Source organism: Chenopodium album, chromosome 9, assembly GCF_948465745.1.
Source record: "Chenopodium album chromosome 9, dcCheAlbu1.1, whole genome shotgun sequence".
Lineage (NCBI taxonomy): Eukaryota > Viridiplantae > Streptophyta > Magnoliopsida > Caryophyllales > Amaranthaceae > Chenopodium > Chenopodium album.
In genome coordinates, this window is record NC_137842.1 from 39411617 (window position 1) to 39483705 (window position 72089).

The window sequence follows — 72089 nt, forward strand, 5'->3', positions numbered from 1 at the left end:
CTTCAAGAAAAGTATTCCAAGCATCTCAAGTATCAAAATAACCTCCATACCTTCAAGGCTGTCTACGACATTGGGATCAATATTGAAGACGACCTGGCTAAGTTAAAAGCTGCAAACAATAACTCCAACAGTGGCTGGAAAGGAAAGAAGAACGACAGTCCTTCTTCTTCCAAAACCACCCACTCAAACAACGTTAGCACTTTTAATTTAGGAGAAGTCCTTGCTATGAACAATCAAGGACAAAAGAAACCATTTAGGAGAAACTTTACTCCTATTGGCATGAGTTATGACACCGCATTTGATCGGTTAAATGCAAAAGGTCTTATAACTCCTATTGGACCATTTGGGGACCCACCAGTCGAAAAGAGGTCGGCTAATTGGAACCCCAATGCACACTGTAAGTATCACCAAGGTAGGGGCCATCTCACCGAAAACTGTTGGAAGCTTAAGGAAGCTATCCAAGACTTAATCGATAACAACAAGCTACCATTGCCCCCTGCCAGTAAGAAGCCAAGCATTGATAATGCACCTCTCGCTCATGCCTTGGCTATCTCTGATGAGGAAAATGAGGTTGACCCCTCGTCTCTCATTAAACTTGTCAAAGAAATCCATGCCATTGAAGAAGACAAAAAGATATTCTTCGACGCCATGGATAGCCTTCCTGATTCGGCAAGTAAAGAAGACATACAATCGCTCACACTATCTATGATGGAAGGGTCGCATTTGCTACGTGAAACGCTCAAAGCTATAAAGGAACTTCAAAAGAAATATGACGAGGTTCCACCCTCGAAAAGTAAACCCAAGAGAGAATTCACACCCATGGGAATGACCTATGATGCTACTTTTGATCATCTCTATGATCAAGGACTAATCAAAACAATTGGTCCTACAGAGGATCCAACACCAGAAAAGCGATCTCCAAGGTGGGATCCCAAATCCTACTGCAAGTACCATCAAGGAAACGGTCATACCACAAATGAATGCTACAGGTTTCAAAACCTTATTGAAGATCTTGTGGAAGCTAATAAGATCTCATTGCCTCTAGCTAGCAAAGGAACGACTTATGAGGCAAAACGTTTTCCTTTACAAGTCACTGAAAAACCCAAGAAGAGTGATAGAATTTACACTCCAATTGGGATCCCATATGCACAAATGTTCAAAATGCTCTCCAAGAGTGGTGAGATCAAACCTCTCGAACCAAGACCATTCGAATCATTAAAAAGGACAGATAGGTATTATTGTCAGTATCATCAATCAGGGGGTCACACTATCGAAAACTGTTTCAAATTCAAGGATTTGGTTCAGAAAATGATTGATGAAAAGAAACTAGTCAAAGTTCCACAAGAAGACGAAGCAACCATTAATGGAGTTTGGGACAGTGATGAAGAAGATGTCTATCTAAAAGACATAGTAGGATCTTCACCTTTTGTGTCATACGCCATGGATGACTTTTGGGCTGAAGAAGACTGATAAGTGACTTTTATGTCACTTTTAGGGTGTTTATTGAGTCGTTTTCCAGCTTATTTTCCAATAATTTAGCCCATTTTGCCCTTTATTTCTATTATTTACTTATTCTCGTCTTTTATCTTTATTTTGAGTATTTTAGTAGTTTTTAATAGTTTTTAGCTTATTTTCTTAATTTATTTAATTTCTCTTATTTTTTATGTTTATATTTTAAGTTTTTAGTTCTTGTTATATAATAAGTTCCTAGTTTCTCACATTTTCTTATTTGTTTTAATTTAGTCATTTATTTTGTTTTACTAATTTTATTTTATTTTTACTTCGTTTTATTTTATTATATTTTGTTCTATCCTCGTGTCGGTTTTTGGTTGTAGGTGTGTTCGGGTTACTTAGTTCTATTTTATTTTAATTTGACGAGTGACATTTATATCACTCTTAGGGAGTATTTTTAGAGTCATTTTCATGTTTATTTTCCCTTATTTTCCCTTTTATTCTCTTATTTTCTTTTTAATAAAGTTTCTAGTTTATTTCTTAGTTTTAGTATGTTTTAATTTAATTTCTTTATTTAATTAGTTTCTAGTTTATTTTCATATTTTATTTGCTTTCGATTTATTTTATTTCGTTCCTTTTCTTTGTTACTTTCATAGTTTTAATTAGTTTTAAGTTTATTTTATTAGTTTAGTTTTATTTCGTTCCTTTTCTTTGTTAGTTTTAGTTTTATTTCTCTTATTTGTATTTTACTTTTATTTATTTATTTTTATTAGTTTAGTGTTACTTCTCTTTTTCTATTTTGTTTTATTTATTTCCTTTTTATTTATTTTATTTTATTTGTCTCGATTTCACACTTTTATTCTCGGGTTTGTTTGTGTGTAGGCTCGTGTTCAAGGTCCAAGTCAAAGCTTTTCAATTGCCAATCCCCTGCTCAACAACCACCACAATCAACCACCAATCCGCCAGCATCACCACCAATTCTCCCCTCCTCCCTCACGCAAAACAGCCCACCAACAACACCCACCAATAACCCCAATTCAGCCCACCAATAACCCTAAATCTGCACACCTGAACAACCCCCTCAACCACCTTCAGCCACTCAAACCGAGCACCAACTAAAACCAATACACCACCAAACCTCTTCCAATCACCACCACCCAGAACCATCGTCAGCCACCAATTAAACAACCAACACCACCTATCAGCCCACCACAACCCGCAACAACAATTACTACCTCCAATCTACCACCCTGAACCACCACCAAACAAACCGCAGCCACCCTAACCACCTGAACCACCAACACCCCGCAACAGACCCCCATTTAATCCATCCACACAGCACACCACCTCTTCCACCATCTCCTCCACACAAAGCGACTCCAACTCGCAACAGCAGCCCACCAACAATCCCCTGTTCCCTCACCGCAGCTGCAGCCACCCAACTTCACCGTAACACCCGCAATAACAACTCTAATCACCCTTACCCAAACCGCATCGCAAGCCAATTCGCAACAACCATTTGCCCGCAATTGCAGCAACCAATTTGATTGAAGCTTCGCGGCCACACAGCCCTGTCAGAAAGCGCGCAATTGGAATCCAAAATATAGTCGAGACAGTAGCTCTGCGCGACCTCTGCGCGATGTCTTCGCGGGCGCGCAAATTTGGGTTCAATCACGAGCTTCTCACGTGATTACTTATGAAGATTGAATGGTGTTGATTTATTGATGCCGATTTTTGATGATAATGAGCGATGTTGATTGAAGGGTAATTGTTGCTTATATTGTTTGATGGGATGTGAAGCTTGGGATCAATTTTCCCCATTTCTAGAGCAGCTTCAATTCGAAGAAGAAGGGGAATGAGATGGGGTCTGACTTTGGTTTTGGTGGACTGATTTGTTTTTCTTTTATTTTTTTTATTTTCTTTTTCTTTTAATTTCCTTTTCCTTTAACTTTATCTCTTTTATATTTCCTTTCTTATTTTCTATTTTCTATTTTATTTCTCTTTACTTATTTAGTTTCTTTTTATAGCTTAGGATAAATACCCATTTTTGGGGGGTAATTAAGGGGAATCCATTATTTCCATTTTCTTAATTAGTTTAGGAGAGCTTCTCTCTCTTAGGGTTAGATAGATAATTTTTAGTGAGAGAAAATAGATCATGGCTCAATTTTCTTCCAAGATTCAAATTTGCTCAAGTTTAAGTTTCAGTCAAGCAAGAATTCAAGTTTTCATCTTTCATTAATCCTTTCTTTAGTAATCTCTTCTCCTTTCCTTTAGTTTTATTTATTTGTTTTATTGTTGTTTATTCTTGTTAATCTTATTAGTTCATCTAGTTGTTATTGATTTCATTGGTTTTAATTATGTTTTGTTTTGAGTTTCTTGAGTTTATTTCTAGTTTTGATATTGTGTTTAATCTCCCTTCTCTAGGCTAAACTTTTGGCTAGGGGAAGGGGGTGGAAGATATGAGTTGATATTGGATGAATGATGATGGTTGAATTGAACTTATGCCATATATTGATGAAAGACATGATTTTTATTAGTTTGGGATTATTGTTGCACTCTATTTGATGTTTTCTAGTTTAAATGCATGAAAGTGATTTGAACTAGATTAGGATCACCTCTATTTTAATGATTGCATGAGAATGAGTAATTAAAGTGGAGTTTTTATGGATTGTGCTTCTTTATTCTCTTGATTTGATTGTAACTAATAGGATGCATGAGAATGATCCTTATTAGTATAGACCTCTTTCATTGATTTGCCTAGACTATTGTATGAGAATGAATTATTTAGGTAGAATCTTGTGTTTTTTGGAATATGTTTCATAATAATCACCATTATTCTCCTCTTTCTAATCATATTGGACACCCCCGTATTCCTAGCGTCACTTTCTATTATTTTAATCATCATTTTCTTGCTTATTTGTAGTTTTAGTGTTCTTACTCAACAAAACCAACAAAAACAATCCCCTTTTCACTCTTGCATTAGTGATATTTGATGTTGAATTAGCGTGCTTCCCTAGTGGTTTGACCCTTTACTTGCCACTAACTAGTTTAGTGTAGGTTTAGGTATTATAAATGATTAATTTGGTTAGGGTAGTAGCTTAATGACCTATCTTATCCTGATCAAAGACTCATCGATAGACGTCCTCACAAGATCCGGGAGAATGCAACCTCCCGTTTCAACACAACCTATGCCGACCACACCACAAGTTCGCATACCTATCATTGAAGACAATGATATCGTTAAGCAGTTTAAGAAGACAAAAGTTGAGATGAACGTATGGAAACTTTTGGCGACATCTCGAGAACATAGGTTGGCTGTAATGAATGCCTTGGACAAAATTGGGATAGATTCTGACACTACTCTTGAGGGTTAGCCAACTTCCTCACAAGTGATCTTCCTAGTCTAATTAATTTGATCACCTTTTCTGACAAAGATTTACCTCCAGAAGGTGACAAACATTACAAGGCATTAAACCTCACAGTAGTTTGCAAGAGAATGAATGTTCCTATGACTCTTGTAGAGAATGGATCGGCCATTAACGTCTGTCCACTTAGAACTGCGAGGATGCTAGGCATAAGGGATGAAGATTTAACTCCGTCTACACAAGGAATAAGGGCCTACAACAACACTCGACGTTAAGCTCTTGGTAAAATTACCCTGAACGTAACGGCAGGAGCAATAGAACATGCTACTACCTTCCAAGTTGTAGACATTAAAGCTTCGTTCAATTTACTATTGGGGCGCCCTTGGCTTCATGACCTAAAGGCCGTCCCCTCATCTCTCCACCAATAAGTAAAAGCTATAGTTGGGTGAATTCCTATCACCATCGATGCTTCGCCTATGAGGATCAAGTCTATAGAAAACCCAATCATTAATGTGGAGCGCGACAAGGATGATGAAGACTTATGGGGCTTTAACGAACAAGTCTCCTTAATCCAGGAGGATGAAAGGACCCCTCTTTGCCATGACCCCCATTCCAACATGGTTGTAAATGCTATATTGAAGAAACAAGGACATTTCCCTAGGATGACCCTAGGAAAGAAGAAAGGAATAGCAAAGTCGCTGGAGTCACCTGGCCTCCCTAAGTTAGACACTTTCGGACTTGGTTTCGAACCGACTCGGAAAGATCTCAAGCGAGCCCAGGAAAAGTCAAAAGCACGTAGAGACGCTCGCATTAAAAAGGAAGCAATCCCAATGGATCGGTACCCTCTTACACTTAATGGTCAATTCATAAAAGAAGGAGAGGACTATCCATGCCATGAATTTCCCGAGCCATTTGTTGTAAACGGCATAAGGCAACCGGGATTTGAGATTTTCTTGGATTGTTATTTCACAGATGAAATCCTAAATCCTCTCCATAAGGAGAAAGCACCCCCATGCTTTGATTTTAATGTCATGGGATTACTATTTGGGCGAGAAAAGAATGAGCCAACTTACAAAGAAGACAACTCCTCGCTCATTCAGACAGTCTTACAAAGCGAAAGTTTCGACCCCTCGAAGCTAATCACTCTAGCTGAAGGATCACTACAAGGGTGGCGCAAGACCGTCAAGGTGACTACTCCAAGCGGAAAAAAATATCCATCACGACAGGGCAAGGACCAATGTTTGAAGAGTCGTATGAGTCAGAGTCTGAGTCGGAGTCTCTCCCTATATAATCTTCTAGGTCTTTAGCAGTAGCACCTTCCCTTCCTATTTCTTATCCTAGAATAGTTAGTGATCAAGTCCCTGAGGACATATCACTCTTTGATGTAATGATCTCATAGTATAATAATATTTCTCCTTCTCCTTATTTCTTGTGTTCTTCTCTAACCAAAGAAGACGAGCATTGCTTAACTAACAATGAAAAAGACAAAGAAATTATTAAAGCAATGGAAACACTCGAAAAGAAAACACCGGTAATTGAAGAAACTGAAAAGGTTGATATCTCAAATGATTTAACCAATGAAAGAGAAGTTAAAATCGGATTAACACTTAATGAACAAGAAAGAACCGATTTAATTAACTTACTTAAAGAATTTATCGATGTGTTTGCTTAGTCATACGAGGATATTCCAGGCATTAATATAGAAATAGCTCAACACACTATACCACTAATTCCAGGAATGAAACCCGTAAAACAAAATTTACGTTGAATGAAACCCGACGTAGCTCTTAAAATAAAAGAAGAAGTCCAAAAACAAATAACTGCAGGTTTTATCAAGGTATCCAAATACCCCGATTGGGTCGCCAACGTCGTCCTAGTTCCGAAGAAAGACGGAAGGGTAAGAATGTTTGTCGACTGTCGGGATCTAAATAAGGCAAGTCCAAAGGACGACTTCCCTTTTCCACATATCGATATTCTAGTAGATAACACGGAAAATCACGCGCTTCTCTCGTTCATGGATGGGTACGCAGGTTACAACCAGATTCTCATGGCAGAAAAAGACATGGAGAAAACAACTTTTATAACACCATGGGGCACTTACTGCTACACGGTAATGCCATTCGGGTTGAAAAAAGGCGGGTGCTATTTACCAACGCGTAGAAACTGCCTTACTCCATGACATGATGCATAAAGAAGTCGAGGTATATGTCGACGACATGATTGTGAAATCAAAAGACCGTCCAGGCCATCAAGTAGCCTTAAGGTAATTTTTCGAAAGGCTAAGATAGTATAATATGAGGTTGAATCCATCTAAGTGTGCTTTTTGAGTTACCTCAGGCAAACTTTTGGGTTATGTCATAAGCTCTCGAGGAATAGAGATAGACCCAACCAAAATCAAAGCAATCATGTCAATGCCACCGCCCATGACTGAGAAACAGATTCGAGGATTTATTGGCCGGTTGCAATACATAAGTAGGTCATATAAAAAATGACAACAATATGTGAACCAATCTTCAAAAAGCTTAAGAAGAATGTACCAGTGATATGGGATGATGAGTGTCAAAAAGCCTTTGAAAAGATCAAAGCCTACCTTGCAAATGCTCCCGTATTAGCACCAGCACTTCCCAAAATACCTCTTAGATTATATTTGACGGTTACCAAAGAGACAATGGGAGCTATGCTAGCACAAGAAGTAGAAGGCAAAGAAAACGCAATCTACTATCTAAGCAAGAAGATGCTCGAATACGAAGCACGCTATACACCACTCGAGAAGTTGTGCCTCGCCTTGGTGTGGGCCACAACCAAGTTAAGACATTACATGCTAGTGCATACCGTCTTCGTAGTCTCCCGATTGGATCCACTCAAGTATCTATTTGAGAAATCTACACTCAATGGACGCATATCGAGATGGATAGTCAATCTAGCCCAGTTTGATGTAAGTTTTATGCCACAAAAAGCTATCAAAGGATCCGTGGTGTCAGACTTTCTAGCAGACTTCCCAAAAGAAGAGTCGATGCCAATACAAGACAATGAATTTCCAGATGAAGACTTAATGGTCACTGAAGATGATACATGGACCTTATACTTCGACGGAGCCTCAAACCAAAAGGGATGTGGCATTGGAGTATTAATAGTATCACCTAAAGAAGAGCATGTTCTAATCTCCATAAAGCTTGATTTCGACGTTACCAACAATGCTGCTAAATATAAAGCATGCGTGGTAGGCCGTGAAACAGCTTTGGTATTGGGAGTAAAAAAGTTAAGGATATTCGGAGACTCTTCTTTAATTATCAATCAAATATCTAAAAGGTGGAAAGTAAGGAGCGAAAGCCTAGCCCCTTACCAAACCTATCTGGAAACTTTCACCGATCAGATAGAGAAGGTAGAATACCCATATCTACCTAGGGAAGAAAATCAATTTGCTGATGCCTTGGAAAGACTAGCCTCAATGGTTAGGATTCCCACGGAAATCGAGCAAATGCCTCTAACTATAGAGAAAAGGCACAAACCAGCATTCATCCAGGCTATAGAAGACGACGTAGTAGTCCAAGACGAAGAAGAAGAAGAAGAAGAAGAAGAACCATGGTACACGGATGTAATCAATTACGTCACCAAAGGAGAATACCCTCCCCATGCTGACAAAAGAGAAAAACGAGCATTAAGACTTTTGGCTTCCCAATATGTACTCATAGGCAACGAGCTACATAAAAGGGTACCTAAGAGTCGAGCTCTCTTATGTGTAGGGAAAAAGGATGCACAAAAAGCAATGAGAATAGTCCACGAAAGAATCTGTGGCACTCATATAAATGGCAAAATGTTAGCCCAAAAAATAATGCGAGAAGGATATTATTGGACTACAATGAATAGGGATTGCCATCAATATGTAAAAAGGTGCCTTAAGTGCCAAATCTATGCCAATTTACAACATGTTCCTCCATCCTTACTCTACACCTATACGTCGCCATGGCCATTCTCTACATGGGAATTGACATCATCGGCAAAATCACTCCCCCAGGAACTGGAGGCCACGAATATATAATAGTAGCAATTGATTACTTCACGAAGTGGGTCGAAGCGCAATCATACACTAAACTCACTGCAAAACATGTAGCACTCTTTATCGAGAGGAATATTATTTGTCGATATGGAGTCCCACATGACATGATAAGTGACAATGGAACTCACTTTCAAGCCGAATGTGAAGAATTGTTACAAAAATATAGCATTCAACATCATCATTCTTCTCCTTTCAGACCTCAAGCAAATGGAGCAGTCAAGACAGCTAATAAAAACCTAAAGACTATCATCGAGAAAATGACGGAAAATTATAAAGATTGGCCTGACCAACTTCACTTCGCATTGTGGGGTTACAACACGTCAATCCGTACATCAACAGGAAATACGCCATTTTCCTTAGTATATGGAATGGATGTCGTACAACCTGTTGAACTAGAAATTCCATCTCTACGCATTGTGTTAGAGAGCAAACTCGATGAAGTTGAATGGACTAGGGCAAGATATGAAGAATTAATTCTACTCTATGAAAAACGACTAGAAGCTCTACACCACACTCAGTGTTATTTAACTCGTATGGCTAGGCATTTTAATAAGAAGATCAAGACAAGAAACATCAAAGTAGGAGACTTGGTGATAAAAGCATTAAGGAAAAATGTTTTAGATCCAAGGGGAAAATTTAGACCTAATTGGTCTGGACCCTACATTATCAAAACAATCTTGTCAGGAGGTTCAACAAAACTAACTGATATGGATGGCAATGAGTTCTCGAACATGACAAATCTTGACCAACTTAAGAAATACTACCCATAATTACTTGAGTAGGATACTCAAGAGAGCTACGTTCGGCCTGATTCCTTAAGAAAGGATACGTAGGCAACCCTTTACGGGTGCGGCCACTTTATTTTTCGACATTCTCGCGTCCCAGAATTAATTAAAAATTCAACAGAAAATCGGCGAAATATCGGCGCTGCAGAGAAAACTCTGGCGCCAGCCAACGAACATCAGCGCTAGCCGACGGCACTGGCGCCTGACGCCAGACTGCTGTGGCCAGCGCCAGACGCAAATAAGCGGCGCCAATTCATAGCTAAATTCTGGGCATATTTTGGTGTTTTTCGGAAAATTTTCGACTTCCGTACTCGAAGAATTTCTGGAAAATTAATTTTTTCGGTTTTCATTGCTTTAATAAAATAAATTTAAAGTAAATAATTAATTAAAAGCTTAAAATTCATTAATAAAATAAAATTAAATTATTGATGGAATTTTAATAAAGCTGAAATAAATTAACTTTAAATAAAAAATATAAACTAAGTCTAATAATTTGAAATTAAGCAATGCTCCTAATCTTTCTTTTCTTTCCTAGCTCTTTTCCAATTTTTGTCTGCTTCCTCCTCCTCATCCATAACCTTAGCTAGTAGACATCCTTTAGAGGACCTACATTCAATCTTAGAGTAGATAGTTTCCCCTTCAGCTAGGACTCCGTGCTTCTTTTCTACCCAAACCTTTTTATCTGTGGTGTCAGCTTTCCTTTTTCCCTTATCTTTTGTAGTACTTTTCTTCCTAGGCATTGTAGGTGTTTTAAATTCAACTCTTTCACCTAAGCGTTCCTTGGCAGGAATCACCCTGTCACCTAAACGACTCTTTACATCAGTTTTACCCTTCTTCAAGTCCTTTGAAGGTTTCTTCAGCAACCACTACTTCACATCATTGGGCAAGGAAGGAGGAATCTTTTTTGAGTAATTACTTCCCATAAAGGTCTAGTACTCCAATAAGCATCAAATCTGTCTACTTCCTAGGAGACAGGGTACTCGTAGGGAGGACGAACATCTCCGGAAGGAATATTCTGAAGCAAGCCGTATTGTCTTTTTACCCTGCAGGGATAGTAATAAGTCATACAAGACAAACTTGGAAGACGGCAGAAAGGTTGCTTGTTAACACCAACCATCCTTTCTATTTTCCACCATGGGATGACCCACTTGATAGCAAAGTTACGAGATTCGAAGACCCTTCTCCACTCATGGCACCCCATTTTAGAGAAGCGTTTCTTCCTCCTCACAAAACAATTTGGAGTGTACTTCTCAATGTTGTCCGGAGGGCTAATTAATTATAGCCTTTCCAGTAGCCACATCTGTAAAAAATTACAATGCAAATAAATTATTATTACTATACAAAAATATATTTTTTGATTTCTGTAATTAAAAATATTATTTTTCTACCTGTAATAAAATTGGAGAGCCTCGAAAAGGTGCTTTTGGGTTCCTTTTCAATTCATCAAGACCAATCATAGTCTCTCCAACTATCAATGGCATTGGATTTCTCCCTGATTCAATTTGTTCTAATACGGTGGTTATAATTGATTGGCCTTCATTATTTTTACCACTACTAAAGAAAAATTGATTAAGCATGCAAAATAAGAAAGCCCTTCTTCTATAAATATGAAAAGATTCGAAAAGAGGTTTATCCAAACAATGGCGTGCAAATTCTTTCAAATTAACTATGTTGCCATCTACTATTTTTTATAAATCCCTTTCTTTTAAATTGAAGAAGCGTTCAAAATCCTTGTAATAATATGCATCTATTCTAGGGATTACTATGAGGTCTATTGTAGGGAAACCTAAAATAGCACCAAATTCTTCTGGCAAAGGGCTAATTTCATCATACCCTATTCTAAAGCAATGAGTATCAACATTTCAATATTCTAGAGTGGTATGAATGAAATCTAAGTCAAGATCTACCCCTTTAACACCATAAATTCCCCCCAAGTGAAACAAATCTAACTATTTTCTTTCTCTGGCATTAAGAGACCGACACCATTCATGGGTGTATTGGGTAAAAGTTTTGGTGACTAGAGACATGATATTATTTTTCTAAGGCCAAGAATTATTTTATTTGCTGATATTATGAAAAGAATCGGCTGGGAAGGGGGCTATTTATGCACGATTTAGGAGCAGTTTTAATCGGGGTAGAATACGGAGTCAGCGCTAATTGGCGCTAAACGCCGCGATTGGCGCCAGACGCCAAAGCTTGGCGCCACACGCTAAGTGTAGCGCATGGCGCTACACCCAATTGCGTGGCGCCGGCTGGCGCCAATTTGCCACGTCATGCGCGCTTTCTAAAATCGCGTTTTTACCTTACTTCGAGTCTACTAATGACTTTACGGCTCCCTTATCTTTTCTAAACACCTTTTTATTCTTTTTTTTTTAAAAAAAAAAATTAATATAGCTATTATATTAATTATAATATTCCTTTTTGGATTTTATTTAGAATAATTTCCAAGTTTTTTATAAACCCAAGTTTTTATTTCACTTTTCCTTTTTTCATTTTTCTTTTTGGGGGAGAAAGTCGGATACCCTCCATCAATAATAAAAATGTTGGAATTTTTGCGCAAAATTACTTGTCACACTTTCTTGCACACACGGACATGCACATAATAACAATAATAATAATAATAATAATAATAATAATAATAATAATAATAATAATAATAATAATAATAATAATAATAATAATAATAATAATAATAATAATAATAATAATAATAATAATAATAATAAAAAAAAAAAAAAATTAAATAAAACATGATAAATAAAATAAACTCATAATAGTATATATATACAAAATATGTCTAAAAAATGAGTCTAACTAAAAGGCAAAGTTCTATACAAAGTCAAAATAATATAAAAGTACAGGAACAAACTACGGCGCCGGGGGGCGTACACCCATCATCTCGTAAAACTGCGCCGTACGAGGAGTAACCTCTCCACCAGCTCTGGCTCCAGCTCCAGTCTCCGCAGGAGGAGGAAAGCTCAACGTGGGTCCACTCCACCCGAGATCAACCTGAGGCTTAGGCTGGGGAGGCTGCTGCGTTGACGAGCAAACCTCGTACATCACACCACCTCTAAAAGCCGAGGTAGCCTCTCCCTGGCCTACCATGAGCACCCTCAGAGGAAGAACCCGAGCCCTCCACAACATCGGCATGGGCAGCCTCAGAGCGACCGCCTCTATCCCCTGACGTAGTGCGGCGACGTCTCGTGCTAGACCTCGCCGGATCCCTCCGCATCTCAGGTCTCGTGCGGGTATGAGAAGCAATAGGCTGACCTTGCAAAAAAAAAAAAAAAGAATTAAATCAGAAACAAGGCAGAATCGAAGCGGTAATGCAAAACACATGAAAGAAAGACTACCACCTGGACGGCATCGTCCCGACGGCAGGTATCCGCATTCCACATCCGGACGAGCTGGCTCTGGAAGGCATCTATACATCGTGCCATCGCCGAAACCACCTCGCGCAAGAACTGTCAAAGAAATAAGTCAGTAAACATGCATAATATATATCGACAACAATTGCAAATAACTAAGCTTACCCGAGTCTGGTGGCGAGGAATCGACCGCTCTACGAAGCGCTCGTCCTCGGAAGCTGGAGGAATCATCTCCTCAATCGGCCCGTATGTCCCCTGGTAATGGATAGACATACGGGGTGGCACGAACTCGGCAGCATCGTCCTGATAAAGCAAAACAAAGTCAGTAAAGCACTACTCGGAACTGGAGCAGAAAAATCGTACCGCCACATCCTCTGCCGGTACAGGAACTAGAGCTAACATCGACAGTAGCTCCTCCGCATAGCACCGCCCAGGGATCGTGCAAGATCGCCAAGGGGTACCAGCTCCCTCTAACATACTCAACAACCTTGCGGCGTCAAATATGTGACGTGGTGGAGGAGCAGGAACGACAAAAACATCGGAGGAATGCTGTCTAGCAACCCTCTCTCCCAGGTACGCGATCGCTCCATAAATCCCCAGGAAATAGCGACGCTCAGCAGAATACTGTGCGGCTAACCCAGGGACTGCCAAGCCAACCCATGGCCGGTACACCAGCTCAGGCTCCTACAAAGAGCATCAATCAGGCAAGGATCTCTCTAGAGCATCACAAAATGGCAAATAAGAAAGAATCATACTGCGATGATCCAGTCACGAACATACGCAGTGGACATCCCCACGCGGCGGCTCCCCCAAGAAGCACTCACAGAAAACCCGCGCGGCGACGGTCTCGCCGGCGCAGCGGAAGGGAAGTACTCGTAGAACCAGATCTACAAGGAGTTAAAATTATCAGCAAGTGCTAGCTAAAGTGTAGAGCTAAACTTTATAGGGAATAATGCTTACCTCTACGACCCTCCAAAAGGCGGACAAAGCAACATTCGTCCCAAAGGACCGGTGTCGACACGAGTCCCTCAGTGCACGAATGAAGTCAGCATAGGCCAAGCTGGCCCAGTCATATGTCCCGATCCGGTGTAGATCGCGGACAGTAGGAAGGTAGTAAAGCAGAGCCCTACTAGCCTGATCGAGGATAGATAGTGTCGTTGGTCTACTAACCCTAATCAAATTAGAAATTTATAAAACCTAAACTACCCTAATACGAGTATAGGGGTAAGTAAAGGGTCGAACCCAAAAGGACTAAGTGTATCAATCTATGCTAATTAGACTACTAGGGAAGCTTGTGAGATAGAGAGAGGTTAAAATAAACACAACTAAGAACAAACAACTAAAACTAGGGAAAGTGGAATCCAATTACATTAATGCATTCAACAACATCATACAATTAGATGAAAATGACCTCGATTAGGAACAATTAACACAATTAACTCACTCTCGCGCAATTAAGCATGTTAATTATCCTACTAAACTAATTCACTCTCGTGCAACTAGCCTAGCAAAGGTATGGAAGAATTTAGGGCTCTCAACCAACTCGCTCTCGCACAATCGATTGAAAGCACAATTAAAAGCATAGAATCAATTAGCTAGAAAGATTCTAATACATAAAAGCATCATCCATACACAATAATCAAGAAACAATTCCATACTAATCACAATCAATCATTCAATTTATTAACATGACCTTCATCCATTTCCCTATAACAAAACCTAAGCTAACATAATGAACAAAAATATGGAAAACAAGGTAAAATAATAATAAAAGCAAGAATCAAATAACTAAACTAATTAATCTACTCAAAACAACAAATAAATAAGTAAAAACAATAATAAATGAAAGCAATAAAGGTGAGAGAAAGTTAGGAAGACTCATTGAATTTATGAGAGGAAAATCCACAAATTTGCTTCTTCAAAATCCCAAAAACTCCATGAAAAATCCAAGCTTTATCTCTCTAAACTACTCCTAAACTAGAGAGAGAAACTCCTAATCTAACCCTAAGAGAGAGAAAATAAAAGAACTCAAACTACTCTAATCTAATCTAGGGTAGAATTAAAAATGTTGATTGAAAGTTAAGAGAGAATAATCCCAAAGGGAGGTATTTATAATACAAGCTAAAAAATAAAATAAAAGAAAAGAGAAATAAATTAGAAAATAAAATAAAAGAAACAAAAGAAAAAGGAAATAGAAAAGGAAAATAAAATTAAAATTAAAAGAAATTAAAACCCATAAATCCCCAAATTCCCTCAGACCCCCGAAATCTTCCTGTTCGAAATTTTGGCTGCTTCAATATTGGGATGCAATCCCCTGCTTCACGCCACACCACACCCCATCATCAATCATCACGCAACCAAAAACCAACACGAGGGTGAATTGGAAAATAAAATAAAATAAATAAAATAAGAAAAATAAAGTAAAATAAAATAAGATAAATAAAGTAAAATGATAAAACTAAAGAAATAATAAAATTGAATGAAATAAAATAAAATAAAATAAAACAAACTAGAAACTAAAAGAAAAATAAATAAAATGAGAGAGGAGGGAAATAATTAACTAAAACTACAAAAATAAACTAAAAACTAATAAAAAGGGCAAAAATACACAAAATAAAGATAAAAGACGAGAATAATAAAATAATAGAAATAAAGGATAAAAGGGTGAAATTATTGGAAAATAAGCCGGAATACGACTCAATAAACACCCTAAAAGTGACATAAAAGTCACTTATCAAACTCCCCCAAGCTAACCTTTTGCTCGTCCTCGAGCAAATTAACATGAAACACGGGAGAAGGAGAATGATTTATTCAAGCAAAGCTAGAACACTAAAGGAGACAAGAATGTACACTAACTCACTTTCGTAGGAATCACGGTCAATTTTAGCAACTAAAGACAAGCCCTTTAAACCCCTAGATCGCCCTAGAGGACGAGCGTGCTCTCGTGAGGGTGTCCTAAGAGTTTAACCCACAACTCTAAATAAAAACCAAGGCAAGGCAATAAAAAGAAAAGAAAAAGAAACATAAAACGAGAAAGAAAACACAAATTTATATTTGGACAAGAGATAGGAACAAAACACCAATGAATGCAAATCTTTCTAAGTAGACAAATGTATGCACGTTCCAAGATGTCAATGGTTGATTGAAACATAACATATGCTAAGCATAGAGAACTAATGAGGACTCAATCCACCTTAGCCCCAACCAATCGGGCCGCGTTCTCTCCACTAGCTTCAAATCAACCCTTAAGCTAGCTTCTCATGATTCCACGAAGGAACCGGAAAAAGATAAAGAAATGAAAAATTTTGAGAAGGTAATCCCGACATCTCAACTATGCATACTCTCTCCATAGGTTTGAAGTCTATCTCCCTCCACCGTTGTTTGACCCAACCCCACTAAAGTCTAAGGGTCTTTTATTGGGTTGTAACGTAAGGCTAAGGGTTAAGGCGGGGTAAAAATTTGAAAATTTTGGTGATATTTCCTAAGTGAAGCAAAAGAGTGGCCTACTCTCAAAAACAAACTCAAGAAGTCACAAAATATCAAACAAAATACCAATAATGCCATCTCCCCCAAGCTTATTCAACACTAACACAATATATACCAAAAACGAAGTAACGCTCCCCCCCAAGCTTGAACGAAGCATTGTCCTCAATGCTTAAACTAGGGAAGAAAACGAAACCAAACTAAAATTTTTTTGTGTTTTTTGTTACTTTTTCAATTTTTTTCAAATATTTTTTTTTAAAGAGGGAATTATTTGATGTCCTTGCCTTTTTTTAACCATGGACGGCTTTTTCTTGAAACTTCATTTGATTTTCTTGAATTGCATCTTTCTTCTCAAACTTTTTGCATTTTCTTTTCAAGCTCAATTTTCAATACCTTACTTAAACCAATTCACAAAGTTTTCTTGCTAAATCTCAATACTCTCAAACCTCACATGCCAATGCTTCACTAACTAAAAGGGTTGGTAAACATAGGCCATTGGGTTTGTAATGTGGTTTAAACAAGAGTGGGAAACATTAGGCTCAAATTGGTTAATAAGTAGGTTGATGCAAAATAGAAAATCAAATTTGTAACAAAATAAAAAGAAGATAAAGAAAAATGAGAAAAGGTGCCCTTTTTCTCCCCTAGAGTGGCTCGGTCACGATCTTGGGAGCTAGAGGTCAAAACAAGAATTAAGACATGCATAGTCAAGGATCCTAAATAGCCGCTCAACAAGGTGATGAAGGCTAGAACAAATGAAGCTCACAAGGGATTATAACCAAACAAATACCAACCAAGGGTTTCAAATCCACTATAGAGAGCAACTCCATCTTACCACATTCCCGTGAACTAACGCTTCATGGACCCCTAAAAACTAATAACAAGGGCAAAAATACACAAAATAAAGATAAAAGACGAGAATAATAAAATAATAGAAATAAAGGATAAAAGGGTGAAATTATTGGAAAATAAGCCGGAATACGACTCAATAAACACCCTAAAAGTGACATAAAAGTCACTTATCATACCCTTGTCAGGGGAGAACGTCCCTAACAACAAAATAAGCGCAAAGATGCGCACCCGATGCTCTCGGGTGGTCGCATCATCATCGAAAGCCGCTGCAAGAGTCGAGCGGCGAATCCCCCTAGCACTTAACTGAGATGTCTCGACCACAGCTCGGGCTAGAATGGTAATCGGCCCCAACAGCTCCTCGACCTCGGGAGAAAAGACGTGGATCCCACTGTCGAACGGCAGTGGCACAGAGCTGAACTCCAGTCCTGTGATGAGACTGAAGTCGGTAGGAGTGACCAACATCTCACCCCAGGGAAAGTGGAAAGTTTTGGTGGTGTCCTAGAAGAACTCCACCAGAGCACGCACTACGTGGTGACCCCCGCTCGAGGCAACCATCTCCTAGGAGGTCTCAAACAACGCAGCAAGACCGCAAGACTCCCATAGGAGTCTCGTCTCAACGTCCATGGCGGTGTACATCTTGTACAAATCGCCCAAGCCATCACAGCCGGAACCGTGACAGCGCGTCCTCCCAACCGTGATGCCCCGTCTCACCCTCTCAGAAATGTGGTGGACGGGGGCAAAGAACAGGGTCCGCTCATCCCACTCGGGGAGTCGACCAAGCGAAGTGGACGGCGCGGCGTCGTCCTCCACGAGCTCATGCTCCCGTCGAGTATCTCGGGACCGTGAACCAGAGCCTTGCTGTCTAGCCATGCTACATTGTGCAGAATTATCATAAATTAAGGTTCTATAGTATCTAAGGTTTGCCTAGGCGCATGATACTATTTTCGCAAAAAAAAAAAAAAGAGTACGTAGTACTAAAACAGGGCACAAATTCAAATTGGGCATATACGGCATTTTTCAAGCAATCAAACAATTCCTTGCAATACTATGACAAATATTGTGACAAATTGGACAAGAATTGCTAGCAAAATCATCAAGAACAAGTCACATTGCATTCCCGACCTTAAGAGGTCTAACAATGGCAATTTGCTCATTTCTTCACCAAATTGAGTCAAACAAGTCTCAAATTACTCCCAAGGCAATATATAAACATAATCAAGCAATTTCATGGCATAAAATTTGTTAAATAAAGAGAATTAAGCATTCTAAATTTCGAAATTTCATGAATTCGAATATAAACATGAGCAAATTAATCAAAACCGGTGTGAGTTTGAAGAAAACTTACATAAATCGAGAAAATGGATGAAAAGAGCTTTGATTAGTAACAAATTTGAGTGAATTCGGTTGAGAAACGAGCAAGAACGGAGCAAGCGAATTTCTGGAAGTTTTCGAGTGAAATCGCGACGAGCAAACAACAAAATGAAGAAGAAAGGGGTATTTAAGGAAAACTCCATTCTGGCGCCAAGCGCTAGGCTTTGGCGTCAGAAATCAGGCTTGGCGCCTGGCGCCAACCCCAGCGCCTGGCGCTACAGATATTTGTGTGGCGCTGATGCTTTTTCAGCGGCGCCATGACACTCAGCCACTCAGTGGAGTTGTTCTACCTTTTTGCAATATATTTTGGGTTCCTTGGTACGCCAGTTAGCCCCTCTAAGCAATTTGACACGATTTTTAGTAATCGGCTTGATTGCACAAAGTGATCGACCTGATGAAAGATCGTCTCACTTAGCTTAGAGCGCCTAAGCATTGGCTCATTAACAAAAGGCACCGACATAGTGGTTCATTCGCAAAAGGCACCGACGTACAGGTCCAAAGCAACAAAAGCGCCGACGTACAGGCATAGCGGAAACAAAGTTCAAGCGAGCTTTTAAAGATCAACAAGCTGAGATCTTCGGTAATTTCCTTTGGAAAATTATCGCAACAGATGAGGATAGCTTCAAGCGAGGATATCTTCGGCAGCATTCCCTAGCTTGTAGAGAGTTATCACAAACAACTGAAGGTAATTTCAAGCGAAGTTGTCTTCGACTGTGTTCCCTTAGACGTGGAAGATTGTCATAAAGCGCAGGAGGATTGTTTCAAGTGAAGCAATCTTCGATAGTATTCCCTTGGACGTGGAATATTATCAATGCAGATGAAGATTACTTCAACCGAAACAATCTTTGATGATATTCCCTTGGACGTGGATTATTATCATAGCGGGAGAGGATCGTTTCAAGCGAAGCAGTCTTCTATATTGGAAGCAGTTACAAACGTAGCAGTTTTCAAGCGGGATGGCATTCTCTAGCTTGCAGGAGGTCGTCAAAATGGAAAAGCAACAACAGCAAATCGGTTACTTTCAGAGACGTGTGCTCGACAGTGCAAGATACACGTTTCTTAACTCTTTTATCTGTTTAACTAACGCTAGTTTGCAGGTATCGGCGTTACGAGAGTAATTTAGGATCGCAGAACGTTCTGAATCATTCTCCGTCCCTATCGATACTTTGACTTTTGTTTTCGAAACTTGCGTTTCTTCAAACTCAGTCAAAGTGGGGGATTCTGTAGACACCCATTTGTGTCTCCCCAAAACCAAACCAGTGATGAGTACCTTTCGCGTCGAATCATAATCGAATGAAGTGAAAGTGTGGAAAGTGTAGTGTTGCGGATAGTTTTAATTTCTTTTCTCTTCTCTCTGTTTTTGTAAACTTATTTTAAGAAAACAACCAATCCAATTTGGTTGGTCCATGATATGGGTCTAATAATAGTGTAGTTGGATGGGGCTTGACAAGAGCTTTCCAACGATATATTATAAGCCCAATTCCGATGAAAATTGAGGAAGTTATGGCCAATTTACTAAACTAGGCCCGGTTTGAGCCTTATAAGCGGCCCAATGATCTAGAGGAGGGCCTAATACAGATTTATCATTCCTAATGCGATTAGGAATGGTTTTAGTCTTCTAGATTCTTCTAGAAGGTTCTTTTAATTCCTAATTCAATTAGCATTGATAAATTGACTTTTGTTGACTTTTTAGAGTTTTAATTAAAATCAAAGAGTATTTTTGAGGGAAATACGATTTAATCCTCCTATACGGCAATTTTGTCTGATTTTAAGAAAACGCGTGAATTTCCAGGTCTGCGCCAAACGCTAGCTGTAGCGCCTGGCGCCAATAGCCAGCGTTGGCGCCAACCTTATTTCATGTGCGCCAGACTCTATTTTGATATTTTTATCTTTTTGGCTGATAAAAACGTCGTAAAAACTCCGTTTTCATTCACCAGTTTCCGTTTTGATTCACCTACAATTAGTTTTCTTTCATTCACCAACTCTCATCAAGATTCTCTTGATTACTCTCTCTTTCTCTCTTTTTCAAAACTAGCTTTTCTTACATACAAAATTCCGCATTCATTAGATTTAGAAACACCTAGCCATATTCGAAGTTGCCTTCACCCTAGACGTGAAAGGTTTAATTTCTGAGGCTTTGGTACCAAATCTCTATTTCCATTATTTAATTTAATTGTTTTGTTTATTATTTTCCTTGAAGTTACTAACGTGTGTATTTTGTTATTAGAAAGAGGTACGAGGCATCAAAGTAAGTACTTTAATGGTTTTTATTGATGTTATGATGTAGAAATCATGCTTAGATTGTTATTATGATTCCTAGTATCATGTCTAGGGTAACTTTAATATCAAATATGATTAAAAGTATGATGCTTGCTATGTTCTTCCTAATATTTATGATTGTTAGTATCATGTTAGGGTTAAAGATTTGATTTTTATTGTTTAGTGACATGCTAGGGTTTGTTATTAATCTTGTTAGTATCATGCCTAGGACCTTGCTATGCTTTAACATGATTATTATTATTATTAATTATGATTGTTATTATTATTATTATTATTATTATGATTATGATTATTATTATGTTGCTTGATATTATTTTTATTGTTATTGCTTGATCACACTTTTTATGCATGTTTAAAGGGAATTGGTACTTGTAGTCACGCTTAATAAGATAATTAATAATCTTGTTTAGGGTTAATATGATTATAATTCCAGTGATCGCCAATAATAGATTTATTTGTGCATTAATATTCAACCAACATAGATAAACAGGTTTAGGGTTAATCATATTGATTGCATGTTAGTCAGAAAGCGCACATGAATACGATCTGAATAAATAGAGGCCTATTATTAGGGCAGGTTGAATCTCTTTTAGGTTGGATTTGTACCTTCATCCCCGAACCCTTATTTGGTTCAAGACCTTATGGAGTTGACGATCTCTTGGATCGTTAAGGGGTGTAACCTTCACCTCGTGCACGGTTTACAAGTTCCTAAAAAAACTTGTTGGCGACTCTTTTGCTCTATCTTCTTTCCCTTTGGACGCCACCGTACTTTAGTGTATGATCATAGTGGGGTTCAAGCTAGGGGTTAACGCTTGAAATTATTCCCTACAGTACAGATATGTACAAAGTTTCAACTCAGTTTTATTGAGTTCTAAACTTTGTGGACGGCCTAATGTGATCACCAGATAATGTTGTAAACTAGAGCTATAGACAATCTTCAGATCATCGAGACATAAAAATTCGGAGAGAAGTCGTTGTAACCAATAATTGGTAAACAAATATGTTGACAGTTTTAAATCTAATCAACATGGATAGATGCCGAAGCCCAATTCATCATCAACGTTACAACCTGAAATCGACCCAATTAGAATCAAGGTCCCTAAAGCTATATGCCCTACCAATTAAAAGGATAAAATAGTATATTATACAGTCTTACCAATTAGCTACATATTTGTTAATGTACTACAACATAAGCTTACAATTACCATATTTTGTATAAACCACTAAGCATAGATTCTCTGCGTTGATCTCAAGCAATTTCAAGCTAATGCCACGTATTTGTATAAGATGAATTAGGTTAGGGTGCTATAAAATTTGAAGTGATCTATAACCTTGGCAGCGAGTGAAGCTCAACTTCTCAACTCTGGTGCAGCTAGCTACCAGGTTATTAACCACCTTTTTAATCATTACGACATAGCTGATAGAAAGTTCGTGCAATGACAGGAGATTAATTTTATTGCTAGATATATCATTGGATATCTTGCAATCTTGAATGTATAATTTAGTCAAAGAGTTGAAAGAGAAAACAAACTCTGACACATAGTTCAAATGATTAAGCTTTGTTCGTCTTGAAATGCAAATGACATCAAGTTCAAGCTCATTAACTCTTAATCCTTTCAAATAAGTTGGAATTATGCCTTGTACTGGGGGTATATAGAGCCTTAGCTTTTGAACTATTAGTCTTTTGCTAATAAAAGCGCTGTCTAGAAACTCCGTGAACCTCTGTACAATTTCAAGGCTTGGGACAGATGTAACAGTTTGTGGGAATTCATCACTTACACCATCAGAATTCCAGCGTTTGAGAAAAAAGTTTCTCCCAAAGTTGATGTAGGGGATACCAAGCCATTCATGCCTCCAAGTGTTGGATAAGGTGCTTGTCTGCATAGTTTCCCGCGTTGTTAAGAACGAGAGTGTGTGCCTCTTGATATCAGATGGGAGTTCTGATATATGATCATCTGATTGATCTATCTACGTCTACATAGAAGAAGTGTAATCATGAACACTTAGTTTTTAACATTAATTGGTAATCCTTATTTAGACAGGTAAACCAACAAAGCTAAGTTTTTAACTATTGCATAGTTCAACAGTAAAAACAGAAGTAATCATGCAAACCCTTTCTAGATCCTTTGATATGTGCAGACAAACACAATCATTAAACCTTGTTAAATATACTACGTATCATAGCCTAGATTTAATGTAAACCAATTTCCATAATATTTCCCATACACTACCAACACAGTCAAGTAAGTCAGTAAACCTTGTTAAATAATGCAAGAAGATGAGTTTAATAATACCTTAACATTTTTGACGATTTTTGTGCTTGGCCCGGTCCCATTGCTTTTTTTTTTTCACTCTCCTAGATGGCTTAGTCATCTTCTTCTTTAGCAATGGAACCATCTGCAATCTATTAAAACGAAATTTCAATCACTCAAAGAATCCCCAACAAATCCACCATCTACAGTTATTAAAACAAAAAATCAATACATAGTAAGTATGAGAATTCATTTGATAAGCATGTATACTCAAATGACTTTAGCCCTCGAAGTACGCAAAATAATCAAGTTTAATCACTCAAATCATTTAAAACACATCCATCATCTACAACCATTAAAACAAAATTTCATAACTCTACAACAAACTAAACCCTAATTATTATAACCCGATTTCACATTAACAAAATAATCAATTACATTTTACCACCTATAATTCATGAAGTTTACAAAAAAAAAGTACACTGTTACAATTTACAAATTACATTGCACCGGGGGATGGGAGTGGGGTGGGGGGATGAACAGTCTGGTAGAACAGAGAGAGAACTGAACAGAGAATTTTTAGAGAGAAAATAAAAAGGGATTTATGAGGAAAGAGAAAATTTAGGGGTTTTAAAACTTAGAAGTTGCGGAAGGCTTTAAATTTTTTAAAGGACTACGGTGGCCTACGCCATGATGCGTGCGGTGGCCGGTGGGGATAGCTCTTGCTAAGAAGTTGTATTTGCGTGTATTTACACCTTTTGTTTGGGTGGTAGACCTGGTACTTTTAATAAATACTATTTGGTTTATGTGCCTATTTTGTAACATTTTAGAAGTTTAAGAAAGCCACCAAAAAAAATCTTAATTTTCATGTTTTAATAATATTTTTTTTTAAAAAAAAAAAACATGTACCTTATTATTCTTAGTATGATATATCTAGCCTGTTTTTCTTTAAATGAATTTTTGTGATCTTTGGTCACACGGAAGGATAATATGTGAAATGTTAATGTAAGTTCTTTAATGTTCTACGAGGCTATGACCATCTAATATCTACATCACTTAGTTATATTTTTCCTTTTAAATTCTCTCCATAATTAATTCTACTTTATTTTTTCCTATCATTGATTTCCCTTGATTTTAAATTTTTAAGTTCTTTACACCTCTGATAATATCTGCTCAAATATAACAATTTAAATGAATCCAATTCAAATTTTATAACAAATATGTTATGTGCCATCAAACAATGTACTTAGTACATTTTAAAAGCTAATAAACCTAAATAATAGTTGGCTAGTTGCAATTAAAGGACTACAAGATTATAAATAAGAAGAGCAACCGTGAAGGAGTAAAAATAAATAGTCTATTCGCACATACAATTTTTTTTTATCTTTTAAAATAACAATACTAACATATGAAGTATAAATGTAGACACCCAAATGTGTCTCCCCAAAACCAAACCCAGTGATGAATACCTTTCAAGTCATTTGATTATCGTACGAAGTGAAAGTGTGGAAAGTCTAATGATGAGGATGTTTTTATTAAAATATTTCTCTTTTTGTTTCCAAAAATATTTCTTTTCTTACTCTATTTTATGAAAAATAGCTAGTCTAATTTGATTTGGTCCATGAAAAGGGTCCAAAAATAGTGTAGTTGGATTGGGCTTGAAAAGAGTTTTCCAATGATATATTATAATCCTAATTCTGATGAAAAATGAGGAAGTTATGGATTAAATTAAATTAGGCCCAATGATTTTTAATGTGGCCCAATGATCTAGAGGAGGGCCTATTAATTATTATTCCTAAAGTGATTAGGATTGATTTTAGTCTTCCAGGAATATCTAGAAGGTTCTCTTTTATTCTAATGAGGTTAGGATTGATAATTATATTTTTTTTAAAAAGATGTTGTATTTTGAATAAAATATATTAAATCTGATTTTAAATCCGCTTGGACGAAGAATTACCTGTAAGCGGTTTAGAAGGTAATTTCGCGTGTAAAAGCGCGTTGTGCTTTTAAACCAGCGCAAGACGACAGAGTTGTCGCCTAGCGTTGACTTTCATCGCCTGGCGCTGGCCTTCGTCGTTTGGCGACAAGCATATCGTCTAGCGCTGACGATATTTTATTATGAATATGACTTTTCTTTGATCACGTGATATTTTTTCTTATAAATAGGGGTCGTATTTCCCTTTTTTTGAAATCATCTACATCTATCATCAACACCTAGAATTCTCTCACTAAAAGCTAGAAGATTTCTCTCTCTCTTCTTTTTCTAAACCTCCCCTCTCTTAAAATTCCACACTCATTAGTTCTAGACACACCTAGCCAAATTCGAAGTTGCCTTTTCCCTAGACGTGAAAAGTTTGATATTTCTGAGTGTTTGGTCCCAAATCTGTATTTCAATTATTTATTTTAATTGTTTGTTTATTATTTTCCTTGAAGTTACTAACGTGTGTATTTTGTTATTAGAAAGAGGTACAAGGCATCGAAGTAAGTACTTTAATTGCTTTATTGATCTTTTGCTATAGAAATCATGCATAGATTATTTTGTTGATTCCTAGTATCATGTTAGGATGTCTTTATTGCTTCCTAGTATCATGTTTAGGGTAATTTCTAATATCAAATATGTTTATTATGATGCTTCCTATTTCTTTCCTTATATCATTTTAGTTTCATGTTAAGGGTTGAAGCTTTGATATTTAATGTTTAGTGACATGCTAGGGTTTGTTATTAATCCTGTTAGTATCATGTCTAGGATCTTACTAATAATATTATGCTTTATCATGATTATTTTAATTATGATTATGATTATTATTATGATTATTATGTTGCTTTATATGGTATATATAATTGTTATTACTTGATCACATATTTTATGAATGTTTAAAGAGAATTTGTACTTGTAATCACGCTTAATAAGATAATTAATAATCTTGTTTAGGGTTAATATGATTATAATTCAAGTGATCGCCAATAATAGTTTTATTAGTGCATTAATATTCAACCAACATAGATAAATAGGTTTAGGGTTAACCTAATGATTGTATGTCTGTCAAAAAGCGCACATGAATACGACAAGAATAAAGTAGAGGCCTATTATTAGGACAAGTTCAGTCTCTTTTAGGTTGGATTTGTACCTTTATCCCTGAACTTCCAGTCATGGTTCCAGACCTATTGGAGTTAACGATCTCCTGGATAGTTAAGGGGTGTAACAACCTTCACCCTGTGAACGGTTTACAAGTTCCTAAAACTTGTTGGCGACTCTTTTACTCTAGCTTTCTTCCCTTTGGACGCCACCATGCTTAAGTGTATGATTATAATGGTGCTCAAGTGTGGGATGGCTTGAAATATTCCCTACAATAATGCATTAGAATATTATAATCAATAATATATTTAATGTTTTTTTCTCATTAAACATATATCATCAATTAATTCAAGTATTTTATTACAATTATGAAATCTAGACAGTATTTTGTTACAACAGCACAATCGGTACTCTCCAAACACTATGTTGGACACAACCATAAACAAGATAAATATTGAATACGATGTATAACCAATGCAGACTTTTTTTTTCCTTCTCAATCACCAATCGTAGGAAGGTTATAAGTCAAACCATGAACATTCTCCCTAAATAATTTTGGAATGGAAAATATAAAGTTCAAAGATCCTAAATCCAGATTAGGTAATACACATTACTATATTTACATAAGAAACAGAGTGGTCATTTTTCTTACACAAAAGGTCTACTTTCTGAAGGCACTTTAGAATAAAGTTGCCTATTTACATATTTTTCAAGCTACTTAATTCTTCTAAAGACATAGTAATCAAAAGCACTACTTTTTCATTTGATTTTCTAGCCGATATTAAAAAAAATTAGTACAAATTTAAGAGTGATACTTATTAAAGTGTTGTTAATAAAAAACAAGTAAGTATAGTAAACTTATTCCTAATCAAAGGTTCTAGTTATATATATTTAAAGTAGTTATTTTAACTTATATATATTTTAAGTTGTAGTCAAAGCTGTTTTCCATGTGTTCTATTTAAGCTATATTTTTTTGATTTCCTAGACCTTTTTATTCATCATCGTGAAACTCGAGTGAACGACGTCTACCATTCTCAATTTACGTAGTCATAACCTACCTTTATGCGTGTGAATACATAAAAAGTTAAACTTGGCTTAATGAAGAAGGAAATTGAGTAAAGTGACTACAAGTGTTAGTTGTCACTTTTGCGTCACTCTTGACGGTTGATAATTACATACTCCATAAATTTAATACTTTGTGGTAATACAACGTATCCTTCCACATTCTTGACGTCGTTTCATTTAAACTTCCCAAATTCTAACTAAAGGAAATGTATTTCAATAAACCGTCACCGAAATTACTTGATAACATCCACTTCCAAGTTAATAATAATTACTGATCAGGTTATATGGTTTTTTCGATTTATTGAATTTTTATACTTTGTATATTCAGTAAATTCTCTATTTATGGTTTTATCCAACTAATTATGTGGCTTATACCGAGTTGTGCGATACAGACAAAACGATTACTTCCACTGACATGGTAATATCCACATATTAATGGGCATCACCAAATATTGTCAGATCGTCAAATACAGTTTGACCATTACCAAAGGTTGTATAATTCAATTAAAATTTTTATAAGTTTAAATTTTAAACAAATTCCAAGATATGAATTCCAAAGTATAAAAAGTAATATCCAATTTCACATTACCTAGCTAGGTGAAAGAACACCTATTTGATTTGCAAACTAAAGAGGAGCATATCATTTTATGTTAAACTACTCAGTCATATTTAATTTAGTATCCCCAACCGTTGTTCAGATAGAATTACAAAGTGTATACATACTCAATGAATCAGTTTTAAGTACCAACTTCCCACTTTCCTAAAATAGATTCTTATAAAACCGACACTTATTCCATTTTTCTTAATTCAATGTAATACTAGTCCCGTAAACATACCACATGAAAATAACATTGAAAATAATATAAACCCGAACCACCATCAGTTTTTTTTTTTTGTTTCAGGTAAAATCGTTGGTATTATCCAACTATGTGTTTTTAATATACTAAAATCTTTTATTTATTTATTTTTATTTTGAAAATCTTAATATCCTAGAATCTGTTTTCAAACATATTCAGGAAAAAAATGAAAATGGATTATGTAAGTCATCCACAATACTTGCTCGATAAATATGGTTCTCGTTGGTACCCAGGAAATTGTAAACTACCGTGCATTTGTATAGTATATCACATAATTATGTTCATTAAGTTGATTGGTGTCAAATTTGATAGAATACATATATTTTTAATTGGTAATACCTACAGATGGGTTTGGTGTTTACCATCAATACTTCAACAACTAAATGCTAATAAATTGTTCAAATAATGTACATTTTGGTTAACCCAATCAACAATAATATATGTAACTAGTATATACAACTTTACTAATTAAAGTTTTATGTATTTTGCTATTTCAGTCTAACAATTCTTATATAACCATTATTTGATGAAGAAAGAGAACTTCAATTTTGCATACTGATGAGGATCTGAAATGATTCAATAGCCCTTGAAGAATAGCTCTCTCTTGTATAATCGAACAATTCAAATTGATAGTCATCTCCTTCAAAGTTGTTGCCGCTTTCAAAATATATGCGATCAAATAGATGTGACATATATTGTCAAAGGAGACTGTAACACGTTCAAGGCTCGATATACAATAACCTTCGGCTTTAATAATAAAACAGTCGTCAACCCATTCAATCCGTTGAACAATTTATACACAAATAATTTTATACAATTAGATTAATATTTAAATATATTAAAACAGGGTTTTTAAAAAAAAAAATAAAAATTATATTAAAATGGGAAAAGAACCAAATAAATAGTTACAGGGTATGTACTTACCTGCCCGATCATCAAAGATTTTAACTTGGGGGCTAGTTTCAGTAGCTTGTAAGTATAAGCATCCCCCTCAACCTCCAAATGAGTTAAGTTCTTAAATGTTGGTAGCTCTTTTTGATCATTAAGTGACTGCATCGTGATACATATTTTGTTGTCAAAATCCACAAAAATGAAGACAACATATGTGGAAATTTGTTATAAGAAGTACAGAGTATATAAACTTACCTCTGTTAAAGGCACAAAGTACATACCCCGGAAACCTTGTTTAAATATAATCATCAACTTTATCTGAAATATTAGGATTTGCCTCGGTAATAAAATCTAGATCATCAACTACATAATGTGTTATTGCATCTTCAATACAAAGGTACTGAAGATTTGGTGCTTTGATGCTAAAGCATGAAGGTGCACGTTTATCTTGATTTGTGGTATCACGTATTTCTAATGTCGTTAACGTCAAAGATGCCACATAGAGTGTTTCATCCCAACCATTACATTCGTTAATAAAGAACTCTTTCAGAGTTGGGCAACTTGTTATCAGCCTCTTCATATATTCATCACCATTTAACTCTACTAAAGTAAGGTGGATGAACTCTAGGCTTGGCAATTGAAAAGTATTTGGCATATCGTCTATTTTTACACCTATTAATTTCAAAATTACTAGCCTCTTACAACAAATCAGCTCCAAAAACTTGTAACTTTTTTGACACAAATTAAAATTCAAGTTAAGCTCAAAATATTCACGTTTCTTTGCAGCCTTTAACCATGACTCAAAATTATTTGGATCATCATCATAAGAGAACTGATATTGAAAATATTGTAAATAGGATGCATCGTTCTTAACTAGAACCTTGCTCACAAAATTGCTGTAAAATTTTTTTATCTTGTTGCTCAGTGATGGTAATAGTTGTTTTGGGGTGTTTTTGTCCCTCAGGAGAGTTACGACTCGAAGACAGGTCGCGAAACGCATGTACTTGCAAAACAACGAAAACTCCGGGTGGATGGAGCTCCGCCTCCGACGATCAAGTTAATTAGAACGTGAAGGAGTAAGTGAAAAGTTCGGAAAAAAGATAAAAGTGAGATCTTCTCGGATTCCAAGATCAGGTGATTTCTCTAATGTAAGAGAATGTCAGGAATATTGTAATAAAATTCATTCTTCCCCACAAAAAGGGGAAATCTCCCTATTTATAGGGTCATTTGGGAAAAGTGTGCTCTTACATAGGTCATTTGACCTAGATTTGGTGGGCTGCCCGCACTTTTGGCGGCTTTTCGGGAATTGGGCCTATAAGGGCCGCCATTCCTTCTCCTGACAGTGGATTCCACGTGTCATCTTACAAGTGGCCCAATTTAGACCAATACTGGGTGGACACGTGTCCTACTTTCATTGGGTCACATGGCGGGGTAATTTTACCCAAAATATTTGCCCCTCACAGATGTGATATGGCGGGCTACATGGCATATGTGACACATGTCACTCATTAGTTGGTGGAATAGTATATACTATTCACCTTCTTGGGAAATTACTAGGGTTCCCCGGAAATTACCAGGATGCCCCTGGAATTACCCCTCTATAAATATAAAGTTTACACCCTCATTTTTCGTATATTAACGAAAACGTTTGAGGGAATTTGAGAGAATTTTCAAAGGAAAAAGAGTAATCTGCAGTTTGTTACGGTCCGCCTGCTTCAACCGACTCAATTCACTTCAACCAGTATCTTCTGTAGACACCTACTTTTGGCCTCTTGTCCCAAAAGGAAGTGCGATGATGTTACAAAAATCTATTCTTCATGTTAGATCAAAGTTGAAATGTTTATGGACTATGAAAAGCATTATGAAGTAAGTTGAAACATATATTTGAGACCAATTCATCTTAGAGCCTTGTCCGATTAATAATAGGCCTAAAACATGTTCATACATGTTTAAACATGATTAATAACAGACCAAAATGCGTCAAATGCAATGATTGGATCCCATGGAACCTACATTATTAAAAACAGAGCCAAACAGATGAACCAAACATAAAATCCTCATGCAAAGCCTATATAAATGGATAGCCCTTACAAAGATCTTTCTAACGATATATTATCAGCCCAATTCCAAGCCAAAACGAAGAAGTTATGATAAAAACACTAAACCGGGTCCTAAAATCGACACCCTTACACTCCAATGGTCATAACTTTTGATAAATAACATAATTTTACCTAATTTTAACAGAATTGGAAATTAGACATTCATAGCTTTCCAATGATTTCTCACACGCCTTAATCCGACTCCGTAATCAAAAGTTATGGAAGTTTTAAAAACCCGCTTTCGAATAAGGCAAACCGCAAACTAGCGCAACTCAATCAGTTGCGCGCGCAACTCACTGAGATGCGCGCGGCACCCGGCGCGACTCAAAGAGTTGCGCGCCCCACCTGACGGTGCGACTCTAAAACCCTAAACCTAGACCTCTACGCCTATAATAGGGGTCTTCGTTCAGCATTAGGAGGACCGAAAATTCAGAATTAAAAGCCCTAGTATTCTCAAAACCCTAATCTCTCAACTTCTATTACTATTATACTACTTTTCCTTCTTTCTTCCATAACACTTTCCAACCCTAATTGAATCCATTGAAGTCCTTGTGTAGACACCCATTTGTGTCTTCCCAAAACCAAACCCAGTGATGAGTACTTTTCGCGTCCAATCATAATCGAATGAAGTGAAAGTGTGGAAAGTCTGGTGTTGCGGATAGTTTTTATTAAATATCTCTTCTTTCTGTTTTTTTGAAAACCTATTTTAGAAAACAGCCAATCTAGTTTGGTTTGGTCCGTGGAAAGGGTTCAATATTAGTGTAGTTGGGTCGGGCTCAAAAAGAGCTTTCCAACGATATGTTATAAGCCCAATTCCGATGAATAATGAGGAAGTTATGGCCAAGTTACTAAGCTAGGCTCGGTTTGATCTTTATATGTGGCCCAATGATATAGAGGAGGGCCTAATATTGATTTATTATTGCTAATGCAATTAGAATTGATTTTATTCTTCTTGATTCTTCTAGAAGGTTCTTTTCAATCCTAATTTAATTAGCATTAATAATTTGACTTTAGTTGACTTTTTAGAGTTTTAATCAGAATAAAAGAAGTGTTTTTAAGGAAAATACGATTTGCCCTTCAGTACGGCTAAATTTTATCAAAATTAAGAAAACGCGTGAAAACTGTTTCTAGCGCCTGACGACAGGATTAGCGCATGGCGCTAATGCCTGGCAATTGGCGCTAGCCTTAGCGCCCGGCGCTATTGTCTGGCATCTGGTGCTAAGCTATTTTATTCTCTTTGAAACTCTGATTCGTTTTTCTATCCATCCGACTGATTTTCTCTATAAATAGCCTTCTAAAAACTCCGTTTTCCATTGTAAAAAATCATCAACAACAATCAATTTTCTAATACTCTCTTCAAGATTCTCTCTCTCTCTCTCTCTCTCTCTCTCTCTCTCTCTCTTTTCTAAACTAGCTTTTCTCATACGAAATTCCGCATTCACAAGATCTAGACATACCTAGCATTGTTCGAAGTTGTCTTCGCCCTAGACGTGAAAGGTTTTATTTCTGAGGGTTTGGTCCCAAATCTAGTCTAAAATTTCTTGATACTCTATATTATTTAATTTAATTGTTTGATTTATATTTTCCCTTGAAGTTACTAACGTGTGTATTTTGTTATTAGAAAGAGATACGAGGCATCCAAGTAAGTGCTTTAATTGATTTATTGAATATTGTGATATAGAAATCATGTCTATGTTGTTATTATGATTCCTAGTGTCATGTTAGGGCGTTTTGATCTTCCAAGTATAATGTTTAGGGTAACAACTATAATTTCTAATATCAAATATGACATTTGTGATTCTTGCAATGCTTCCTATTCTCTTCCTAAGATTCATGTTAGTATCATGTTAGGGCAATATATTTGATCTTTATTGCTTAGTGACATGCTAGGGTTTTTTATTAATCTTGTTAGTATCATGCCTAGGATCTTTCTATTATTATGATTTAACATGATTATGGTTATTATGATTTTTGTTATTATGTTGCTTATTCACGCCTTTTATGCATGTTTAAAGGGAATTGGTACTTGTAATAACGCTTAATAAAATAATTAATAATCTTGTTTAGGGTTAATTTGATTATAATTCAAGTGATCACCAATAATAGTTTTGTTTGTGCATTAATATTCAACCAACATAGATAAACAGGTTTAGGGTTAAACCTATTGATTGCATGTTAGTTAGAAAGCGCACATGAATACGATCAGAATAAAGTAGCGGCCTATTATTAAGGCAGGTTCAATCTCTTTTAGGTTGGATTTGTACCTTCATCCCCGAACTACCTGTCATGGTTCCAGACCTATTGGAGTTAACAATCTCTTGGATCGTTAAGGGGTGTAACCTTCACCCCGTGAACGGTTTACAAGTTCCTAAAACCTGTTGGCGACTCTTTTGCTCTAGCTTCTTTCCCTTTAGACGCCACCATGCTTAAGTGTATGATCACAGTGGGGTTCAAGCTAGGGGTAATGCTTGAAATATTCCCCACACCTTGGAGGTACAAAGAAAAAAGAAAGTCCACAAATACATTAAATCGATATTTAACATGAAAGAAGAATAGTTAGTTTCCTAAGCACTTAGATAAATCACTTTTCTTTTATTGTTTATATAACTTTAATTGATTAATTAGTGTTGTTTGATCACTTTAAACAAACTTTTAATTAATTAATTCACATAGTAATCTTTCGTTAATTAAGACTAGAATTTTAATAATTAATTGTTGTTTTATCACTTAAGACAAGGCGAATATTGTTTATTTATTGTCCTTTCACGAAAATTGATTAAATAAGAATAACGACTTTTGCAATGTAAATCCTACATGATTAATGCGTGTAAATAAAATCAACTATCTTAGTTTTAGTTATTGCGTTGCATATATTGTTTGGTGATGAAATTGTGAAAAAGGAAGAGCTAGTAGAGGCCGCACTAGGGCTAGAATAGCAATACCTCCCTAAAAGGAACGTTATTTTAGTACCCTCGCTCCTGAACTCATTTCTAGTTTATGTAGACCAATTTTGGCATGGGTAAACTTACGATTCGTGCTAATTATCCCATGATATCCACATGGGAGAAAGGCATGAACGAGGTTTATGAGTTTTCCTAAAACTCGTTGGCGACTCCCTACTAGTTTCTTCTAAAATAGCGTGATGACAAGATCAATTCTAATTCAAGGTCCCCCAAACAGTCAGGAGTTCAAATCCTAATACACCCTAACTAGTATAAAGTCTTAGGCTTTATAGGCCAATGGGCATCTAAGGAAGGACTCCCTACGATGGGATCACCCTCCTTACTGTGGCGACTCCACTGGGGACTTAGAGATTACAAGATTAGTTCGCAGTTATGGTTCAAGGTTTCCAACACTAGGTTGCCTATGGATTGTAACGAGAACTAACTTGGATAATCTCTAGTTAGAGAGCAAAAATTGAATGCATAATATCTTTATTTTTTACAAAAGTAAAAATCAAACAAGCAACATTGCATCATGCATAATCATAGCACAGTTTAACCATTGGGGATTGGCTCATTAACTAGGGGTTGCCAACACTAGGTTTCTATCCCAAAATAAATAACAATCATCCCACCCATATCGCCTACAAATGTTGGGAGGGCTATGTCGTGGGTCAACACGTTGAGTGATTGATTTGTGCATCGTCCCTTAAGATATGGTACCTTTGGACACCCAAGCTTTGACCTTAGAATGACATTGTATGCTTTGACGGTTCATTTTATGTGCTTATGTGACTACATGAATATGTGCTTCGTGTCTAATCTAAATATTTCCAACTTGATACCTAGAGATACAAAAAAAAAAAAAAAAAATCGCAAAAATTATGGTTCGACAAAAAAAAAAAAGAAAAAAAAAGTCGAACCTACCAGGTGGCACGCGCAACTATCAAAGTTGCGCGCGCCCTCCTAGCGCAAGTTCAGAAGTTGCGCGCGGTACCTCCGCGCAATACTGTCTTGCGCGCTCCCACTGTTCAACGTTGACTTTGACTCGTTACGAGCAATATCATACGGAGAAAACGATACTACCGCTTCAAGGTAAATCATTAAGGCCCTGTTCTTTTGAGCTTCTGGGCAGAGCAGAACAGATTTCAGCAGAGTAGAGCAGAGAAGATTTCATTACTACTACTACTACTACTACTACTACTACTACTACTACTACTACTGCTGCTACTGCTGCTACTGCTGCTACTGCTGCTGCTGCTGCTGCTGCTACTGCTGCTGCTGCTGCTACTGCTGCTGCTACTACTGCTACTGCTACTGCTACTGCTACTGCTACTGCTACTGCTACTGCTACTGCTACTGCTACTGCTACTGCTACTGCTATTGCTACTGCTACTGCTACTGCTACTGCTACTACTACTACTACTACTACTACTACTACTACTACTTCTACTACTACTACTACTACTATTATTATTATTATTATTATTATTATTATTATTATTATGATTATGATTATTATTATTATTATGATTACTATTACTATTATTATTAAATCTTAAATATTATTATTATCTTAAATATTATTATTATTATTATTATTATTATTATTATTATTATTATTATTATTATTATTATTATTATTATTATTATTATTATTATTATTATTATTATTATTATTATTACTACTAATACTACTACTAATATTATCGCATTATCATTATAATAATTAAATTTGTAAAGTTAAATATTAATTATTATTATTATATTAATTATAATAATTATTATTACTATTTAATATTTTTTAATAATTTTTATTATTAAAAATTAATAATTAGTATTATCTTTAAATACTAGTTAATATCTTAATATTAATTTTTTTTTAAATATCAATAATTATAAGTATTATCTTTTTATTATAATTAATATTATTAGTTATAAGTATTATTATTACTATTAGTATAATTACTATTATTATTATTATTATTAAATATTAATTATTATTATTATTAATATTATTATTATTATTAATAATTAATAATTTATTATTATTATTATTATTATTATTAAATAATAATAATTATTATTATTTTTATTAAATATCAATAATTAATTATTGTTATTATTATTATGTATTAATTATTATTATTATTAAATATTAAATATTTTTTATTATTCTTATTAAATATTAATTATTATTATTAAATATTAAATATTAATTTATTATTATTATTATTATTATTATTAAATATTAATTTTATTTTTATAATAATTCAATATTAAGTATCAATTTTAAGTAGAGTAGAACAGAACAGAGCAGAGCAGGGCAGAGCAGAGCAGATTGAAGCAGAGCAGAGCAGATTTTAGCAAAGAAAAGCAGAGCAGAGCAGAGCAAAGCAGCTCTAAAGAACGGGGCCTAAGTAGGTGCTAAAAATATCTCTTTGGGTAACAACGTTGTCTAACTTTTATTATGATCGTCTTTTTTTTTTTTTTCAAAAAATCCAAAAACATGTTTTTTATCGTTCTTTTTGCGTTTTCCCAAAAAAAATGTGGTACTTCATAATCAAACTTATGACATTACTTCTTATGAGGTTCATCATTAAAAGTTCGCAACCCTTAATAGGACGTCATCAATATGTTTATTTTTAAACGTGCCTATTTTCGTGTTCATCATGTTTTAGTTGTATTGATCAACGTTGATTTAAGAGTATAATTTATTTACGTCTTCTATGATTTAAAAAAAATCCCGAGAACCTTACTTGGGATGTTTGCCTCACAAAAAAATAATAATAAAAAAATATTCAAAAAAATACAAAAAAAACAAAAAATTATAATTATAATTCTAAACAAAAAAAAAGAGAGAAGATAATGAATGATAAAACCGAGAAAATGATTTAATTATTTCTTGGATTTTACATTCTAAGGCCATCATTATATTCTTTTTAAGCAAATAGTAAAATATTATCCTTTACAGATGAGCAATATGAGAATCATAACTGAAAAAATGACATAGATCTCTATTGCAATCTCAGTGATCAACAAATACCATAGTATATTTGATCATTTTAAGGAGTATGTTCGGGTTAATTAATATTCCTAAAATTTGATGAGCATTTTCAATACAACTTTCTTGTCTTTCTCTTCTACCTTTTTCGAAAACAATTCATTTAAACTAAAATCCTTAGATGATTACCTTGTTAAAGTCAACACGAATCATGACATTCCATTAATGATTGTTTGTGAATTTTTTTGACATTCTTCATCAACAAACTTGCTTAAAGTGAATTCGTATTACAAGGATTAAAAAAAAGAAATAAAACTATCATTTTGACTTTGGTTCATTGTTTATTGCTGGGCAGAAAAGGTTTAAGTGAACGCGCTTAATTTCTCATGATACACATTACTAGATCGTCTTCCACATTCGCATACTAGTCCAATCATGGGTGACAAAGCAGCATTGGAGAAACTTAGAGAGGAACTCCAAAACCTAAAGGCCCTACGAGAAGATGAAGCCCAAATGAAGGCTCATAAAAAAGCAGAAAAGGCTAAAATAAAAGCAAAATTAGAAAAAGAAAACATTCTGCCAGAAAAAGTAAGAGCCGAAAGAGTAGAGGCCTTGGAGAAACTTGTCCTTCGAGCTAACTCAGGGAATAAGTACTTCAATTATGAGCTTGCACCATAACCTAGTGGCAACAATATCCCTGAAAAGTTCTTGACTACGGATTTACCAACCTTCAAGGTTACAGACAATCCTGGGACTCACTTAATGAGCTTTATTGGTATTATGGCATTGAAAGGATTGAGCCAAGCCTATATGCATGTACTTTTCCTCTTTCATTGGACCCAACTGCTAGATCATGGTTTTATAACCTCGATGCAAAAAAAAAAACTTCCACTTGGAGTGACGTTGTAAAAGCGTTTTTAACCCAATAAGGAGATAACATCGAGCTCACAACTACCTTGTGCGATCTCGAATTGCTTAAGCAAGGGGAAGAAGAAGGCTTCATTAACTTCTTTTCCAAGTGGCGATCAAAGGTTACTCTTATTCCACAAAGACCTCCGGATCATGGATTTGTTCCAAAGTTCATAGACAATATGTCTCCACTATACAAGTGTCATTTACAATACCTTGGTTTAGACATATTTCAAAGAGTCTATATTGTGGGAAAATTAATTGAAAGGGACTTGATAAATGAAACCATGAATCGTATAGATGGAATTTATTTTTAGAGAGGATTTCACCTACGTCGGAAACGGACAAAGCTCGAAGATGCAATCTCAAGAAGTTGTCAACAATTCAAGATGTAGCACCCTAGGTCTTGTTTTGTTTATTTCCTTTGTTTTTTTATGATAGACTAAGACATTCATGCTGCCGAATCTACTTATTTTGTACTCTCATTAATTAATGAATAAAAAATATATTTTCAAGTACGTCTATCTTGTTCTCTTTTCAATCTCTTTATTGTTATTGGTTTGAATTAAATAAAACGTATACATACAAACATGCAATATCAAAAGGCATACATACTCGACACTTTAAGAATCTTGATGAGCTTTGGCTTACAAGATGTATTGAATGAAAAGAGGCCCATATTAGGGCCACAAAGAAAGGATATAATGATTTCACCAACACATGAGGCAACTTGAAACTCCACAAATATAATTCCATGTTATTAACCTTAGAGAAAATCCATGTTTTTGGCAGCCCTTTTGAGCCTCGTCAATTGAGCCTTAGTTATTCAACCTACATTATTCCATACCTTGGGATGGGAATGGTGCAAAGATACAAATAGGAAATTGGGGGAACGAAGCATAAGAGGGGGACACAAAGTTAGTCTAAATCCAAAAGAAAAGATAAAAAAATCATTCCAAACCCAAAACAAAACTTGTCAAAAAAAAAGAGAAAAAAAAAAAGCAAAAGAGATATGACATGGAAAAGACACCTAATGTAGGAATTTGCCACACAAAAAAGAAAGGTTTAAGTTTGACAATCACCAAAATTAAGGGATTTTGGGAGTATACTTGAGTCTGTCCATTTTTCATAACCCCAAGCCTAGCAACCTTGGAAAGGCCCTCCTTGTGGTACACCATAACCATATACCAAAATCAACATTCCATGAAAATATGGCCAATCTTAGGCCTTTGCACATATGGACCTACTATTGAGTAGTCATGCCCATATATAAAATGCATAAAGTGTTGAGTTATTATTTCAAGATCATATAAAAAAATTCAAATGATTTGGATGATTTGATAGCCATTAGCTTGATTACATCATGTTAGTAAAGCAATCGAATCAAACTAAATTCGTTGTTTTCTATATCTTTTGCCAAAGAAAAATGAGATGATTATCACTTAAAAAAAAAAATCATCTTATTTTCTTTTAATAATAGGGTTATTTATTACCAAGGTAATTCAGTTCTACATACATTGCCTAGAAAGAAAAAAGAGTTAACACAAAAAATTAATTTGATATATCGACAGCCTTGGTGTCAACTTTAGATGTCTTTTACAACTCTTGAGCATTGGTCTTCTCACTTATCAAGAGCAACTAATATGTCTGCATGCCTGGGATACCTCCATCTTCTCTAAGCGAGGAACATTGATTGAATATGATTGCTACATGAAAAAAAAAAAATCGTCATCGCTATCACACGTATACCTCACTGCCTAGTCATCATGATGATTCTAATATTAAGTCAATAATCCTTGCTTTTCGAAAACATGTCTAATTTTCTTTCTTTATTCTTCTATGGGAAAGTTGGATTCCCCTTCCTTTTTATACAAATCCGTCTTTTTTGTTCAGTTCTTTTTTAGGGGGTAAGTCGGGATGATCCCTCCCATTTGGCAACTAAAAATACTTGAAAATAGTATAATTTTTTTCGCTCTTTGCCTCAAATTGGGGGATTAAAAAAGCCAGGACATCCCCACTTTTCTCTATTTACAGATTTGAACATGCTTTTTATGCTACTAAATCAATGTCATGCAAAGCTTATTACGAACCATCTTAATAACTTTAAATGACAAAGGGAAGAATACCCACTTTTAATTATTTGACCAAGATAATTAATTATGTTACTTGATCAAATAATTTATGATAAACATATGCAATATTCCGCAAATTGAAAATAAAAATCTTGGGGCCTTAAATAAAAATGAGAAACATCCCCTAGCATATGTATACATGAATTTTAAAAGCCACCTAAGTCTACACTTGGGGGCTTCAAATTAAAAATATAAGTCTCACCTTAACTTTCATTTTAAAATGAGACCATATTTTCGAAAGTAATTCAAATGATTTTATAAATTATTCTAACACTTCACCAAACCTAGTTTTGATAAACATTCGTTTTCAAACTACGGTGCTTATTTAATTGAAAGAAATTCACTTTCAATTAGCAAAATATGACAATGATGACAAAAGGTATAACTTAAACAAAATTAGATATACGAAAGTTTGCTCACATTTTCATATCTTTGTTAAAATAAGTTGCTAATTACAACTTACCTTCATCAATCTTGGACAAAAAAAGTCGCACTCAATTACGAGCTAGACTTTTCTTTCCAATTTGGGTTCAATTTTGAAAATAATATTATGTATTTTGCCAAAAATAAAAAGTTGATTTTCAAAACAAATTTTGTTTAAATTATTGAACCCTTTCCAACTTTTGAATTCTAGTTCGAAATAACCTGTCTCTAATAAAAAATAGTATTAAAAATTTCCTTTATGAATTTTTGTTTCATTTCCTTAAATAAATAAATTTTCAAATTCTTAATAATCGTTTGGATAATATGTATATGTACATTTATATTTTCAAAAGGAATGAACTGAGATTCGACTTCTTGGCTTAAACTTGTTCTCATTGGCTTAGGGATGGTAAACAAACCACTTGCAAGACAAAAATCAATGATTGATAAGAAGAAAGAAAATATTTGATGTTCTAAATCAACTTTAAGAATAAAATCACCACAATGATCTTTATAAACATTTATACATTAGGTATGATATACTAAACCTTCAACAAAATTGTTTTGGTTTATAAACAAGCAAAGAACTAACTTGCTTTCTTGAACATGACTTTAACTAAAATGTGAAAGCCATGTCATTGTCCTAAATATCTCAAAACAAAAATAGGACATATACATAGGTCCATCTCAATATCATGATTATATGAATGGCCTAAACAATAGCAAGTCATTAGAACTACCCCAAATTGGGGGCTCAAGACTTGAGAAATAGCAAGAATGCGCATAACCCGACACATTGGGGCTCCAATATCCACAAAAAAACAAAATGAGATATTCATGCCATTTGAGCTACTTTCGAATATCGCCTAAATATTTGTAGATCTTGAGCCTTATAATTTTCAAATGCATCAGAATGCTTTATTAATCATTTTGTTCCTTTGAAAACTAAGTTTGCAACTGAACTTGGCCATGAAACAAGTTATATATTCGAGCCATTTTCAAGTTCAACTTCAAGAACTAATATTAGTGCATCATTGTTGTTTCAATACTTCAATTTACTCTAGAGATTAGAGAGTATGACTAGTGTATAGCAACAAAATCATGGTACTTGCTCAAACGAAAGTTTAGTACTCAATCATTCATCATGAAAATTGTATCAAGACACATTGTTAACATAACACAAACAATTTCATGAGTTATAATGTTAACAAAATACTACTAAATTCGAAATTAAGGAGTCTTCATTCTAAATTATTCTCCATCGTCGCACACATTGGAATTTCACACGGAGGATAACATCTACTCTCTCGAGCTTTAAAACAGTGACAAAATTTCAACTCAAAAGAAAGAATTTAAAAGTAGCAAGAATAGACGAAAATTTTGAATAACATTTCATTTTTCCCCTTACTTCTTCTAATGAATGACCAATATTTTTAGACTTAGCAAATTTCTTTGTTAAAACTATGAATGGTAAAAAAAACGATTTAAACACACTAGTTTAACCGTTTCCAAGATCCTAGTTGTTATCATAATAAGACGAAACACGGGATTTCTAGACCCATTTCAAGCAACATGAAAGGGTCTAATTATTAAAAAAACAAACAAGTCATCGAAGTCACTAAACATTGGGGGCTACAATATTCGAAAACATAAAATGGGGGCTCAAAAGCTCGAAGTATAACCAAATTATTCCAGTTCGATGAACTCTTCAAGAATTTCCTAAAACTAACTAGTTTTGTAAAAATCTTGAAATCACCATTGGCTATTTTTTTTATCATTGATAAAACCAATTTTGCAACTTACGCATGAAAAAAAAACAAAAAAAAAAACATGAGTCGAAAGAACTAATTAATGCTATTATAAAAGTTCAAAATTTCATTTATAATTTTAATGCATAATTATGTTCTAAACACTTCAATTTACATTAAAATTAACAATTATAGTCTATGTGGGCAAAAAAAGAAATAAAGTTCAAGCACAAAGTCGAAATTAGAATGACAAAAAAAAACACATATATGCTTGACATGCTCATACAGGATCAATACTTTATCACTTCACATGAAATTTGTTGCAATATATTGCTTAAACATGTCACAAAGACAAACAAACAAATTCATGAAAACAAGTCAAATAAAAAACCCCCAAATTCAAAATTTGGGATTTACGGTTCAAAAATCGCCTAAATTCAGCCAAAAATGAACGAATTATGGAAAATATGAATTAAGAGCAAGATCTACTTCCCTTAGCTTCAAAAATCGCAAGAAAATAAGCTTTCTAGAGAGAGAGAAAGGTTCGAAAATGGCAAAAAGGGAGGCGAGAGAATGCGAAATGAAAATCGCGTTCAGCGATTTCTTTTTGCTGAATTAAATGCTGCGAGCAACTGAATCAGTTGTGCGTGACACACCAGTGCAACTCAGAATGATGCGCGCGCCTGGCCAGCGCGACCTACTGAGTTGCGCGCGGATACTGGTCAATGAAATGCCCGGAATCTAGATTTTGATCCGTTTGATCATTTTTCAACGGTTTTTGCTCGTTATTAGACGTAATGGCGCGCAAATTATAAAAATCTTTAAAATTGCTTTGCATTTTGTAGTTTGTTTTCTTCTTTGTTAGTTTTTTGCATCATTCTTGCATGCACACCGTGCTTTGTGCCTTCCCTAAGCATATGTTTTGAACGTTTTTCGTAAGAGTGTCTTAAGACGTTCTGTCGTGGTGCCTTACGTAAAAGCACGCATAGACAGGTTTGTCATTTTACTGTACTGACGTTATAAATGTTTGGTTTTGCTTCTTTTTTTCACGTCCGAAGCAAAAAGGAAGGCATTGTCATGCAGCGTAGAAATGCAAAAGGCGTATCGTACGGCGTAGGTGTTGCGTAAAATTTCACTTAAGCGCAAGCTTTGCGAGATCTACCTCTCAGAACTAAAATGTAGAGGATTACTTTAGGCGTTTTCTCACGAGTTGACAGGCGCGCCGAACCATCAGGAACAGACACTTCTTGATTGGAAGCAAATACAGTAGTTAGTGAGCTTACTAGCTTACCGAACAGTTAGGGTGTCTGTCCACCCCCTGTATAAAGAAGCGACGAGACGATGTCATGCCTATGTAGTCACGTGCCCCCATTCTTGAGACACGTGTACTCATCTTGTGGACAAAACTGCTGAGAGAGTTGTTGACTTTCTTCCTTCTCACTGGATTTGGATATATGCCTCTAGTCCTGAGACATGTATTTCTATCTCGTGGACATCCGACTCGAATACTGGACCATTTTGGCTCGAATACCGAAAACACCTTTTTCATCTTTTTACTTTGTTAAAGTCAGGCTAAAGTTTCAATGACATATCGAGGGACTTTAGACCAACGATGACATGATTGAGAGGAAATCATCCCCTTTACCCCTTTTTTAAACCAATCTCTTCTTATGACTTGACATCACCCAGAACACCTTTACTTGTAAAAGTGTTCTACAAATGCAAAGGATCAATCTAGATTCTTTAGCGCGTTGAGACTAGAGATAACTTTTTCTACCCTTAATAGCTACTTGTTTTAAACACTTAGCGAAGCAAGGATCGTTTCGACATCCTTAACATTTCTTAAAGATTCTCTATACTTTGAGAACTTCGCAGAATGAGTCTCGGATTTATTTCCTTGACTTCTTTGATTATCATCTATTCTAGACTCGATCAAAGTGGGGGCTAAATGTAGACACCTGCTTTTGGCCTCTTGTCTCCAAAGGAAGTGCGATGATGTTACAAAAATTCGTTCTTCATGTTAGATCAAAGTTAAAATTTTTATAGACTATTAAAAGCATTATGAAATAAGTTGAAACCCATATTTGAGAAAAATTTATCTTAGAACCTTTTCCGATTAAAAATTAGGCCTAAAACATGTTCCTACATGTTTAAACTTGATTAATAATGGACCAAAATGCGTCAAATGCAATGATTGGATTCAATTGAACCTAAATTATTGAAAAACCAAGCCAGACAGATGACCAAACATAAATCCCCATGAAAGGCCTATTTAGATAGATATCCCTTTAAAAGAGCTTTCCAACGGTATATTATAAGCCCAATTTCGAGCCAAAACGAAGAAGGTATGATCAAAACACTAAACCGGGTCCTAAAACCAACACCCTTGAACTCCAACGACCATAACTTTTGATACATAACATATTTTAACTTAATTCCAACGGCATTGAAAATTACACATTCAGAGCTTTCCAATGATATCTCACACGCTTTAATCAAACTCCGTAATAAAAAGTTATGCAAGTTTTAAAAACAAGCTTTCGTATAAGGCAAACCGCAAATCGGCGCAACTCATTGAGATGCGCGCGACACCCAGCGTGACTCAGAGAGTTGCGCGCACCACCTGACGGCATGGCTCTAAAACCCTATACCTAGATCCCTACGCCTATAAATAGGGGTCTTCGTTCAGCATTACGAGGATCGAAAATTAAGAATTAAAAACCCTAGTATTCTCAAAACCCTAATCTCTCAACTTCTCTTACTATTATACTTCCTTTTCTTCTCTCTTCCCAAATACTTTCCAACCCTAATTGAATCCATTGAAGTCCTTGGAGGTACAAAGAAGAAATAGAGTCCATAAACACATTAAACCAAAATTTAACATAAAAGAAGAACGGTTAGTTTCCTGAGAACTTAGATAAATCACTTTTCTTTTATTGTTTAAATAACTTTAATTGATTAATTAGTATTGTTTGATCACTTTAAACAAAATTTTAATTAATTAATTCACATAGTACTCTTTTGTTAATCAAGACTATAATTTGAATAATTAATTATTGTTTTATCACTTAAGACAAAGCGAATATTGTTTATTTATTGTCCTTTCACGAATATTGATTAAATAAGAATAACAACTTTTGCAATGTAAATCCTACATGATTAATGCGTGTAAATAATATCAACTAACTATGTTTTAGGTATTGCATTTCATATATTGTTTGGTGATGAAATTGTGAAAAAGGAAGAGTTAGTAGAGGCCGCACTTGGGCTAGAATAGCGATTCCTCCCTAAAAGGAACATTATTTTAGTACCCTCGCTCCCGAACTCATTTCTGGTTTATGTAGACGAATTTGGGAATGGGTAAACTTACGATTTGTGCTAATTATCCCATGAACTCCACATGGGAAAAAAGCCTTAAACGAGTTTATAAGTTTTCCTAAAACTTATTGGCGACTCCCTACTTGTTTCTTATAAAAAAGCGTGATGACAAGATCAATTCTAATTCAAGGACCCCCAAACAGTCAGCAATTCAAATCCTAATACACCCTAACAAGTGTAAAGTCCTATGGTTTTAAAGGGAAAATGGGCATCTAAGGAAGGACCCCCTACGATGGGATCACCCTCCTTACACCTTCTGCAAGGTAACCGCTTGACTCTTTCTTCTCCTTAAAGTTTAAAATCTCTGCTTAATTTTTTTTTCATTATTTTCATAAATATTTTCACAAACACACACGGCACGACCTAGGATAGTTGTCAGCCGGTCACCTGGGACGGCTAAATCTAGGACTAGGGGTGTCGTCTGCTTCTCTCCTTCGTCCTCCAATCCGACCGTCTCTATGTCTGTGTGTGTGCAGGACACTATGGCCAGGACAAAAAGAACAACTCGGCCGCCTATTGATGAGGAGGATAAGGGTTCCATAAGGGTGCCCGGAAGTGAAATTCAGTATGATGCGCCTGGTACCCCCAGTACCCTGAACGACTCCTTTCTGGAAGAGTCGGATGATTTGACCAATAAGGGGTTCGAATCTGTGCAAGGATCCTCCCTAACAGGCGCTTCTTCAGGAAGCTCTGAAACTGAACAAGAGTCGCCTGTTGAGTCTGATGGAGAATCCACCTATCCTGAGAGAGGTCAGGGAGAAGCATCCTCCCTTCTCCAAGACGAGTACACTCCCTACTTCACACACATTTCCTACTTCACACACATTTCCCTTTCCACCCAAAAACCATTTCCCTTTCCACCCAAAAACTTCTGTAGAAGGGCCTAGATAACTTTAGGGATACTTATGTGATGGGGGTCGGATATGAGGTTAATGTCCTAGCTTTGGGTGACGCAGTAGTCTGGCCTCTTAACCAAAGCTACAAAGACTCCGGCTTTGCCTATTATGCGGCTGTAATACAAGCGGGCCTACGATTTCCCCTTAATCCGGTTGTGGAGGCGATCATGGATGGATACCGCCTGGGGTATGACAACTTACCCCCAATTCCTGGGTGAATATTCTGGGGTTCGTGGTCGGATGCAGGATGTAGGGCATCAAACTTAGCTTTGAGGCATTTGCCTCTATGAACTATCTGAGCAAGGCTCCAAAGATAGCTGGTCCTGACTGTGACGAGGGGAAAACTAGGTCGTTATCTAATCTTCCCTCGGTCAAACTAAATTTATAAACACTTAACAAACCTAAATACGAGTATAGAGGCAAGTCAAGGGTCGAACCCCAAGGAACGGTAATGTTCAAGCACTTTCAATTATGCGCCTAAGCTAGGTCGAAGACGAAGGTAAGAGAGAATACTAACAACTAACAAAAAAAGTAACCAAGGAAATAAAACACTAGGAACGGGGATCAACAAGTAATCATGTCAATTGCAACAACTTGGAAGAGTATGCCAATCAAAGGTTGTGAGGACTAATGAAAAGAGCAATCAATTGGAATCAAAGAGCTATCTCCTAATTGTTAAGCTAGGGTTCACTATGAATAACAAATCAAGAGAATCACAATCAAAACCAATAGAGAATTGCAATCCCTAAATCAATTGTTCGTGTCATTAGCAATTACAATGCAATCTAGCATAATTCTCAAGGCCTAATTGAATTACACACATGCAAACCTTCATTAATCACTTTAATCTCAACAATTAATCAACACAATTCCAAAATTAATCACAATTAATCAATCATACAAGTTTCACCCAATTCCTAGCCAACAACTACTCAAACAACATCATCAAATCAACTATCAACTATAGAGAACAAGAATCAACAAAATATCAAGAACAATTACTCTAATCAAACATCAAATATCAAAATCAAACCAAACAAACATCAAATTAAACAAAGCAATTGAATGAGATAGAGTTTAGAAATGCTCATTGATAATTAAGAAGATCTCCAACACAATTGTCACACTTGCATCTTCAATCTCTCAATCACCATTGAAATTCCTCACTTTCTCTCTCTAAAACTACTCCTAATCTAGCCTAATCTAGAGAGAGAAGCTCTCAACCTAAGAGAGAGAAAACTATTCTAAAACTAAAGAATTACATGAATGAAGAATAAAGGAAACCAAAAACTATATAAACAAAAGGAGAAAAGAAGTTTAAAATCGTAAAAGACCCAGAAACCCGCGCCCGCGGAGGGGAACGGACACCCCGATAGCCGCGCCTGTGGGGCCAAGGCCCGCGCCCTCGGGGAGCCCTCGGGACAACCGCGGGTGCTTACTGCCCAAATACGGCAGTTTTGGAGCTGCAGCAACCCCGCACCCTCGGGTACTGTAGCCCGCACCCGCGGCAGTTATCCAGGGCCAACTTCAGAAGGCTGTAACTTCCGATCTAAGAATCGTATGAAGGCGTGCGACCTATCATTGGAAAGCTCTTCAAGTCTAATTTCCAAACCAACTTGAATCACCCTAATCCGATCTGTAGAACTTGAGATATGACTAAAACAATGGACAAAGGTCTTATTTGATACTTTGCAATCCTTCGTTTTCCTTTGTTTCAAACTCAAATTCAATTCCGAAAATTGCATATTGATCCTAGTGGGTGCTATTTTCAATTCCCATGCATATAGCCCGCGACTTACCTAAAAAACAAGACAAAGAAACGGAGAATCAAGAGAAATAGCCGAGAAATGAATAAAATGATAAGAACGCCATTAAAAGCATGCATTTCTCTAAACTAACACAAAAACACGCGAATCGAGCATTATTATCTAAAAACACGACATGAAAGACTACAAAGGAGCATAGAAATATAAAGAAAACATAGCCTAAAGGTGCCATAAATGGCACGGATCAAATTCCCCCAAGCTAAACTTTTGCTCGTCCTCGAGAAAAACAAAATCAAACCCAAGGGAAAAATGATGACATTATTCAAGCAAAGAAAGAAACGAGAAAACTAGAGAAGATGGGAATATACACTAACTCACTTTCGTAGGAATCACGGTCAATTTTAGCAACTAAAGACAAGCCATTTAAACCCCTAGATCGCCCTAGAGGACGAGTGATGCTCTCGTAAGGGTATCCTAAGAGTTTACCCATAACTCTCATAATAATACAAACAAGGCAAAGCATGAATTGAAAAAGAAAACAAAATACAAGAAAAGCAAACAAATGTTCATGAAAGGACTTTTGCAAATGTACAAGCACAATGAATGCAAGTCTTTCTAAACAAGTAAGGGAGTGCACGCTATAAGATACCTAAGGTTGATTGAAACATAAAAATGCTAAGCATAGGAACTAGTTATCACACTCCACTTTCATCCCAAACGGTCTTACCGCGTTCCCCCTACTAATCTCATATCTCCCCATAGTGAGCATCGCATAGATTCCGCGAAGGAACCGGAAAAAGATCAAATTTTTGGGCTACTCGACATCTTGACTTCGCATCCCCTTTCCTTAGGCAATGACCCATGATTCCCTCCCCCGAATAGTGACTCAACTTTCTAGGTCGAAAGGTCTTTCCCCAAGGTTGTAACATAAGGCATAAAGGGTGAAGGTAGGCTAAAATTTAAAATTTGTAGGTTTTCCTAAAAAGTGAAGCAAAAGGGTGATCAATCCTTAACAACACGATCAAGAAATCACCAAGCAAAAGCAACACCCCCAAGCTTATTTGAAGCTATACTCACAAGAAATATATACAAAAAGCGTAAACGCTTCTCCCCCAAGCTTAAATGAAGCATTGTCCTCAATGCTTAGAAAGAGAAAAGAATACATCAAAATATTTTTGAATTTTCACTTTTTTCAATTTTTTTTTTTTTTTTTTTTTTTTTTTTTTTTTTTTTTACTTAAACTTGCAATGTCCTCGCCTTTTGCTAAATTCGGACGACTTTTTCTATAATGCAATTTATTAGTCCATGCCTTTTATGATTAAGGACGGCTTTTACTCAACACTTGCCATTATTCACAAAGAAGACTTAATCACAAACTAGCACTCATAAAAACCAAATTTCCAACTTATCCACCACAAACTCCATCATACGTGATCAATTTGCTTCACAAAAAACCAAGAATAGAAAGAAAATGAAACAAAAGGCCAAAGAACTAAAGATGTGGCTTGAAAAGAAGGTATAAGGCTCAAATGGTTGCAAGAAGGCAAATGGAAACCCAAAAACAAATATGAATCAAACTAACCTAAAAATGAAAAATACCACCCCGAAAAAGGTGCCTTTGTCCTCCCTAGATAGCTCGGTCTCGGGTTTAAGAATCATACATCAAGCTTTATAGATTAGGCTTGCAAAGTCAAGGACCCCATGCCGCTCATGCAAGAATATGATGGAAGCTTGAACAAATATAAATCTCACATAGTTGTAGCAAAAACTCACTAAGGTTGTCAAATCGAAGATAGGGAGCAACTACCAACATGCCACAAACAAGTAGAATCCGGTTTCATGATCCCCCTAGTTCTAGGCAACTACCTTAGCATGCTTTATCCTAGAATCAACCAAACGTATCTCAAACCGTGCACACCACTACCATTTAGGAAGAAAAGCATTCAAGTATACAAGTCCAAATGTTATTATGTCCAAAGCAATAACAAAACAAAACACAATGCAATTTTGCCTTGATAGAAACAAAAATCTTTTTGGAGTTTTTCAAAATATGAGAACATGGAAAAGCATATACAAAGGTGCATGACATATATGAATCAACATTCCACCAAACATGATAGAATACCCTCCCCCAAGCTTGAATGAGACAACATGCTCAAACATAAATCAAATATTCCACGGGAGGGGAAAAACAAGGAGATTAATCCAATCAAACCAACAAATGTCCAACAAGTCATCATCCACTAGAGAAAGAGCAAGGAAGGATATTACCGGATATTAGGTGGGTGTAAATACCCGCAAATGACCCAATTTTAACCTTTCAAAGCTAACAACCTCTAATATTGAATCTTGCCTTCTCTATGTTAGCAAATGTGGTGCCAATCTTCCTTGATTCTTGATCCAAATAGAAGCACCAAAGTATATCAAGTCATGTACCTAGCAAAAGGAACATAAACATTTCCATGAGATAAAATCTATTCTAAAAAGAAAAGAAAATGGAAGCAATAAAACACGGGTTACTTCCCGAGAAAGGCTTGCTTAAGGTCCAAGCTTGACCGCTCTAGAAAATAATAATTCAACGCGCGCAAGAGCTTGTCAAATGCACTACTACACATTTCATAGGAGAGAAGGTAGGAAAATGACGCGAAGAGTACGTGAAACAAGGATAGTGCACGCAAATGAGGAGAGAGATGCCAAGAAAAGGAAGAGGAAGAATCAAAAGAAAATTCAACAAAATATGAAGAAAAAGAAAAAAAAGGCAAACTCTCCTCAAAATATTTTTGGGTGGCAACGTCACCCTTTACCTCAATTGGGGACAAATGAGCTTCATACAAATCATCATAGACAAAAGGGTCCCCAATAGGCTCATTGACAAAAGAAGGGAGGGAAATAGGAGTGTAAGGGATATGGTTGAATCTTCTTGAAAAAGGGGTATGAGAAAAGAGAAAAGGGGCTATGGTCTCACAAATGAACTTTTTCTCACCACCATGCCTCAAATCACCAATAAGAGCATGGAAATCAATCATAGAGTCCTCAAAAGAAGAACACTCATGATATCCATCTCCCTCAAACATCCAACCTCCAAGAGGAACAACATAATCCCCTCCATAACAACTATGAACAACTACTCCCTCAACAACTTTAAAGCCCAAGGTCTCAAAACCATGCATGAATGGATGCAAATTCATTTCAAACTCATCTCTCTCCCATGAAGCATCCTTAATGAACTCATTTAAAAGGCTATGGGTTTTCTTTTGACTCTCAAAGAATGCATTGGACATAACCTCAAACGAGTCTAGATACTCATGGATAGAAGAATCACAATCATACACAAGAGACTCATCAAGATGGGAAGGAGGGTTAGGATAATCAAATTCAACACTCTCTTTGTTTTCAACTCCTTCGCCATCAATAACATGCTCACCAAAAGGATCCTCACCCTCTCTTGGTTGTTCAAAATCATCATCATCATCCTCAACACACACATTGGATAGGGATTTTTCACATACAAGCATCAAGGATGACAATTCATTTTCCAACTCTTCTCCTCTTCTCTTTTCCTCCTCAATACGCTCCTCATTCTTTTTCATTATATCTAATTGACCTCTCATAGAATTAAGAATCATCTCCTTACTAGGCCCAAACTCATTATCAATCTCAGTGCGCCTAATTTGAGACTCAAATGTATCAACAAGAGATTCAAAAGATGTAGAAGGTTGAGGCTCAACAAGAGAAGAAGAAGTACAACCAATATTGGAAGAATCAACATTAAGATCATGAGCATATACATCACATTGGGGAGTGGGGGCACAATTTATAACATGAGATTCATCATTAAGGGAATGAAGCACATCACAAAAAGGCATGGTAAATAATGAAGAATATTGAAACACACCATTAGCATCAACTTGAGCTTGCACTTCATTATCATGAACAAAAGGAGAAATAAAGTTGAAATCATGTGTTCTAGGTTCACTTAAGGGATCATGTGACAAATCATGGGAATTCATGCTAATATTAGAAGAATCAAGACATTGCATATCAATATTAGACTCATGATTACCCTTATCATAAAAATCCCTAGCAAGCCAAACATAAAAATCCCAAGCATCATCAATTGACAAAGCTCTAAATTCACCATTATGCATACATTCAACTTCATCCCTAGTTTGCTCATTCAAACCAAAATAACAAATCTCACAAGCCTCCCAAATATTACAACAATTATAGTCCAAAAATCCCTCAAGTCTAATGAAATATTCACAAAAAGGCTCATTGCTATATTGAGGAAATGATAGACATGCCATTTTTTTTTCTTTTTTTTTCACAAAACAAACAAAAATTAAATAAAAGTAAAAATATACACAAAGACCTAGACTCAAGCAATCAAAAACACTCAAACAAAGACACCGTTCCCCGGCAACGGCGCCATTTTGACGAGAGGAAAATGTATGTCGTTATCTACCCTTCCCCCAAGTCAAACAAAATTTGTAAACACCTAACCAACCTTATATGAATATAGGGCAAGTTAAGGGTCGATCCCTAGGGAATGCAATGATGAAAACTAGAGTCTAAGTCAAGCTACCTCGAAGATGGAGTTGAGATTATGGTTGGCACTATGGTAAACTAAAACAAGTCTAATCAAGTAAAACAAAGGTCTAGACACTAGGGATATGGGTTCCACATGTAAGTTCAATGATAATGCTAGTTTAGAGCTCAATCAATTAATTCAAGTATTGCAATGGACAAACAATAGTAGCAACCAAGAGAATTCAAATGCTATCTCCTATAGGCCAATCTAGGTGTCACTATGAAAGGCAAATCAAGAAGGATCACAAGCAAACCCAATCAATTAGAGCAACTTTCAATTCAATTGTTCATGTCATTAAGAGTTGCAATGCAATCTAGATTAATCTTATAGGTTGATCACTCCTAGTCTAATCAATCACATGCAAAACTATGTCAACCAATTTAATTGCAACAAATCAATCAATCAAAGAGCATCAACTAGCAATTTCATTAATCAAACATGCTTCCCCCTTTCCCTAGCAACTAATCTACTCACTAATCATGGTGAAATTCAAGAACAAATAACTAGAAATATCTTTAATCTTCATTTCTATATCAAAATCTAAGAGAAATCAAAATAATCAACAATATCAAATTCAAATCCAAAGAAGAACAAGCAACAAGCAAAAATCAAATAGCAAGTAAGTAAAAGATGAAAGAAGGAAGAGATTCTCACTAATATTGATGATTGAAAATGAAGAAATCCAAACTTGATTGATCAAATGTTGAGTTACAAATCCAAAACCAAGAACTTCTCTCTAACTTCTCTCTAAATTCTCTCTCTAAAACTAAGCTAATGAAAAATTATCAAAAAGTCCCCTTTTGAAAAAGGAATTACAATTCTATTTATAGGTAAAGAAGAAACCGGCAAATCCCGCGGTCTCTCTCGATGAATCCACGGCCGCGGAGAAATGGGTACGGAACCCTCCGCGGGCTTTCTGGGCAGCACCCGCGCCCGCGACAAGATGGACCCGCGCCCGCGGCCAAAGATGCCGTGCGCGCGGACAATCCCCTGCTCCCAAAACTCAATCAGGGGGCCGCGGTCTCTCTGAGATGGAGCGCCCTATCCAGATTTCCCGCGCCCGTGGAGAGCCCGCGGGGCAACCGCGGGAAGCTCCTGCCAAAATCTTGCAATTTGCTTTTCTCAAGCCCGCGCCCGCGGCTCCACTAACCCGCGCCCGCGGCCTGCTGGAAATACCTTGGAGACCTCTCCGAGGCCTCTCCAAGGCCTCTCTAAGCCCTCTCTAGCCAAATGCTTCTTCCTTACTTGATCATTAAGGCCCCAACTCGATTCCTTTGCAAAGGTGATTCTCCAAATACCTACACAAGCAAACAAAGAAAGGAAATAAAAGGAAAAAGAGCCAAATAAAAGGAAAACACGAGAACCATAAAGAAAAGAGGAGAAAGAGAAAACTAAGGAAAAAGGACCAAAAATAAGAGAAGAAAGCATGAAAAAGGGAAAGAAATAACCCTAAAAGACTACCCTATGAGTGCCATAAATAACACTCATCAGACTGGTATACCCTAACAAGTAATAAGGGGTATATGATGTTTCTTGGAAAAGAGTCCAAGTTGAAAGACTGGAGAAACAAATTATATATAATATCTTCTCCAAATACCAGCCAGAACAAAAAATTTAACTCCTGGAAAAAAAAATCCCTATATCCTAGGCCAGAAAGCAATGCTCCCGCTAGTATCTAAAGAGGGCTGGCACCAGATTCTAGAGCCTGGTTTATTTAAAGTGGAGAAAAAGACCATGAAGGGGAGTGCTGAGAAAGAGATAACCTTTAATTGTTATATCCCCCACTATGAATAGCTAATGGACCTAGTTTATTTGGCCTCCAATGGCCTTAGCATAGAAAAGTGTCAAGGTAGGTAGCCAGATGAGTGTATTGTTGTGCATTGTTTTTATTTATACTTTACTAATCACCCATGTGTCTCCTTTTGCAGAAGAAGCAATTTCTCAGCTTACCCCAAACAAGAAGCCAAGCGGCTCCGCCTTCGCCTACCGCCTACTGACATGGGGTGAACTAGGCCGTTGGACTAATCCTCCCTAAGCCAAACAAAATTTATAAACACTCAACTAACCTAAATACAAGTATAGAGGTAAGTCAAGGGTCGAACCAAAAGGAACGGTAATGTCTAAATGCTTTGAATTATGTGCCTAAGCTAGGTCAAAGTCTAAGGATAAAAGGTGACACTAACAACTACTTAAACAGAGAAACCGAACAAATAAAGTGCTAGGGATTATGATTCACAAATAATAGCAATGAACATAGCAAATTGGGATAGAAAGTCGACTAAGTCAAGCAATGTGAGGGAAGATCAATCATGCAACCAAAAGAGCATATCAAGCTATTCTCCTAGAGGTCTAACTAGCGTCAACTACGATAAACTCTAGCTAGGAAACGTCACAAGACACCTCAATCGTGTAAATGCAAGCCACAAATCAATGGTCCGTATCAATGTGAACTTACAATGCAATCTAGTGTGAATAACTAGGGTGATCAAGCCTAAATCAAACACACACATGCACATAATCAATTAACCAATTTAATCACATCATCAACTCCATCAATTATCCCCTAATTAACATTAATCCATCACATAATATAAGCTTCACTATCACCCTAGCAAGGAAACTACTCTAACAAAATCATCAAATCAACAAACAACTAAAGGAATCAAAAATCAACAAAATATGAAGAACAATTACACTAACCAAAGGTCAAACATCAAAATCCAATCAAATCAAATTAAACAAACTAATCAAAATAATAAATGAGATAGAGTTAGAAATGCTCATTGATAATACAGAAGATCTCCAATACAATTGTCACCCTTGCATCTTTAATCTCTCAAATCACCATTGAAATTCCTCACTTTCTCTCTCTAAAATCTACTCCTAAAACTAACCCTAAAACTAGAGAGAGAATCTCTCCACTAAGCTAAGAATATGATCAAAATCTTCTTCTAAAAACTTGCTACAAAAATCGGGTTTAAAAAGATATATATAGAGGCGCGAAATCACCAAAAACTGAGCATAAAATACCCACAAAGGCGCGCCCGGGCAGCAGAGGGAGGTGCGCCCATGCACGCAAGGGGTGCGCCCACGCCACCCTTAGGTGCGGCCGCGCCACCCGTAGGTGCGCCCGCGCCTCCCTGTTATGCGCCCGCGCCTAGCTGGGTTCCTTCGAGATTCTCGCGGCTTCGTGCGTTTGCTAAGGTCGCATGACTTATGATGGTGATGAACACTAGGAGTGGCAGTAGCTAATGATCTTGATTAGTGGGCACAACACTTCTTAATGGTAGCATGACATGAGAGCACAAGAGCCAAGACTTGGACTTTCCACTTCCTTGCATCTTGAGCTTTCCAATTGCCTTGAGCTTGCTCCAAAGGATTTCTCCACCTTAGTAGATCACCAATATCAAGACCTGAACCTCGTACATTACCTACAACCACGGAAATAGAGCAAATAAAGGAGAAAAGGCTAGAAAACCAACGAAATACACAAAAGCTACAAAATAAGAGTGGAAAGGTAAAACTAAGCAACAAAGAATAAAACTAAGCATTTATTAAGCAAGAAAGCTATGAAAAGAGGATGAAAACAACCTAAATACTCATCAAATGGGTGCCATTTATGACACCCATCAAATGCGCCCAAGCTTATCTTTTGCTCGTCCTCGAGTAAAACATAACCAAGGGATGGAAAGTGATGAGCTTATTCAAACAAACCAAAGAAGAGAGGATACGAGAATATTCACTAACTCACTTTCGTAGGAATCACGGTCAATTTTAGAAACTAAAGACAAGCCATTTAAACCCCTAGATCGCCCTAGAGGACGAGTGATGCTCTCGTAAGGGTTTTCTAAGAGTTTAACCCATAACTATCATAATAATACTGTAGACACCTAAAAATGTCTCCCCAAACCTAAACCCAATGATGAACAACCTTTCACCGCCACTATTGTTCAGGTTCAGTATTTAATCCCGAGAGTGCTTAAAAATTGTATTTGATTAAATCGTATTTTTGAATAGTCCATGGATTAGTCTTGATGTTTGGTAAAAGCATAGTTTTGATTTTAGCCTTCTATTTATTTTATTTACTTATTTTCTTATTTTAGCCCAAATAATAATAAATCAGAAAAAGGCCCAAAATTATCAATCGGCACTTAAATTCTGAACGAAATTAGGGTTAAAAATGTATTTAGACGGAAAAGCGGGCTGAAAATTCCCGCGCCACGGCAGGAACCCACCGTGTCACGGGAATTATTCCCGTCCGACGGTGGGATTTCCCGTGACACGGGAATCTTGCTGTGACACGGGAATTTCCGTGTCCTTTTCGCGTAAACCCTTAACGCGTTTTCTTCCCCGTCTACTAAAAATTTCCCGCGACACTCAAAAATTGCACCGTGTCACGGGAACGTTTCTCGTCTGACGGTGGGACTTCCCGTGTCACGGTACTGTTTGCCATGTCGCGGGATACTTTTTTAGGGTTTTTATCATTTTAGGGTTCCGTGTGTTCCCTCAGCACATTTTCTCCTATAAATACCCCCTCATTTCTGATGTACAGGGCATGGATTAATTCTCTAGTTTTTTCTCTCTTCTATGCTTTAGCCTAAACACTAGCCTACCCTTCTTCTTCCAAAATTCCTTCTTCAAGCACTCCCAGGAGTCCGTACTTTACTCAGGGTTCTGTCCTTAAGCCAAGGCGTGAAAGGTAGAACTGTTTGAGGGTTTGGCCCCAAATCAACTCTACTTTATTTAATTTAATTTAATTATTGTTTTATTATTATTTCCTTGAAGTTACTAACTCGTTTATTATTTTGTAGTTACAAACAAATAGAATCAAAGTAAGAATTATGTTCCTTTTATTTTTATTATTTTTCTAACGATTTTATATTGTTGGAATTATTGTTAAATTTCTTCCAATATTAATGCTTATTTTATGATCACAACATTGCATGTTAAAGGGAATACGTAATTGAAAATCACACCTAATAAGATAATTTGGACAACCGGTTTAGGTTCCTTTTAATCTTATCGTTTAATCAAGTGATCATTAATATTTTAGAATTATGTGTTGCATTAATATTTAACCAATTTATCTTAATAATAGTTTGGAGGAAATTGAATCTCTGTTTGTATGCCTTTGAGATCGCAGGAATCACTTTTCACTATAAGAATCGAGTAGAGGTCAATACGGGCGTATGTGACTCCATGACTCACTTCGTACCATCATCCCCGATCCTCCTTTCGTGGTTCCGAACCATATGGAGTTAGTAATCTCATGGATTATGAATGGGGTGTAACCTTCACGGGTCAATCGTTGTTTCCTATCGTTGTCCCTTATTCATGGTTGCCTTTTATGATCCGTGAACGATTTACAAGTTCCTTAAAAACTTGTTGGCGGCTCCCTACTTTCCTTGTCCCTAATCGTGTCCCTTATCGTATTATGTCAATTCCCACTTTCTATGAGTGCCAAGCATATTCACACATGCTTTAAAATAGGCGCACTTCAAGCGACGCCTACAATTTGGCAACTCCACTTGGGAGGATTCTTGGTTATTTATCGATTTGAGTGATCGATATTTAATTAAGATGAGTGGATGAGACTTGAAAGATTCTTGAAAAATATTCCTGTGATTAATTTGGCATTTTTGCATATGCATAGACGTTTTAACGTCGCATTTAGGTCTGTCCCGTAGGAAAAATTGAATAACTTGATTGCGTACGAAGGAAAACAAGGCACTAGTATGATTTTCTGACTGCCGTGCCACGGCAAAATCTGCCGTGTCACTGTACATTGCACCGTCTGACGGTGTACAGTACCGTGGCATGGGAATTTTTGCCGTGTCACGACAGTCCTAAAATCAGTCCGGTGGCTTATTTTCTCTTCTCACAGTCAACTTCCTTTGATTTTTCTGAAAAAACGTGTGTGTTATACATGCGTCTTAGCCCCGGGGGATTTAAGCTCTATCAACCCAAAAACGCTCATGGCAATAAGGGTTCATCCGAGTTATTAAATCCACCCAAACCATGGAGTCGAGTTCGATTTCATCACGAACTCACGGAGCCGCCCGTTGGCATACACCCTCAAGGGAGGCTGCCTTGCTAACGCGTCCAAACTCTAAACCATGGTACCCTTTTGACACCCAAAGCTTGACCAATAGTTGAACATAGATCTTGACTCTAGGTTGCAAACTTTTTTTTTACATCATCGTGCCTAAATGCTACATGGATGTTTGGTGCTAACCTTCATGTGTTTACTCTTTTGTTTAACCCATGACCGAGGGTTTGTATTTTCACATAGTAATTAGTACGGACCTAAAATCGATTAAAATCTAGAAAAATCACAAAACAGACCTGGAACTGCGCACCGCGTCACGGCATGTTCTGTCGGGCCACAGTGAACATTGCCGTGACACGGGGCTTTCTACCGTCTGACGGTAGACTGCACCGTGTCACGACAGTCAGCACCGTGACACGGTGCCTAGGAAAAGTGTCCGGTCAGTCTTTTTCGGTTTTTATGCGTACGTATGTAGCTTATATGTTTAGTTTGGTGTCATGTCTAGCTGTACGGTCAAAACACGCGTCCATAACCTCACTTAATCACTCACATATCGTGTCCACACACTTTTTTCTTTAGTCGTGTACCACTTTTTGACCGTATTCTAGGGTAGTCTTTTTTTTGTGTCGTTTTTTTTTCGGAGTAAGTCGGATACTATCCTCCCATATTTTTATTTTTTTAAAATAAAAAAATAAATAAATAGAATTTCAAAATTATAGATTTAAAAAAAAAAAAAAATTCAATTTTATTTTATTTATTTATTTTTCCGGATGGGTTAAGGTTAAGTTCGGTCATTAAAGATGTGTTTATTTCGGTATCACAACACTTGGTCAAGAAGCAGGGGTAGATTGTTACGGTTCGAGTCAATACCTCAACAACCTCTTATACCAAAGAGGCGTACAAGGAAACCACCACAATAATCTCCAAAAGATCCATCTCCAGTCTACTTTCAACCAATGGCTACTAAGGAAGACATCGAGAACATCAACAAGACAATTGAAATGTTGTCTAACATGATGCTGACACTCACCACTAGGGTCAACACGGTAGAGAAAGACAATCAAAACAATGTCACTACCGCTGCAATGGACAAGATTAAGGAACAGATGAGTAAGATTTCTGAAGAATTCACTTATGTGGAACAACCTGTCACCTCTTTGTCCATAAGGGACAAGCTTCCTGAGAAGTTTTCCACTGCTGACATTCCCAAATTCAAGCCTACTGATAATCCGCTTTTCCATTTGAAGGCTTTTTCTGCAACCGTGGCTCTTAAGGGAGTAGATGTGACACTCATCCCTACAGTGTTCCCTATTTCCTTGGAGCATGCCTGTCAACAGTGGTTTTACTCTTTGGAATCCAAACATGTCGCGACCTGGGAGGATGTTGCTGAAAGCTTTATGAATCGTTACAAGTGTAACATTCAAGCCAGGACTTCTGAACGTGAACTCTCCATTCTCAAACAGAAAGAGAATGAAGGCTTCACCACTTACTTAAGCAGGTGGAGGGAAACATCCGCGCTCTTGGTGGATCCCCCCAAGGAAAAAGAGATGGTTCGTTTGTTCATTGCCAATCTGACTCATAAGTACAAGCAACACTTGAAGTTTTTGCCTCTGAGTACCTTTGAAGTTGTATACGACATTGGGATCAATATTGAGGATGAACTGATGAAGACTACTGGTAGCAACAATAATAACAGCACTTGGAAAAACAAGAAGAACGACACTCCTTCTTCTTCGTCTTCCAAGCCCAATAATGCTACCAACAATATCAATATCAACGATGTGCTGGCCCTTACTACTCCTCCTCAAAGATTCCAAAGGCAAAGGAGGGTTTACACGCCTTTGGGAATGACTTATGATGCTGCTTTTGACCGTTTGCATGGTCAAGGACTGATTATGCCAATTAGACCGTTTCCAGAACCTCGACCGGAGAATAGGACTGCTAGCTATGACCCCAATGCTTATTGCAAGTTTCATCAAGGCAAGGGTCATAATTCTGAGAAGTGTTGGAGGTTGAAGGATGCGATCCAAGACCTAATTGATGCTAATCAACTTCTTGTCCCTCTAGGGGGCAAGAAGCCTAACATTCAAACAGACCCTCTTTCCGATGCCTTGGCTATCATGGGAGATGAAGTCTCCTTTGATCCGTCAATACTCATTCAACCTATGAATGAACCTCTGCCGGAAATTATATTTGTCTCGAGTTCTGAAGAAGTGAATGCAATTTGGGATAGCGGCGATGAAGACGTCTATCTCAAGGATATAGCCTGTTCATCCCTTGGCACAAGTGAAGATGTTTGGGGAGACCTTAAGGTCAAGGTTCTCACCAGAAGTGGACGGTTGCAACAATCTAGTCCACCTCCACCTCCACCTCCACCTCCACCACAATCACATATGATAGTTGATCCCATCGACCCTGTGAACAACGATGTGGTCAAACAATTGCAAAAAACCAAGGTGGAGATGAATGTATGGAAGCTTTTGGCCACCTCTCATGAGCATCGAAAGGCTGTGATGAATGCTCTGGTGAAAATAGGAGTTGATGATGATATGACTCCTCAAGGACTGGTCAACTTTCTCACTACTAAATTACTAAGTACTAGCAATCTGATTTCGTTTTCTGACAAAGGATCTACCCCCGGAAGGGGATCAACATAATAAGGCCTTACACCTCACTATAGTGTGTAGGCAGATGAATGTTCCTATGAGCCTGGTTGATAATGGCTCTGCAATTAATGTGTGCCCACTTCGCACTGCAAAGAAGTTGGGCATAAAGAATGAAGAACTGACTCCCTCGACCCAAGGGATTCGAGCTTATGATAATACTCGCCGTCAAGCCATGGGTACTATCACACTAAACATAACTACTGGGGCCATTGAACGTCGCACCAAGTTTCAGGTGGTAGATATTAAGGCCTATTTTAATTTGTTGTTAGGACGCCCTTGGCTTCATGAGCTAAAGGCGATTCCATCATCGCTGCACCAGAAAGTGAAAGCCATAGTTGGAGGGGTTCCAATTACCATTGATGCCTCTCCTATGCGCATTCAAGTTATCGACACTCCTATCGTCCATGTGGAACATGACGAAGAAGACGAAGATCTTTAGGGGTTTTCACTCGATGATGTTCTTGTGATTGAAGGAGAGGAAAAGTGCCATCTCGACTTCGATCCCTATTCAAACACCAATATTAATGCCATTTTGAAGAAGCAAGGGCATTTCCCTGGAATGACCCTCGGACTCAAAAAGAAAATGGCCGAACTTTGGGGGCATCCTGGTGCACTCAAGAAGGATACTTTTGGCTTGGGATTCAAGCCATCAAAAGAATATGTGAAACAAGATTTCTTGAATACAAAGGCTCGCAATAATGCTCGAATCACGAAGACGGAAATGGCCATGGATCCATATCCATTCACCCTCAATGGCCAGTACATTAAAGAAGGGGAAGACTTCCCATGCTATGAATTCTCTGAGCCATTCGTCCACGATGGGAAGCGTGAACTAGGATTCAAGATGTTCCTTGATTGTGACTTTGTTGATGAAGACGAAGAGCTCTTCACAACTGAGAAACAAGCTAGCCCAAACTCTGATGATCTAGGCATCAACCTGCTTTTTGGAATGGAGAAGAATGAGTCTAAGCCCGTCTGTAAAGATAATTCCGAGCTCGTTCAAGGTGTTATAGAAAACAAGGATTTTGACCACTCCGAGTTAATTGTCCAAGCTGATAATATTTCAAAGGGGTGGCGCAAGACATTGAGGATCACTACACCAAGCGGAGAGAAGTTGGAAATAACCGCTAGCGAAGGTCCTATGTTTGATGAGTCTGAGTCGTCTGGGTCCGAGTTCGAGTCTGAGTCTAAGTCTGTAGACGAGTCCTTAGAGTCTGAGGCTCACCCTCTTTCTGCTATAGAGTCCAATCCTGAGTCTCTTGTTGAGTCTTCTCTTTCCGGTAAGGTCGCAGCTGACCTTGCCCCTCTTGATGTATTAGCCGATGAATTTAATAAAATGAGTACCTTTGCTTACGATGCGTGTCATTCCCCTAACCATGATCAATATTGCTTTGCTAATGATAAAAATGACAAAGAAATAATAAAAGCAATGGAAGAACACGAAAATAAAACAGCAGTTATCGAAGATACAAAAACAGTTAATATTTCCAATGATACGACTGTTAAAGAAGTAAAAATTGGATTAACACTAAGTCAAGATGAACGCAAAGAGCTAATTAACTTGCTTAGTGAATTTGTTGATGTATTTGCTTGGGCATACCAAGATATGCCAAGAATTGACAAGGATATAGCTCAACATACAATACCACTCATTCCAGGTATGAAGCCTGTCAAACAAAAGCTGCGTCGTATGAAACCGGATGTGGCTCACAAAATCAAAGAAGAAATCAGAAAGTAGTTGGTCGCAAGTTTCATCAAAGTATCCAAGTATCCAGAATGGATAGCAAATGTGGTTCCAGTTCCAAAGAAGGATGGAAGGGTCAGGATCTGTGTTGATTACAGGGACCTCAATAAAGCAAGCCCGAAAGATGGGTTCCCTCTACCTCACATTGACATTCTAGTCGATAACACAGCAAACCATGCACTCCTATCATTCATGGACGGCTACGCCGGATACAATCAAGTATTGATGGCTGAAGAAGATATGGAGAAAACCACATTCATCACACAATGGGGTACATATTGCTATACGGTAATGCCATTCGGGTTGAAAAACGCGGGTGCCACCTACCAAAGAGCAGCTACAACATTGTTACATGACATGATGCACAAAGAGGTAAAGGTCTATGTCGATGATATGATCGTTAAGTCTAAAGATCGCCCAGGCCACATCATTGCACTTCGCAAGTTCTTTGAAAGACTCCGCAAATACAACAAGAGATTAAATCCAGCAAAGTGTGCATTCGGAGTCACGTCAGGCAAATTACTTGGATATGTGATCAGTTCTCAAGGGATTGAAATAGATCCCACAAAAGTAAAAGCGATCATGGCCATGCCACCGCCCAAGAATGAGAAGGAGATTCGAGGTTTCATTGGAAGTTTGCAATATATAAGTAGGTTCATATCAAAACTCACAACGATATGTGAACCTATATTCAAGAAGCTTAAGAAAAATGTCCCAGTCACATGGGATGACGATTGCCAAAAAGCTTTCGACAAAATCAAAGAGTACCTGGAAAACCCACCTGTGCTAGCGCCAGCAATACCTTACTTTCCTCTTCGACTCTACCTTACGGTCACAAGAGAAACGATGGGGGAGATGCTAGCACAAGAGATTGAAAGCAAGGAGAATGCAATCTACTACTTGAGTAAGAAGCTTCAAGGATATGAGACACGATACACACCACTTGAAAAGTTATGTCTCGCACTTGTGTGGGCGACATTGAAACTAAGACATTACATGCTCACTCATACAGTGCATGTCGTGTCCAAAATGGATCCTCTCAAATACTTATTCGAAAAAGCAACCCTCAATGGCAGATTATCAAGGTGGATAGTCAATCTTGCTCAGTTCGACTTCAAAATTTGTACCACAAAAAGCCATCAAAGGTTCTGCGGTTTCTGACTTCTTAGCAGACTTTCCGCTAGAAGAACTTGAGAAAGAAGGTGATGAGTACGATTTCCCTGACGAAGATTTACTCATGACCGAAGACGATAGTTGGACACTCTATTTCGATGGAGCTTCGAACCAAAAAGGTTGTGGTGTAGGAGTCTTGCTTGTATCACCCAATGAAGAGCACATCCCAATTTCCATGAAGCTCGACTTTGATGTCACCAACAATGCCGCGGAATATGAAGCATGAATTTTGGGGTTAGAAATAGCTTTCGCCTTGGGAATTAAGAAGCTCAGAATCTACGGTGATTCTTCACTAATCATTAACCAAATCTCCAAGAGATGGAAGGTGAGAAGTGAAAGTCTCGCTACGTATCAAGCTCATTTAGAAACTCTCACAAAGCAACTAGATGAAGTGGAATATACGTATTTGCCAAGAGAAGAAAACCAATTCGCCGACGCACTAGCTAAATTAGCATCAATGGTGCGAATTCCAATGGATACAATCAGAATGTCGTTGGCCATAGAAAGAAGATATGAACCGACTTACGTTCACGCACTCGACGATGAACAAGAATCACAAGAAGAAGATGAAGAGCCATGGTATAGATATATCCTTAATTATGTGACAAGAGGAGAATACCCTCCTAATACTGATAAAAGGGCACGCCGTGCTTTGAGGCTCCTGGCCTCACATTATGTACTCATCAAGGGAGAACTTCACAAGAGAACCGCAATGGGGAGAAATCTCTTATGCATAGCCAAGAAAGAAGCACACAGAACTATGGAAAATATTCATGCCAGTATATGTGGAACGCACATGAATGCAAAGATGTTAGTCCAAAAGATTCAATGACAAGGTTATTATTGGACTACTATGGAGAAAGATTGTCACGAATACGTCAAGAAATGTATAAAGTGTCAATTCTACGCAAATTTACAGCATGTTCCACCTTCGCTTCTCTACACATATACTTCTCCATGGCCTTTCTCCACTTGGGGTATCGACATCATTGGAAAAATAACGCCACCAGGACAAGGGGGGCATGAATTCATCCTCGTAGCAATCGACTATTTCACCAAATGGGTCAAAGCTTCTTCATACGCTAAGCTAACGGCGAAACACGTAGCTCAATTCATTGAGAAAAATATCATATGCCGCTATGGGGTACCTCATGAGATGATCAGCGATAATGGAACGCATTTCCAAGCCGAATGCGCGGAATTATTACAGAAATATCATATCAAGCATCACCGATCATCACCCTACAGACCACAAACAAATGGTGCGGTCGAATCGGCCAACAAAAATGTGAAAACTATCATCGAAAAGATGACAGAAAATTACAAGGATTGGCCAAGTAAGCTACATTTGGCCCTTTGGGGTTATCGAACCTCTGTTCGTACATCAACAGGGGCTACCCTTTTCTCTTTGGTCTATGGAGTTGAAGTTGTACAACCAATAGAGCTCGAAATCCCTTCTCTCCGAATCGCGTTGGAAAGTCAACTAGATGAAGTTGACTGGATTAGAGCAAGATATGATGAACTAGTCTTACTTGATGAAAAACGCTTGGCAGCTTTGCATCATGTCCAAACCTACCAACAGCGTATGGCACGACATTTTAATAAAAAAGTCAAGACTAGGAACATCAAAGAGGGTGATCTGGTGCTTAAGGCACTTCGTAAAAATGTGTTAGATCCAAGAGGAAAATTCAGACCAAATTGGTCAGGCCCGTACATTGTTAAAGCCATCTTGTCTGGCGGAGCGACATAATTGGTAGACATGGACGGTAACGGTTTCCATAATTTAACCAACTTGGATCAACTCAAGAAATTCTATTCCTAGTTGCATGGGTTCATGACCAAATAGAGCTACGTTTGGCCTAATTCCTTTTTAAGGATACGTAGGCAACCCCTCAAGGGGGCCCGGCCACTTTAAAAAAAAAATCCTCCCTCTGTCGATCAAGTATACGCGTCAGTTCAGCATTGCGTCACGACAAAAAAAAAGGGGGGGGGGTTTTGCCGCGACACGAGACATTCCACCGTGTCACGGAACAATCCACCGTGGCACGGTGGACCTGAGAAAAAAAAAACAAAAAAAAAGAGTAGTTTTCCGCGACACGGGAATGTCCACCGTGGCACGGTGGACCTGAGCAAAAAAAAAAAAGTAGTTTTGCCGTGTCACGGGAATGTCCACCGTGTCACGGTACAGTCCACCGTGGCACGGTGGACCTGAGCAAAAAAATAAAAAAATGTCGTGAAGCGGGAATTTCCAACGTGTCACGGAATTTTTCACTGTGACACGGTGGAATTTCAGATTTTCCGATTTTTTTCAGTGACGCAGTCTTTGCAAATTCATTATTTGTTCGAGGTTTTTTTATTTTCATTCTTCCATTGCGTCCGACTCCTTGACTCGGATATTAAAAAAAAAAAAAGTCATTGTAATTTTTTATTTAAGGCCAAAATAAATATGCTATTATTATTGAAATAAATGTGACTACAATTATTGGCATCATACGCCTTATTTTAAAAAAAAAATTATAAATCATAAAAGCAAAGCAATACTGATCTAATCCCTCTTCACTTTAGGAACCTCATTCTCTTTTTTAACTAGGTCGGCCTTCACCATTAATGTGTCTTTTGTAGCTCGAACCGTCACACCCCTAGTCGAACTTTCACCCCTTTCACCTTTCTTAAAATTCTTCGGTTATTTATCTCTATAGACCATCTTCTCTTTACCCTCCCCTTTCACATAATTCTTCCTTTTCGGCATTATAGGAGTCTTAAACTCAATCCCTTGTGTTCTTGGACCTAGACGATCTTTAGGAGGTGCTTTCTTATTTCCAAAACGACTCTTCACATCAGATTTGCGTGATCCGACTTGTTCCCTCCTACTTCTAGGATTCAACCATGCCTTATATGCACTAGATAAAGGAGGAGGAGCTTGGTTAGTTGCAGAAACGATCCACAAAGGTCTTCCAATCCAATAAGTCTCGTATTTGTGAACGTTACTTTCATGCAACGATACTTCACGAGGACTATCGTTATAGCGTGGAACTACTTGTTCAAGTCCATACTGCCGCATCAGTCGAGAAGGACAATAAAAAGTCAGTTTTGAGATACTAGGAACACGGCAATACGGAGTATCATTCGTACCAACCATCCTAGTAACCCTCCACCAAGGCACCACCCAACGAATGGAAAATTCCCTCTTTGCAAAGAAATTTTTCCAGTCTTCATACGACATGTTCACAGAGTAATTCTTCTTCATGCGGACTAGATCGTTAGGGACATATTTTTTAATATCATCGGGGGATTCAAATAATTCTAAACGCTCCATCAACCAAATCTGCGAAAAAAAAAAATCAGTCGATAATAAATAAATAAAAAAAAATGCAGATTCCACCGTGACACGGCAGAGTTCACCGTGTCACGACAGAGAGCCACCGTGACACGATGCCTGTTTTGTGTCACGGGGGCTACTCGGAGCGTATTTTTACCTGCAGCAGTACCAGAGAGCCATTCCTGATGGCTTTCCGGTCAGCTTTTGCTTCGTCAAGGCCACGAAATGTGTCTCCAAGGCACGTAGGCATAGGAGATCTCCCAGATTCAACATGTTCAAGCACAGACGCTAGACAAGCATGTCCTACCCTACCGTTTGCAAATAAAAGCTTGCTAAACATGCAAAAAATATATGCCCTTCTACGATATATATGATAAGACTCAGAGATATGGCGATTAAAATATAAATTTGCAAGTTTTTCTAAGTCTACCTCATTACCACACACAATTCTGTTTAAATCTAGATCTGTTAGATTCAGATGGCGTTCAAAATCTTGGTAATAATATTCACATAGGGTAGGCATGGCAATAAGATTTCTAGCAGGAAATCCAAAGATGGCACCAAATTCCTCCGGCAGGGGACAGATTTCATCGTAATTAAATTTAAAACAATGTGTTTCTGGACTCCAATAGTCTAATGCTGCCCTAAGAAAATCATGTCCAATCGCTACATGCCTCAAGGCTAGTAAACCCCTGACATGAAACAATTCTAACTCTCTTTTGTGAGCATTGGTAAAAGAATAAGACCAGTCGCGCGATGAATTATTAAAATTCTGAGACATTATTATTGAAATATGAAATTCTAATTATTTTGTGTTTCGTAATTACGCATATCACGAATATACTGGTCCTATTTTATAACAAAAGCGCTCGGAACTACTCAGAAATTATCTTTCCGTACGCGTAAACCACACCGTTGTAGAATACGCGCACCGTGACACGGGAAGTCCCACCGTGTCACGGGAATTTTTACCGCGACACGGCGGATTTTACCGTGACACGGTGTACAGTGCCATGTCGCGGCACCCACGCGTTTTCTTTTTTTATCTTAACATGTATCTATCCGGATTTTTTTTTTTAGTATTTTATCTTCACCGCTTACTTTTTTGTTTTTCGAGAGTTTCATTCCCAATAAAATTCTCAACCTTTTTTTATCATTTTATTTTTATTATTTTATTTTTATTTATTTATTTATTTATTTATTATAATTTTAATATTTTATTCATTTTATTTATATTTTTTCTTCTTGTCTTTTTATTTCTTTTTCTTTTGGGGAAGGTCGGTACCCTCCACTTACTCCACTTATTTTTTTTTTGTCGCGTCATTAATACATACACAATCACACACAATGAGTCTCAAGCACACACTAACACACACCAATAAATACATAAACTGTGAATAATGTACAAAATGAGTCATAATAAATAAGCAGCGTCAAGTGTCATCACAGTATGTACAAATAAAGACCCTCAGTCAAAAATCTGCAGAACTAGAAGAGTTAGGATCAGTATCATCTCCAGCCTGTGAATACGGGAACGGTGAGCCAAAGAGTCCCGTCATCATCCGAGTACGGGGAGTAGTATCCCTACTAGTCCCTGTGACTCCAGCAGCAGTCAAACTCAAAGTAGGACCCGTCCAACTGGCAAACGGTGTTGGCTGACTCAAAGACATGGGAATCGTCGGTGGAGGCATCGTCCTATACACTGGAACTGAAAACAAGCCCGACACCGGTGGAGGAATCCCAGACGATGGAGCTGAAAATAAGCCAGGATCCACGGGAGTCAAAACTAGCCTAAACTCAGGCTGTGAAGGCTGTGAAAACGAGTGCCGCTGCCTCTGACCCTGACCCTGAAAGCGCTGGGAAGACTAAGGTTGCTGCCATTGAGCCTCCTGAAACGGCTGAGTAATCTGAGGCTCCCGCTAAGACTGAGAATGCCGATGAACCTCAGGAGATCGTCTACCCCGACTAGGCTCCTCCTCGTCCGAGCCTCTATGCCTCGAGCGCAAGCGGGACCTCCTTGCTCCTGAAAGATACAAAATCAAAAGGCGTCAACAATGCAAAATAAAACAAATGGTAGAAGTAGAAAAAAAATGAGCATACCTCAAGAACATCGCCAGAACTGCTCCGACAACTCGCGCCACGCCGAAGCTTGATGATGCAGTACTTCAGGGCATCAACCAGCTTCATGAGTCCCATCATCTCCGGGCGGTTAGGCTGAGAACAAAACAAAGAAAAATCAGTAACTAGCGGTGTTAAAGGGATGAATACTACATCAAAAACTTACCGGCTCAAAAACCTCGGGCAGAGACTCCTACGCCTGTCTGAAACCCTCTAGCGCGTCAGTAATATGGTCCTCAATAATACCACTCGACCCTGGGTAGCGGAAAGATTGAGGCGGAATCTCAATCCTCCCTACGGGGCAAACAGTCGTTTGAAAATACGATCGAATAATCAAGTTATTCGACTATTTAAACAGAGACTAGTGACAAAAATCCTCAAAAGAAATCATACCTCAGGAAGGCGGGGTGGAGGAGCCAGAGAGGAAAGCAAGTCCTGCGCGTAATCACCCTCCATGTGCATAAGCTCCTGCCAAGTAAAAGTGTTGCGCTCTCCCCTGTTTATCAACTCCCTAAGCACGCGCGAGTCCAGCATCGACTCCGATGGAGATAAGGGCACCACAAAGCGATCACCACTGTGCTAACGAACGACACGCTCCCCCAAATACCAGACAAAGCGTCCGGTACCAAACAAAACAGTGCGGTGCGCTGAAAGATGCAAGGCCTCGGGAAAATTAGTCATCCCAGCCCAAGGACGATACTGGACATCAATGGCAACCTGAAAACCATAAAAAGTTGGCATGTGACAAGGTAATAATCGCGTCGTCAAACGACTACACCTAGATCAAATACAATTTATACAACCTAAACAAACCTAATACGAGTATAAGGCAAGCATAGGGGTCGAACCACAGAGAACGGATAAACACCACCAAATGTTATCGACAATTAAGCTAGTCCGGAATAGGAGAAAAATAACTAAAGTCTAAATGTGCTAAAACAAGAAATAAAACATTAAGGGAAATGGTCTAGGAGTAGCATTCACTTGAACATAAACAAAGGCATAGGAGTTGAATTAATTATGAACTAAACATGCTCGAATATCGAAGTAAGGTCCAATCTAACCGCCTTCCGGGGCTAATCAGCTTCTCCTAACATAGCCTCTATGTTTCCACATTAGAACCATATACTAGGAGGTACTATCAAATAACAATCGATATAAATGAACTTAGCTAAGTCAACTTCCGTTTCATGTTAGCAAAGATTCACTCCCAATCAACTAACAACATGCATTTTGCAAGTAGATTGAAGAACATCAAGCATATAAAGACTTTAATCACAATAAATCAATTCCAAACCCTTGAACATTCTCAAGATCCAACTACACCACAACCATCCCCTTAATGGGGAAATTACTCACTAATCATGATAACAACAAGATTAATCAACAAATAATCAAGAATCAACATGATTAACAAGCAATACCAACAACAAAAACAATAATCAAAATAAAACAATAAAAATAGAGGAGAGAGAGTTAGAGATTCTCATTGATTGAAGATGAAAGTCTACAAACAAGATGATCAATCTTCTTCTTCAAAATCCAAGCTCAACAATGGTGAAACCCTCACTTTCTCTCTCTAAACTACTCTAATCCTAAGCTAAACCTAGAGAGAGAAGCTCTCCTAAAACTAGGGAAAAAGATCTAAAAGAATGAAGTTCCCCTTTCTACAAAACAAGCCTCGCAATATATAAAGAATCGCGCAAAAACGCTGAACAGGACCCGCTGTGCGCCCGCGCAAGGATCTGTGCGCCCGCGCATGGTAGCTGTGCGCCCGCGCGTGCGCCCTCGCAGCGGTCTGTGCGCCCTCGCAGCGGCCTGCGCTCCCTCGCAGCAGCCTGCGCGCCCGCGCAAAGTAGCTGCGCGCCCGCGCATTTGTGGGTTGCGCGGCTTGTGCTTGGGTGTGCGCGCCCGCGCGGTGTGGGTGTGCGCCCGCGCACATGTCGCGCATAGGCCGCGCAAAACTTTCTGCCTCGATTCT

General features: G+C 37.4%; 2 protein-coding genes and 1 long non-coding RNA gene across 3 annotated transcripts in view; all 3 read right to left on the reverse strand.

The window, feature by feature from the left end:
• Positions 1-22315: 22315 nt before the first annotated feature.
• Positions 22316-29430, reverse strand: LOC145557625 (uncharacterized). The gene is made up of 3 exons (XM_081618799.1): positions 29407-29430; positions 29185-29310; positions 22316-22978 (listed from the first exon to the last, which is right to left on the reverse strand). Exons 1-3 carry the CDS (start codon positions 29428-29430, stop codon positions 22316-22318), a joined length of 813 nt encoding a protein of 270 aa, XP_081474925.1.
• Positions 29431-29446: 16 nt separating this feature from the next.
• On the reverse strand, positions 29447-30151 carry LOC145557626 (putative FBD-associated F-box protein At1g32375). Its single transcript, XM_081618800.1, has one exon. The coding sequence runs from the start codon at positions 30149-30151 to the stop codon at positions 29447-29449; it is 705 nt and encodes a 234-aa protein (XP_081474926.1).
• A 39090-nt stretch (positions 30152-69241) lies between these two features.
• The window catches only part of LOC145558519 (uncharacterized), a 4032-nt gene continuing 1184 nt past the window's right edge, over positions 69242-72089 (reverse strand). The window contains exons 1-4 of the long non-coding RNA XR_014092511.1: positions 70502-72089; positions 70275-70402; positions 70091-70204; positions 69242-70013 (exon numbers count right to left, since the gene is read on the reverse strand). The exon at positions 70502-72089 is cut by the window's right edge and continues 1184 nt beyond it. This is a non-coding gene — a long non-coding RNA (uncharacterized LOC145558519). The remainder of the gene's footprint in view (positions 70014-70090; positions 70205-70274; positions 70403-70501) is intronic.

Excerpts from the sequence above, each read along its gene's own strand:
- LOC145557625 (XM_081618799.1), bottom strand. The coding sequence starts at position 29,430 with ATGTACTTTGTGCCTTTAACAGAG. Across the intron at positions 29,311-29,406 it reads ACTTTGTGCCTTTAACAGAG|TCACTTAATGATCAAAAAGA; the intron begins GTAAGTTTATAT and ends ATCACGATGCAG. Across the intron at positions 22,979-29,184 it reads AATCTTTGATGATCGGGCAG|ATAGATCAATCAGATGATCA; the intron begins GTAAGTACATAC and ends ATGTAGACGTAG.
- LOC145557626 (XM_081618800.1), bottom strand. The coding sequence starts at position 30,151 with ATGCGTTTCGCGACCTGTCTTCGAGTCGTAACTCTCCTGAGGGACAAA.